General features: G+C 37.9%; 2 protein-coding genes across 2 annotated transcripts; both read left to right on the plus strand.

Moving 5' to 3' along the window:
- Positions 1-37,181: 37,181 nt before the first annotated feature.
- LOC145570816 (uncharacterized) lies at positions 37,182-37,896 on the plus strand. Its single transcript, XM_081629951.1, has 4 exons — positions 37,182-37,248; positions 37,318-37,425; positions 37,475-37,514; positions 37,560-37,896. The coding sequence occupies exons 1-4, from the start codon at positions 37,182-37,184 to the stop codon at positions 37,894-37,896; spliced, it is 552 nt and encodes a 183-aa protein (XP_081486077.1).
- Positions 37,897-37,950: 54 nt separating this feature from the next.
- Positions 37,951-38,535, plus strand: LOC145570823 (uncharacterized). The gene has a single exon (XM_081629954.1). It carries the CDS (start codon positions 37,951-37,953, stop codon positions 38,533-38,535), a length of 585 nt encoding a protein of 194 aa, XP_081486080.1.
- Positions 38,536-72,089: the final 33,554 nt, after the last annotated feature.

Raw genomic sequence — 72,089 nt, forward strand, 5'->3', positions numbered from 1 at the left:
GTAAAGAAACATCAATACTCGGCACGCAGGCCGGAAAAGCAAGTACATGGCCATTCGGCCGCAGAAAAAAATAAAAAGCTTAAGTGATCAGGGGAGAGTCTCTTCATTGGCAGCCGGCCTGTCGCCCTTCGGCTGCTCTTTATCATTTTTCTCTCGTTCCTCCACCTGATCTTCCTCCTCTCCACCAGAGGACGACTCCCCAGAAGAGTCGGACCCAGAGCTTTCCTCGGCCTCAGCAGCAGCCCTAGCTTCCTTCTTAGCCTCGTCAAGAATGCTTTGCTGGCTTCATCAAACTTGGATTTCCAAGTCTGATAGTCCGAGTCCGGCTGCATAGCCGCCCAAGTGTCCCGCATGATGGCATCATAGTCGCTCATCATTTGCTTAACAAGAGCTTCTCTCTCTTGTTCAACTACGGACTCAAACTTGGTCTTCAGCTGATGCTCCTGGTTGGTGAGGCGCTGCTCCAGGCGGCCCACCCTCTGCTTGGCTCTCTCGGCCTCTTCCTTGGCATCCTGAAGAGGCTTGAGCTTCTCCTTAAGACTTGTGATTTCTTTCTTAAGGGAAGTGATGTGCAGGCGGGCCGAGTCCAGATCCTTCTTCACCTGCATGTTGGCTTCCGCCTGCGAATACATCATATCAAGCGTCAGAAGCTCATTTTGAGCAATATCAAATTGAGCTCGATCCAAGGCGGACTCGGCCCGAGCTTTAGCGGTTGTTACCTCTATGGACTTGTCCTTGAGGGGTTGCCTGAGCCCGTGGACGCGCAGCATGGCCTGCAAAAAGAGCCGAATGGTTAAAACCAGGCGGATAAAGACTTGAGAAAAAAAAAATAAAAAAAAGGAGAAGAATTGCTTAAGTTAAGACTCATACCTCGCAGAGGTTCCCCAAGATGTCATCCAAATCTAGAGTGCCGACCCCTCTGACAGACGCTTTGTCATCAGGATCAACCGCCCTCAGCATGGACTTGGCCATCTGGATTACAGTCGGCCTCTGCACAGGGACTGAGAAGGAAAGAGAGTTAGAAAAATAACGCAAATATATTTAAGTGGAAGAACAAAAAAGGCGAATGGTTTTTACTGTCGTCCTGTGGTTCCTCCTCTTTCCCCAAACTCCTCCTCTCTCCTGCTGAGCCGACAACAGTGGTGGGTTGCTTGAAGCCACCCTTCGATGTCCTCTGGACATCCGGTTTGCTGATCCCCCTATCAGCTTCGAGAGAAGAGGCGTCTGGGCCTTTCTTGGGCTTGTGAGCAATGTGCTTCCAGCCGCCTTTGCCGGATGCGCTCACATCACCCGCCCTTGTCTTTTGGATTTTAGGGTCGGATGGTTTTGAGGGAGATTTGGTAGGGGCACCCTACATCGACACAAGATAAAACAAGTTAGAAATCATTCGGACAAATTTAGCATTAGTCAGAAATGGCAAGTATAACAAGTTCTCACCTAGGGGGTGCCGCCAGTTTTCTGCTAATCCACCTTGAGGTGGGTGGTTGCCTCTGCCCTGTTTAGGACATTTGATCTGTATCGAGCTGAAGATACAGCCGGCTTCCTTGAGGCCGAGAGCTTCTCCATTGCCTTGTCTGCAAAAATGAACAAGTGTTAGAACCATCAAACAAGTATTGAAAAGCAAAATGAAATTGCATATAAAACAGACGGCCGACTACCTCTCGGCATTTCAGAGCTTAGCCCACAGGCGGCTAAGAATGTTCCCTCTTCAAACCATTTGTACAAAGGGAGATAGCATTGAGGGGTGACCTCCTTGTCCCCCTCATCATTCGTCCTCACAGACACGGTAAACAACCCCTTGTCCATGATCTCCTCCTTTGCCCGCCTAGGAAGAGGCGGCAATGCACTCCTGCCTGCTAGGAGAGGTGGATTCTTATTCCACCTATTATACTTTTGGTTCAGGCGGCTGTCGGCAGACTTGACTATGTAAAACTTAGTCCTCCAGTCTTTCCACTTGTTCTCTTTGCCAACAGCCATCATGTACCCCTTGCAAGTGGTCAAGGTGTACCAGCCCTCACCGCCCCTAGCAGGCGCCCTGCTCAGATAGTGCATGTGGGCGAACGCTTCAAAGCTCGCCTCCACCTGCAGCATCTCACAGGCGGCAATGTACCCCAGAATATTAATCCAGAAGTTGGGTACAAGTTGCCAGATACCCAGTTGGTATCCATCCAAGATCCTCTCCACGACCGGATGGAGAGGGAAGCGGAGGCCAGCTTGGAAGGCCGCTTCATAACAGCCGAATGCTCTGTCCTGATAGCTGGCCAGGCTCGGCCAGGTAATGGTGTCACCCTCGTTAGGGACCGACAAAGTATAGCCATAGCCTAGAACGACCTTGCGCCTAAAATTGGCAAGGCCTGATGCCATGGAGCTCCGCCTGCTGGGCGGAACATGATGATAGTAGGGGGCTCTCTCCAAGCGCCTGGAAGCGCTCAGCTCGGCCCAACTTTCCCCCTTATCCACTGCCAGGGACTCCCTGGCAGAATCTATTTTCATTCTTGCCTCCTCTGAAGTTATGGAGGCGTTCTCTGAAGAAGATGACGAGGCCGACTCGTCATCAGAGCTCTCATCAGAGCTAGGGGACCGCCGACTGGTGCCAGCGGGGTCCTCCCCCAGACTCTCTTCCGGCGCCTGTCCAGAAGGCCCGGGTTGATATTCTTCATCCGCCTCCCCCAGGATTCCATCACTAGGAATTCCACTAGATGTGGGCGAATGGTAATAGGTGGGGGTTGGAGGAAGATAAGAAGGGCTGTCAGGATGCTCCGACACCTCACTTCGAGGCACCTTTATTGAGCCGTCTGAATAAACAGTCCACCCATCCGAATGGTAGAAAATTTCATCGGAGCTACATTGTCTTGCTGCTCTTTTGGTTCTGGCCATAGTGTCCTGCACAAACACGGAAACGGTCGGATTCGGAGAAGTTCGCAAAGCAGGGTCTTTGGCCAAGCATTCGGCACTGCTAGTTCTAGATTCAGCCGTCCCCGGTGACCGGCTGATCACTATCCTATGCCGTGCCGCATGCGATTGGGGAACCATTTTTTCGAAAACAAAGAAAAAATAAAGAGTAAAAGAAAAAACAGGCGTTACCTTTAGAAGAAGGGTGAAAGATGCTTGGTTGACTGAAGAACGGTCGGACAGTTGGCCGAGTGTCGGATGCTTGAAAAGTTAAAACGCTTAGGGAATTTTGAGATTCTTTAAGTCAAAAAGTCCAAGATTCTCCAAAGATTCGCAAAGGTGTGAATCCAAAGGGGGGGGGGGTCAAACCTCACTATTTATAGGGGGGTAAAACCCTAAAAATTTCCCACCAACAGTAACTTTTTGAATCCGACCACTCGGATACTGACACCTGTCACAGTTGTCACGTGGTGTCACGTGCAATGCACGTGACCCCTGTGAGGGGAAAATGATTTGGGTATTTTATACCCGGCCAGGTGGCCCAATCAGAAAGCGCCACGTGTCCTCCAAAGAGGTGCCATTTTGACCTATGGAATGATGACACGTGGAAGGCGGACACTCTTCTGTCCTACGCAGACTGATGATCCAGCATGAACTATTCAGATGGCGACACGTGTCACCCAAAAGATGCCCAAAGGCCTTTTGGGCTCAGTGACACGTGTCACTCAGGCATTGCCCCTGGGATGGCGGCCTTCAAAGGCCCAAATCCCGAGGCGCCGCAAAACGGCGTGAGCTAATTCCTAGGTCACCAGATCCTAGGAGGGGCACACTTTCCAAAAGGACCCTATAAATAGGGACATTCTTACATTTATGACAAGACAGAGAATATACACGCCATACGAGACAACACGTCACTTACCACAGAGCTGTCATTTTCAAGGAACACACAACACTTTACCTGAGCTTGGAATCCGAGCAGATAAACTTTACTTCCGCACGTTTTATTACCGAGCGCTTACTAACTTAATCTTCGGAGGCGGACCACCGACCATCCGGCGGTCCGTTTGCTTTGCAGGTGCAGGCGTCCTTTGTTGAATCCAGTCTCAGTGTTGTAACTCTCCCAAGGGACAAAAACCCCCGAAACAGGCGTTACAAGAGTGGTTTAGGATCGCAGAACGTTCTGAATCATTCTCCGTCCCTATCGATACTTTGACTTTTGTTTTCGAAACCTGCGTTTCTCCAAACTCAATCAAAGTGGGGGCTTCTGTAGACACCCAAATGTGTCTCCCCAAAACCAAACCCGGTGATGAGTACCTTTCACGTCGAATCATAATCAAATGAAGTGAAAGTGTGGAAAGTCTAGTGTTGCGGATAGTTTTAATTTCTCTTCTCTCTGCTTTTTGAAAACTTATTTTAAGAAAACAGTCAATCCAGTTTGGTTGCTCCATGATATGGGTCCAATAATAGTGTAGTTGGATGGGGCTTGCCAAGAGCTTTCTAACGATATATTATAAGCCCAATTCCGATGAATATTGAGGAAATTATGGCCAATTTACTAAACTGGGCCCGGTTTGAGCCTTACATGCGGCCCAATGATCTAGGGGAGGGCCTAATATGATTTATCATTCCTAATGCAATTAGGAATGGTTTTAGTCTTCTAGATTCTTCTAGAAGGTTCTTTTCATTCCTAATTTAATTAACATTGATAAATTGACTTTTGTTGACTTTTCAGAGTTTTAATTAAAATCAAATAGCATTTTCGAGGAAATTATATGATTTTATCCTCTAGTACGGCAAACTTATCTGATTTTTGAAAACGCGTTAAAAACAGGCTTGGCGCCTGACTCCAGGCATTGGCGCCTGGAACCTGGCGCCTGGCCCTAGTGTTGGTGCCTGGCGCTAGTTAGCCAGGGTTTGCGCCAGCTCTGTTTTTTGTGCGTCAGACTCTGTTTTGTTAATTTTATCTTTTTGGCTGATTTTCCATATAAATAACGTAATAAAAATTCCGTTTTCATTCACCGATTATCATCAACAATCAGTTTTAATTAGCATTCACCTATAATCAGTTTTCATTCAATTAATTCTCTTAATCATTCATCTTTTTTCCTCTCTTTTTCTAAACTAATCTTGGTCATACAAAATTCTGCATTCACAAGATCTAGAAACACCTAGCCATATTCGAAGTTGCCTTCGCCCTAGACGTGAAAGGTTTAATTTCTGAGGGTTTGGTCCCAAATCTCTATTTCAATTATTTGATTTAATTGTTTTGTTTATTATTTTCCTTGAAGTTACTAACATGTGTATTTTGTTATTAGAAAGAGGTACGAGGCATCAAAGTAAGTACTTTAATGGTTTTATTGATGTTATGATGTAGAAATCATGTTTAAATTGTTATTATGATATTCCTAGTATCATGTTTAGGGTAATTTTAATATTAAATATGCTTATTATGATTCCTGCGATACTTCCTATGTTCTTCCTAATATTTATGATTGTTAGTATCATGATAGGGTTAAAGATTTGATTTTATTTGCTTATGGACATGCTAGGGTTTGTTATTAATCTCGTTTGTATCATACCTAGGATCTTGCTATTATTATGCTTTAATATTAACATGAACATGATTATAATTATAATTGTTATAATTTATGATGATTATGAATATTGTTATTATTATTATTATTTTGATGATTATTATTTTAATTTATTATGATTATTATTTTTATGATTATTATTATCTTGATGATGATTATATTTTTATTATTCATGATTATTTATTATTATTATGTTGCTTGATATTTATTGTTATTGCTTGATCGCCTTTATGCATGTTTAAAGGGAATTTTATACTTGTAATCACGCTTAATAAGATAATTAATAATCTTGTTAGGGTTAACATGATTATAAATTCAAGTGATCGCCAATAATAGTTTATTTGTGCATTAATATTCAACCAACATAGATAAACAGGTTTAGGGTTAAACCTACTAATTGCATGTTAATTAAAAAGCGCACATGAATACGATCAGAATAAAGTAGAGGCCTATTATTAGGGCAGATTCAATCTCTTTTAGGTTGGATTTGTACCTTCATCCCCGAACCCTTATTTGGTTCAAGACCTTATGGAGTTGACAATCTCTTGGATCGTTAAGGGGTGTAACCTTCACCCTGTGAACGGTTTACAAGTTCCTAAAACTTATTGGCGACTCTTTTGCTCTATCTTCTTCCCTTTTGGACGCCACCGTACTTTAGTGTATGATCACAGTGGGGTTCAAGCTAGGGGTTAACGCTTGAAATTTATTCCCTACAGTTATGAATATCGGGTTATTTGTAACGGACAGTGCCCGTTACGAATAACAATGGCCATCCGTAACGGCTGCATACGTAACGGACGCTGCCCGTTACGGATGGGCCCTTTTTGCCCGTTACGGATGGCCTTTTTTCCACTAGTGTCGGGTTGAGTATGGACTCCTTGGAGTGCTTAAGGGAAGAATGGTGTAATTAAGAATATAGGTTTAAGGCGTAGAATATGAGAGAGAGAGAAGAGAATGATTTTTGGTGTAAAAGAGAGAAGGATTTGATGCCCTGAACTGCAGAAAGGGGGGTCCTATTTATAGAGAAAATGAGCAGAGGGAACACACGGAACCTTAAAAAGATAAAAACCCTAAAAAATAACACCGTGACACGGTGCTAGGCATCGTCAGACAGGGGAAGACACCGTCAGACGGGGCACACTCCCGTGACACGGTGAAAAACAGTGCGACGCGGGAAATATTTGACCTACGGGAAGTGAAAATGCGTAAAGGGTTTACGCGGAAAAGACACGAGAAAGTTCCGTGACACGGCAGTGTCCACCGTGGCACGGTACAATACACCGTGTAACGGTGTGGGAAAACACGAAAAAGCATCGTAACACGGTGAAAAATACCGTGTCACGGCAGCAGGCACCGTGTCACGGAAGCAGGTACCGTGCCACGGTGGAATATGACGCGAAAAAGCTTCAAAAATAGCACTGTGACACGATGTATAGTACCGTTTCACGGTGCCAGACACCGTCAGACGGGGCACACTCCCGTGACACGGCGCTTTTGCACTGTGCGCGGTGATTCTAGTTTTTTACCCGTTTTTAAAATCATCATAACTTTTGATCCGTAACTCAGAATAAGGCATATAATATATCATTGGAAATATTATCAAGTCTACTTTCCAACAAAATTAGAATCAGGTCTGTAGGCGTCGCTCAATGTGCGCCTACGTTAAAGCATGTGAGGAATATGCTTGGCACTCATAGGAAGTGGGAATTGACATATAATATAAGGGACATGATTAGGGACAAGGAAAGTAGGGAGCCGCCAACAAGTTTTTAAGGAACTTGTAAACCGTTCACGGATCATTATAAGGAAACCAAAAAAGGGACAACGATAGGCAACAATGATTGACCCGTGAAGGTTACACCCTATTCATAATCCATGAGATTACTAACTCCGGATCCATATGGTTCGGAACCACGAAAGGAGGATCGGGGATGATGGTACGAAGTGAGTCATGGAGTCACATTCGCCTGTATTGGCCTCTACTCGATTGTTATAGTGAAAAGTGATTCCTGCGATCTCAAAGGCATACAAACAAAAATTCAATTTACTCCATACTATTATTATGCTAAATTGGTTGAATATTAATGCAACACATAATTCTAAAATATTTGTGATCACTTGAATTAAACAACAAGATTAAAAAGGAACCTAAGCCGGTTGTCCAAATTATCTTATTAGGCGTGATTTTCAATTACATATTCCCTTTAACATGCAATATAGTAATCATAACAACAATAGAATAAACATTAATATTGGAAGCAATTCAACAATAATATTGTTAGTCAAATCAAATAATAATAACAACCCTAATCATGATACTAACAATAAGAATAAAATAAGAGTAATTAAATTAATTAATTACTCACATTCCGCGCGTTCCTTTAAATTGCTACATCATGAATAAATTGTTAGTAACTTCAGTAAAAAATATAAATTGAATTGAAATAATTAAACTAAATAAAAGTAGAGTTAATTTGGTCCAAACCCTCAGTTAATTGTAATTTTCACGCCTTGGTTTAAGTATAGAACTTCGGGTATTGTATGGACTCCTTGGAGTGCTTAGGGGAAGAATGGTGTAATTAGGAATATAGGTTTAAGGATTAGAATATGGGGGAGAGAATAGAATGATTTTTGGTGTAAAAGAGAGGAAGAGAGAATGATTTGATGATCAAGCTTGTTGATGATTGGAAAAGGGGTGATATGACCTCTATTTATAGAGAAAAAAAAGAAGGGTCGAAGAATTAAGATAAGATCCGAATTAAATCGGAATAAAACTCGATAGACTGCAGTTTTTGCGGTTTTTGTTTTTATCATATTTTGATCCAGAATTCGGAATAAGATGAATAATATATCGTTGGAAAGATCTTGAAATCTACTTTCTAACCCAATTAGAATCAGATTAAAATATTTTATAGAATAAAAGATATGGCGGAAATAGTGAGACGGTGTTAGTTTTGGATAGAGTTTGACATTTTATTCATATCTTTTCCGTTGTAGCTCGAAATTGATATTGTAATATATCATTGGAAAGATAATTTAAAGGGCTATCCAACCATATAAAATTTTGATAAAAACTATGAGGCACAAAAATAATATCTGTCTATCTTTAACTGTCTTTCAATTCGAATAAAATTAGGACTTTCAAAAAAAGGAGTTTTATTCAATTTCAAACTCTTTAATCTTATCTTTTCAAGAAGAATAATTAAGATTTTTTAGAAAATTAAAGAATCTTCTAATTAATACTAATTGGTTTAGGAATTGGATTAAATCATTTGGACCCTCTACATGATCATTGGGTCCTAGGTAAGGTGGGCTTAGGTTTGGTTTGGGTTCAGTTTAATATTTTGGCCATAACTTATTCGTTATAACTCAGATTTGGGCTTATAATATATCGTTGGAAAGATCTTTTAAATCCCAATCTAACTATTCAATCATTGGACCCAGATTATGGACCAAAATAAACTTTATTAAACGTTTTTATAAAAAGGACACGAAATGAATGATTTTAAAGGACACGAAATGAATTATTTTGGGTTTAAAGGCACGAAAAGAGGAAAATAAGTTATGGTTTGGGGAAATGGAATAGGAGTTGGGTTGGTTTTATGAAATGGAAATATGGATTTAAGCACTCCAAGATTAAATACTCAACCCGACCAATAATGGCGGTGAAAGGTTGTTCATCATCGGGTTTGGTTTTGGGGAGACATTTTTAGGTGTCTACAAGGTAAAAATGATTTGTATATTTTAAGATATGTCTGTTTTAGTGGAAGGGTGTCGATTTTGAGCCGAGTTTAGTGTTTTGCTCATATCTTATTCGTTATAACTCGAAATTGGGCTTATGACATATGGTTGGAAAGCTTATTAAAAGGCATATCCAAAAAAATAATAATTGGATCAAAATTATTGGACCAAAAAATCAGTTTCTCTCGGTTTTGTGATGTGGACACTAAAAGTGGATAACAAGTTATGGTTTAGGGAAATGAGCTAGGAAATGGATTGGTTTATGAAATGTATCGGATAGAACATGGATTTAAGCACTCCACAGATTAAATACTCAACCCAACCAATAATGGCGGTGAAAGGTGTTCATAATCGGGTTTGGTTTTGGGGAGACATTTTTAGGTGTCTACAGAAGCCCCCACTTTGACTGAGTTTGTAGAAACGTCAGTTTCGAAAATGATAGTCAAAGTAATCTATAGGGACAGAGAATGATTTAAGACATTATGCGATCCTAAATCACTCTGTATAAGCCGATACCTGCAGAAAAATGTTAGTTCCACAGATAAAAGAGTAAAGGAATAGAATGCTTATCTGACACCAGTGTATCGGTGAGAAATGAGTTTGGTAGCTTCCTATGCTTGAAGGAATCCACCGAATGACGTTTTGTTGAAATACTTTCCATGCCTAAGGAAAGTCGACTGATGAATTTGGTAGCTTTCTAAGCCTTAAGAAACCTGCCGGATAATACTTTCCATGCTTGGGGAAAGTCGACTATGAAATTGGTTGTTTTCTATGCTTGAAGAAACCCACCGATAATACTTTCCATGCTTGAGGAAAGTCGACAGATGATTTTGGAAGCTTTCTATGCTTGAAGAAATCCACCGGATAATACTTTCCATGCTTGAGGAAAGTCGACAGATGATGAGATTGCAAGTCTCTGTGTATCGAGAACCTTGCGTCGTGAAATGATAGTGGTTCGATTGTCCCCGAACGTGGGTTGTAAATGGTTCGCTTATCCCCGAACGTGGGCTGAAGTTGGTTCGCTTGTCCCTGAACGTGGGCTGTAAATGGTTCGCTTGTCCTCGAACGTGGGCTGTAGATAGTCCGCTTGTCCCCGAACGTGGGCTGTTAATGGTCCGCTTGTCCCCGGACGTGGGCGGTAGATGGTCCGCTTGTCCCCGGACGTGGGCTGTAGATGGTCCGCTTGTCCCTGGACGTGGGTTGTAGATGGTCCGCTTGTCCCGGAACGTGGGCTGTAATTAAGACCTGCAAAATAAAATTTGCCAAGGGACTCGTATAGACTATGATTGACTTGACCAAGCTTTGACTTGACACGACATGACATGTGTATAGCTTGTGATTGTGTGTATGTGTGCACAAACAACCAAAAATGCAAAAGCAAAAATTTTCCGTCATTTTTGTCACGAGACGAGTGGAGGGTACTGACTTTCTCCCAAAAAAGAAAGACGTGAAAACTGAACTTTTATTTTCGAACTTCCCTCGATAAAAAATTTTATAGAGTTTTTTGAACTTCCCAAAAAGAAAATAATGAAAAAGGGAAGGTGTTTTGAACTTCCTTCTTGAGCAAGACGAAATGAATCGTATGGATTGAATTTCTTGTCCTGAAAATAATGTATGCATGATGCATGTTCTTAGGCCAGGAGGCTAAGGACAATTAAATCATGTGACACGATAGATGAATGAACTTAGGTCATGGAGCTAAGCATCATATATGGTGTAAAGAAGCTATCTTGAACGTCACTTAGGTCTGGAATTTAAGCACGTATATAAATGAAGTGATTATGAACGTTGCTTAGGTCAGGGAACTAGGCACAATATTCTTTTATGATTACAAATCAAGACGATATGCTCTGTATGATTACAAATCATTGATATATAAATGTTTCTCAGCACATTATGTGATGCGTGAAACAATGAACATTGCTCAGGTTAGTAAGCTAAGAAAGTATACAACGTTTCTTCTAATGAATGTTGTCTTGAAAGATGATGAAGAATGCGCGGTAGGGAAACAAGATTTCATGATAAAGAGTTCCTAAGGGAAAGATGATATGGCTATGTATGTGTGAAAGAAGTGTGTGAAAGTGATACTAAGGTGAGGCTGCAAAGGCTATGGTGAGGGAAATAGATGTGAGAAGAGTCAAGATGGTGACTCTTTAGGCTAGGTAGGCTAAATTATGTAGGTTCAAGCCCCCAAGTCTAGCTCTAAATTGGTAGGGGTAAGAATTGGATATTCTTTGACTCGATCATTGTAGACACCCATTTCTGTCTCCCCAAAACCAAACCCGATGATGAGAACCTTTCACGTCAAATCATAATCGAATGAAGTGAAGTGTGGAATGTCTTGTGTTGCGGATAGTTTTAATTTCATTTCTTTTCTCTCTGTTTTTGAAAATCTATTTTAAGAAAACTGTCAATCCATTTTGGTTGGTCCATGATATGGGTCCAATATTAGTGTAGTTGGATAGGGCTTGAAAAGAGCTTTCCAACGATATATTATAAGCCCAATTCCGATGAATAGTGAGGAAGTTATGGCCAAATTACTAAACTGGGTCGGTTTGAGCCTTGTATGCGGCCCAATGATCTAGAAGAGGGCCTAACATGGATTTATCATTCCTAATGCAATTAGGAATGATTTTAGTCTTCTAGAAGGTTCTTTTCATTCCTAATTCAACTAGCATTGATAAATTGACTTTTGTTGACTTTTTAGAGTTTTAATCAGAATAAAAGAATGTTTTTGAGGAAAATACGATTTTATCCTCCTGTATGGTTAATTTCTATCTGATTTTTAGAAAACGCGTCAAAAACAAGATTAGCGCCTAACGCCAGCATTAACGCCTGGCGCTAAGCTTGGCGCCTGGCGCTAGCGTTAGCGTCTGGCGCTAATGTCAGCGTCCGGCGCTAACTCTGTTTTTTCGCGTAAGAACTCTGGTTCGATTTTCTATCTTTTTGGATGATTTTCTCTGTAAATAGCCTCCTAAAAACTCCGTTTTCATTCATCTACAATCTACAATCATCAACTTTCTAGGTTTCTAATTCTTTTCTCTCAAAGCTTCTCTCTCTTTTCTAAACCTACCCTTTTTTTACAAAATTCCGCATTCAGGAGACTTAGATACATCTAGCATTATTCGAAGTTGCCTTCGCCCTAGACGTGAAAGGTTTTAATTTCTGAGGGTTTTGGTCCTAAATCTCTCTTTCAATTATTTAATTTAATTGATGTTTATTATTTTCCTTGAAGCTACTAACACGTGTATTTTGTTATTAGAAAGAGGTACGAGGCATCCAAGTAAGTGCTTTAATGGTTTTTATTGATATTATGATATAGAAATCATGCTAGGTTGTTATTATGATTCCTAGTGTCATGTTAGGGCGTTTTGATCTTCCTAGTATCATGTTTAGGGTAACAACTATAATTTTAATATCAAATATGACAATTGTGATTCCTACGATGCTTCCTATGTTCTTTCCTAATATTCATGTTAGTATCATGTTAGGGATACATATTTGATCTTTGATGTTTAGTGACATGCTAGGGTTTGTTATTAATCTTGTTAGTATCATGCCTAGGATCTTGCTATTATTATGCTTTAACATGAACATGATTATTTTAATTATGATTATAATTGTTTTGATTATTATTATATTGCTTGATATGATATTTATTTTTATTGCTTGATCACGCCTTTTATGCATGTTTAAAGGGAATTGGTACTTGTAATCACGCTTAATAAGATAATTAATAATCTTATTTAGGGTTAATTTGATTATAATTCAAGTGATCGCCAATAATAGTTTATTTGTGCATTAATATTCAACCAACATAGATAAACAGGTTTAGGGTTAATCCTATTGATTGCATGTTAGTCAAAAAGCGCACATGAATACGATCAGAATAAAGTAGAGGCCTATTATTACGGCAGGTTCAATCTATTTTAGGTTGGATTTGTACCTTTGATGAGTGACATTTATGTCACTCTTAGGGAGTAGTTTTAGAGTCATTTTCGTGTTTATTTTATCTTATTTTCCCTTTCTTTCTCTTGTTTTCTTTTTAATAAAGTTTCTTGTTTATTTGGTAGTGTTGGAGCATTTTAGTTTATTTTCTTTATTTTATTAGCTTTAGTTTATTTTCGTATTTTATTTTACTTTATTTGCTTGTATAGTTTTTGTTTTATTATTTTTAGTTTAGTTCTATGTCTCTTATTTTCTATTTCATTTTATTTTATTTTATTTTATTTATTCCTATTTTATTTACTTTATTTTATTTGTCTTGGTTTTATTTTATTTCGTCCTTTATTTATTTTCATTTTATTTTATTCTTATTCTTTTTCCCAATTCCTTTCTTGGTTTTGTGTGTAGGGTCCCGGGTTTCATGTCAAGTGAGTTCGGAGTTCGGGGATGAGACAAGTGTGTGCACATTTCCCTGCTTCTAGCTGCCACCTTATCCTTCACCACACTCCTCCTCTCTTTTCCCCTTATCCTCCACCACACCAAAACACCAAACTCCCTTGCTTCACGCACCTACCAGCCCACACAGCAATTCCAGCCAACCTTACCACTACCCCCTGTTCTCACGCACACCAGAAATCAAAACCCCCTGCTCCAATTCACACACATTGCGCAACCAACCTCCGCCACCTCTGTTTCCACTCGCAACAACAACAACAATCAGCAGCAACAACAACTAACACAACCCACAGCGTCAAAACCCCCTGCTCCAGCATTCCAGCCTTACCACTAACAACACCACTCACCACCAGTCCAACCTTCAACCACCAATTGCCATCCCGCAACATCCCTCACACCAACCGCAAACCAGCAACAGCATCCACCAATTAACTCCACCTCACCACCGAATCCATAGAGCAGCCCCTGTACCTCCCTCACGCAACAAAGCAGGCATCACCAACCTCCAACCAATTGCAGCAGCCGCACTACTCAACCCACCTTCATCCACCTCGCGCAACCCCGCAACAACCACCAGCCATCACAAACCACCAACCGCAAGCCACCAGCATCAATTACAGCAAAAATCAGAACAAATTGAAAATCAATCAAGTTCGAGCAAACCCATTGAGATGTTCGGCCGAACTTCGAGTCAGAGACTTTGTGGGTTTTGTTATTCAAAGAGGAGTGGTCGAACATACCCATGTTTCGACCGAACCAACCCCATGGTTCGACCGAACCAACCCCGTAGTTCGGCCGCACCAACCCATGGTTCGATCGAACCGCTTCACGAGCTATGCACATGGCTTTTAATGAAGATGAACGGCCTCGATTTGATGATGATAGTTGATGAACGGTGGTGATGGTGGTGCGTTTCAATGGAGTTCTTGAAGCAGCCAATTTCGAGGAAGAAGAGGGAAATCGGGGGGTCTGATGTTTTTTTTTTCTTTTGGGGATTTTGGTTGGTTTTGTTTTGGTTTTTCTTTTTTCTTTTTCTTTTATTTTTATTTCCTTTCCTTTTCCTTTTATTATTTCTTTTCTCTTTTGTTTTCTTTTCTTTTTATTTGATTTTCTTTTTATTTCCTTTTCTTTCTTTATTTTATTTCCTTCTTTTATTTCTCCTTTATTTTTCCTAGTTTTATTAGCTTAGTATAAATACCCAATTTTGGGGTAATTAGAAAAAGAATTGAATAACTATCTATTCTTCTCTCTAACTAGTTTTAGGTTAGGTTAGGATTAGTCTTCTTTGGTAGAGAGAGAAAGTGAGGTTTTCTTCATTAATAAACTTGGATTTTGAAGAAGGAGCTTGTTCAATCCTTTGTAGACCTTCATCTTCAATTAATGAGCAATTTCTTACTCTCTCTCCTCTATTTTTATTTGTTTATTTTGATTATTATTTTAGTTGTTGGTATTGCTTGTTGATCATGTTGATTCTTGATAATTTGTTGATTAATCTTGTTATTATCATGATTAGTGAGTAATTTCCCCATTAAGGGGATGGTTGTGGTGTAGTTGGACCTTGAGCATGTTCTAGGGTTTAGAATTGATTTATTTGTGATTAAAGTCTTTATATGCTTGATATTCTTTAATCTTCTTGCAAGTGCACATTATTGGTTGATTAAAGGTGAATCTTTGCTAACAAGAAACGGAAGTTGACTTAGTTAAGGTTCATTACTATCGATTGTTATTTAATAGTACCTCCTAGTATATGGTTCTAATGTGGAAACATAGAGGCTATGTTAGGAGAAGCCAATTGACCCCGGAAGGCGGCTAGATTGGATTCTTAATTTCGATATTCGAGCATGTTTAGTTCATAATTAATTCAATTTCTATGCCTTTTTTTATGTTCAAGTGAATGCTATACCTAAACCATTTCCCTTAATGTTTTATTTCTTGTTTTAGCATTTTTAGACTTTAGTTTATTTATCCCCTATTCCGGACTAGCTTAATTGTTGATAACATTTGGTGGTGTTTACCGTTCTCTGTGGTTCGACCCCTATGCTTGCCTTATACTCGTATTAGGTTTGTTTAGGTTGTATAAATTGTATTTGATCTAGGGATAGACAATTGACGACGCGTTTATTCCCTTGTCAAATTGGCGCCGTTGCCGGGGAACGGCTTCCATTACCGTTATGTTATCTTATTGAGACTAGTCCATTGTATATTTTTCTTTTGATTTGTTTTTTTTTCTCTTTTTTTTTGTTTTTGAAAAATGGCACATTTTTCTTTTCCTCAATATGATGATGAGCCTTTTTATGTCTACTTCCATAGACTTGTGGGGTTTTTGAACTATAATGGTTGTAATCCTTGTGAAGCTTGTGAGATTTGTTACTATGGCATGAATGAACAAACGAGATATGAAGTTGAAAGTAGGTTTAATGGCGAATTTCAAGCATTATCGGTTCATAGTGCTTGGAGCTTTTTTGTACGGTTTGCTAAGGAAGTACGCAATAGGGCATGTAATGTTGCTAATTTTGATTCTCAATGTGATAATAGTTTTATTAGTGGCATGAATCCCCATGATTTGTCTTGTGATCCTATTTGTGAACCTAGTACAAGTGATTTCAACTCTCTATCTCCTATTGTTGATGATGAATCTCATTTGCTTGATTATGCCCCCTCTCCCCAATATGATGATGCTCATGTTTATAATGTGAATGATCCTTCCTCCTCATCTTCTTGTTCTTACATGTCTTCAAATGATTTCCCTTATGCTTCTAATGAGTCCTTTTATGAGGGTAATTCTATGGAAAGTTTGAAGGAAGAGAAGATAATGAAGATAATGGAGATGATGGAGAAGTATAACGAGATGAGGGAAGTTGAGAATAGGGAGACGGAAGCTAGAATGAAGATGCTTGAGAGCCAAATTCTCCAACTAGCCAACTCTCAAGAAAATGCCCTTCCTTCTTCTTCTCTTCCCCATATGAGTGAGGATCCCATTAGAGAGCATTCGAGTGATGGTGAAGGAGTTGAAAATGAAAAGAGTGTTGATTTTGAAAATCCTAATCCTTCTTCCCATCTTGATGAGTCTCAAGTGTATGTTTGTGACCCTTCAATCTATGAGTATATAGACTCTTTTGAGGTAATGTCCCACATATTTTTCGAGAGTCATATGAGGACTTATAGATTATTTGATGATTTCATCGAGAACGCTTCTTGGGACTTAGATGAGTTTGGGATGAATCTACCTCCATTCATGCACGATTTTGGGACCTTGGGTTTTGAGATAGTTGAAGGAAAGGTTGTCTATTGTGGTGAAAAGGAGGATAAGGTTGACTCCCTTGGAGTTTTTGAGCTTGAGGGAGGTGTAGATCGTGAGTGCCCTTCATTTGAGGATGCTATGATTGATTTTCATGACCTCATTGGTGATGTGAGACCTTGTGGTGAGGGAGTAGCTACCCCTTTTCCCGTTTCTCATACCCCTTTTTCTCTAAGGTTCGACCACATCCTTCCTTACTCTACTTCTCTCCCTTCCTATCTCAAACAACCTATTGGGAAGCCGCCCTCTATGGATGATTTTCATGTCCCTCATTCCATCATCATTGAGGAAGAGAGGAATTTTGTCAACCAAAAATTATGTGATGAGGATTTGCCTTTTTCCTTTTCTTTCCACTATTCTTTTCCTTCTTCTACTTCTTACTTTATTGAGTTTCCTTTCGATCCTTCTTCTTCTTTCTTTTGGCATCTCCCTCTTCACTTGCGTGCAATGATTTTGTTGCACGTTCTTATTCCGTCATTTGCCTATTTACACCCCCATGAAATGTGTAGTAGTGCATTTGACAAGCTCTTGCGTGCGTTGAATTATTATTTCCTAGAGCGGTCTCGCTTGGACGTTAAACAAGCCTTTGCGGGAAGTAACCCGTGTTTTATTGCTTTCATTTTCTTTTGTTTTTAGATTAGATTTTCTCACATGGACGTGTTTGTGTTCCTTGCTAGGTACACAACTTGATATACTCTTGCGCATTGGTGATGATCAAGAATCAAGGAAATGTGCCTCAACTTACCTATCATGTGGAATTCAAGCCTTATTTGTAGAGATTATGGCTTATATGAGGTTATTTCGGGTTTTTTGTGTGGTTTTGCATTTATCCCATATCCGGTAATATCCTTCTTTTCCCTCTTTATCTTAGTTATTGTGACTTGAAGATCATGTGTTGGTAATGTTGGATTAATTTTTCCTTGTATTCCCCTCCTTGGTTTCATTGTTTATGATTTGAAAGCTTGGTTTCATTCAAGCTTAGGGGAGGGTATTCTATCATGTTTGGTGGGATGTTGATTCATATATGCCATGCACGTGAGTATATGCATTTCCATGTTTTTCATGCTTTTGGAAAATCCAAAAAGATTTTTGTTTACTTCAAGGCAAGTTTAGCAAAATTGTGTTTTGTTTGTTCTTAATTGGACATTATATCTTTTGGATTTGTTTACTCTTGAATGCCTTTCTTCCTAAGTGGTTAATGTGTGCACGATTTGAGAGTGTCATTGGTTGACTCTAGGATATTACATGCTAAGGTAGCCGGGTTGAGAACTTTTAGGAATCTATGAAGCCCTAGTTCACGGGTATGTGGTAAGATGGTGTTGCTCTCTATAGTGGATTTGGCACCCCTAGTTGGTATTTGCTTCGTTATAATCCCGTGTGAGGTATCATTGTTCTAGCCTTCATCACTTTGTTGTGTGGCGCATTTGGATCCTTAGCTATGCATGTCTTGATCCTTGTTTTGACTTATAGCTCCCAAGATCGTGACCGAAGCACTCTAGGGGAGGAAAAGGTCACTTCTTTCTCTTTTTTTTTCTTTATCTTCTTTTTGTTTTGTTACAAATTTGATTTTCTATTTTGCATAAACCTACTTGCTAACCAATTTGAGCCTTATGTTTCCCGCTCTTGTTTAAACCACATTACAAACCTAATGGCCTATGTTTACCAACCCTTTTAGTTAGTGAAGCATTGGCATGTGAGGTTTGAGTTTTGAGTTGTTGATCATAAACAAGATGCATTTTGAGATTTGGTTAGAGTTGAGCTTGTAAAGAAATATGCAAATTTTTGAAAATCAAGTGAAGTTTCAAGAAAAAGCCGTCTAAAATTAAAAAAAAGGCAAGGACAATGAATAAAGTTAAAAAAAAAAAAAGAAGAAAAAATTGGAAAAGAAACAAAAACAACAAAAATATTTTCGATGGTTTCGTTTTCTTCCCTAGTTTAAGCATTGAGGACAATGCTTTGTTCAAGCTTGGGGGATCGTTCCTTCATTTTGTATATTTTGTGTGTTTGTGTTGAATAAGCTTGGGGGAATGGCATTAGTGGTACTTTCGCTTGATATTTAGTGAATTCTTGAGTTATTTTTGAGTGTCGGCCGCACTTTTTGCTTCACTTAGGAATTATAACCAAATTTTAAATTTTTACCCCGCCTTAACCCTTAGCCTTACGTTACAACCAATAAAAAGACCCTTAGACTCTAGTGGTTTAGGTCAAAAGAACGGTGGAGGGAGATAGACTTCAAATCTATGGAAAGAGTATGCATAGTTGAGACGTCGGGATTACCTTCTCAAAGTTTTTCATTTCTTTATCTTTTTCCGGTTCCTTTGTGGAATCTTGAGAAGCTAGCTTAAGGGTTGATTTGAAGCTAGTGGAGAGAACGTGGCCCGATTAGTTGGGGCTAGGGTGGATTAAGTCCTAAGTAGTTCTCTATGCTTAGCATGTGTTATGTTTCAATCAACCATTGACATCTTGGAACTTGCATACATTTGTCCATTTAGAAAGGTTTGCATGCATTTGTACTCGTCCTTATTTCTTGTCCATACATGAGCTTGTGTTTCGCTTTTTCTCTTAGTGTTCCTTTTCCTTTTTCCTTTTGTTGCCTTGCCTTGGTTTTTGTCAAGAGTTGTGGGGTAAGATCTTAGGAAACCCTCACGAGAGCTTACTCGTCCTCTTTGGCGACATAGGGGTTTAAAGGGCTTGATGCATACGCTAAATGCATCCGTGATTCCTACGACAGTGAGTTAGTGTACATTCTTTCTCTTTGTTTCTATTTTGTTTCTTTTGCCTTTAATAATTCCATCTTGTTCTCTTTTGCCTTAGCTTTGCTCGAGGACGAGCAAAGGTTTAGCTTGGGGGAATTTGATGAGTGACATTTATGTCACTCTTAGGGAGTAGTTTTAGAGTCATTTTCGTGTTTATTTTATCTTATTTTCCCTTTCTTTCTCTTGTTTTCTTTTTAATAAAGTTTCTTGTTTATTTGGTAGTGTTGGAGCATTTTAGTTTATTTTCTTTATTTTATTAGCTTTAGTTTATTTTCGTATTTTATTTTACTTTATTTGCTTGTATAGTTTTTGTTTTATTATTTTTAGTTTAGTTCTATGTCTCTTATTTTCTATTTCATTTTATTTTATTTTATTTTATTTATTCCTATTTTATTTACTTTATTTTATTTGTCTTGGTTTTATTTTATTTCGTCCTTTATTTATTTTCATTTTATTTTATTCTTATTCTTTTTCCCAATTCCTTTCTCGGTTTTGTGTGTAGGGTCCCGGGTTTCATGTCAAGTGAGTTCGGAGTTCGGGGATGAGACAAGTGTGTGCACATTTCCCTGCTTCTAGCTGCCACCTTATCCTTCACCACACTCCTCCTCTCTTTTCCCCTTATCCTCCACCACACCAAAACACCAAACTCCCTTGCTTCACGCACCTACCAGCCCACACAGCAATTCCAGCCAACCTTACCACTACCCCCTGTTCTCACGCACACCAGAAATCAAAACCCCCTGCTCCAATTCACACACATTGCGCAACCAACCTCCGCCACCTCTGTTTCCACTCGCAACAACAACAACAATCAGCAGCAACAACAACTAACACAACCCACAGCGTCAAAACCCCCTGCTCCAGCATTCCAGCCTTACCACTAACAACACCACTCACCACCAGTCCAACCTTCAACCACCAATTGCCATCCCGCAACATCCCTCACACCAACCGCAAACCAGCAACAGCATCCACCAATTAACTCCACCTCACCACCGAATCCATAGAGCAGCCCCTGTACCTCCCTCACGCAACAAAGCAGGCATCACCAACCTCCAACCAATTGCAGCAGCCGCACTACTCAACCCACCTTCATCCACCTCGCGCAACCCCGCAACAACCACCAGCCATCACAAACCACCAACCGCAAGCCACCAGCATCAATTACAGCAAAAATCAGAACAAATTGAAAATCAATCAAGTTCGAGCAAACCCATTGAGATGTTCGGCCGAACTTCGAGTCAGAGACTTTGTGGGTTTTGTTATTCAAAGAGGAGTGGTCGAACATACCCATGGTTCGACCGAACCAACCCCATGGTTCGACCGAACCAACCCCGTAGTTCGGCCGCACCAACCCATGGTTCGACCGAACCGCTTCACGAGCTATGCACATGGCTTTTAATGAAGATGAACGGCCTCGATTTGATGATGATAGTTGATGAACGGTGGTGATGGTGGTGCGTTTCAATGGAGTTCTTGAAGCAGCCAATTTCGAGGAAGAAGAGGGAAATCGGGGGGTCTGATGTTTTTTTTTCTTTTGGGGATTTTGGTTGGTTTTGTTTTGGTTTTTCTTTTTTCTTTTTCTTTTATTTTTATTTCCTTTCCTTTTCCGTTTCTTATTTCTTTTCTCTTTTGTTTTCTTTTCTTTTTATTTGATTTTCTTTTTATTTCCTTTTCTTTCTTTATTTTATTTCCTTCTTTTATTTCTCCTTTATTTTTCCTAGTTTTATTAGCTTAGTATAAATACCCAATTTTGGGGTAATTAGAAAAAGAATTGAATAACTATCTATTCTTCTCTCTAACTAGTTTTAGGTTAGGTTAGGATTAGTCTTCTTTGGTAGAGAGAGAAAGTGAGGTTTTCTTCATTAATGAACTTGGATTTTGAAGAAGGAGCTTGTTCAATCCTTTGTAGACCTTCATCTTCAATTAATGAGCAATTTCTTACTCTCCCTCCTCTATTTTTATTTGTTTATTTTGATTATTATTTTAGTTGTTGGTATTGCTTGTTGATCATGTTGATTCTTGATTATTTGTTGATTAATCTTGTTATTATCATGATTAGTGAGTAATTTCCCCGTTAAGGGGATGGTTGTGGTGTAGTTGGACCTTGAGCATGTTTTAGGGTTTAGAATTGATTTATTTGTGATTAAAGTCTTTATATGCTTGATATTCTTTAATCTTCTTGCAAGTGCACATTGTTGGTTAATTAAAGGTGAATCTTTGCTAACAAGAAATGGAAGTTGACTTAGTTAAGGTTCATTACTATCAATTGTTATTTAATAGTACCTCCTAGTATATGGTTCTAATGTGGAAACATAGAGGCTATGTTAGGAGAAGCCAATTGACCCCGGAAGGCGGCTAGATTGGATTCTTAATTTCGATATTCGAGCATGTTTAGTTCATAATTATTTCAATTTCTATGCCTTTGTTTATGTTCAAGTGAATGCTATACCTAAACCATTTCCCTTAATGTTTTATTTCTTGTTTTAGCATTTTTAGACTTTAGTTTATTTATCCCCTATTCCGGACTAGCTTAATTGTTGATAACATTTGGTGGTGTTTACCGTTCTCTGTGGTTCGACCCCTATGCTTGCCTTATACTAGTATTAGGTTTGTTTAGGTTGTATAAATTGTATTTGATCTAGGGATAGACAATTGACGACGCGTTTATTCCCTTGTCAACCTTCATCCCCGAACTACCAGTCATGGTTCAAGACCTATTGGAGTTAACGATCACTTGGATCGTTAAGGGGTGTAACCTTCACCCTGGGAACGGTTTACAAGTTCCTAAAACTTGTTGGCGACTCTTTTGCTCTAGCTTCCTTCCCTTTGGACGCCACTGTACTTTAGTGTATGATCACAGTGGGGTTCAAGCTAGGGATAATGCTTGAAATATTCCCTACAATCATGCATGGATATGAATATGAATGTGGCCGCACCTCGATGTGAGGTTGCCTACGTATCCGTTAGGAATCAGGCCGAACGTAGCTCTAACCAAACTTTGCACAAGTGTGTGTACACCTCAAAGAGGTCTTTCAAGGGTTGTAAGGTGGTTAAGCCGAAGGTTTAAGGAAAAAAGGTGTAAAAGGCTCAAGACCCAAGAGAAATCCCAAAGATATGCAATTGTGTATTAGAATTTGCAAGTTTTATTTTTCATATACTTTTTTGTCTTGAATTTTGCAAGTTTATTTTCATTTTTTCTTCTTTTTTTCGCTTTTTTTTTTTATTCTTTTGAATCAATGTGGGCAATCTCAGATCATGCGGTCCATCACTCACTTAGCATTCATGTTTCTCAGGCACGGTACCAAGCACTCGATGAGAGACGCAATTTGAGACGTGTTCATATCAAAGACATTGGAACACTTGCCCTTAGACATTGTTTTATTGTTGCTTTGATGCCTTTTTTTTACTTGCTTTTTGAATGTTATACAATTACACTTCTTCCAATCCAAGGGTTAACTAAATGTGGGTTGAAGAAATGAAGGCCAAACGATAGACGAGGCTCAAAGTGGTTGATGAAGAAATGGAATGTGATTGAACGGTTAACAGAGAATTACAGGGTTGTAGAGGTGCCTCAAGTCATTGGTGTACCTTGTGTTTAGTTCCGTAATTGATTTTTTTTTTTTTTAGAATGAGTGAATGAAAAATGCTATGATCGAGATGTAAAGGAAATTTGCTCATTTTATTAATGGAAAAGGTGAACGAAACACATGAAACATATAAAACTTTAAAATGAAAAACCTATGCTAGACATGAATGGGGAATGGAGATGAATGATAAAAAAAGAAAACATGAAATCTTGCACAAAGGATCTGTTGTGCGCCTTGTGTTCATTACTTCTTGCCGTCTGGAGGGACAGGAAGTTTGTTTGCATCCACCAAGTCTTGAATGACGTCCTTCAAATTCCAACATTGCTCTGTAGTGTAGCCCCTTCCTTGATGGTACTTGCAATGGGCATTGGGATTCCATTTGGCGCTCCTCTCTTCAGGTTTTGGCTCTAGAAATGGCCCAATAGGTGTGATCAACCCTTGACCGTAAAGGCGATCAAAGGCCGCATCATAAGTCAGTGTTAGTTCTTTTCTTCTTGGGCAATGAAGCATCAAGAGCTAACACTTGGTAGTATTTTCGTGCTTAGAAGACGAAGAATAAGAATGGTCGTTCTTCTTGTTTTTCCAAGTGTTATTATTGTTCTTACCGGCAGTCTTTATTAGATCATCCTCAATATCGATGCCAATGTCATATACAGCTTCAAAAGTGTTCAAAGGAAGAAATTTGAGATGTTGCTTGTACTTGTGATTCAAATTTTTGATGAAGAGGCAAATCATCTCTTTTTTTTTGCAGGATCTACCAAGAGTGCAGTTGTTTCCCTCCACCTGTTCAGATAAGAAGTGAAGCCTTCATTCTCTTTCTGTTTGAGAAGGGAGAGTTCACGTTCAGAAGTTTTACTTTGAATGTTACACTTGTAACGGTTCATGAAACTGTCAGTGACATCTTGCCAAGTCGTAGTACGCTTGTATAGACACCTAAAAATGTCTCCCCAAAACCAAACCCGTTGATGAACACCTTTCACCGCCATTATTGGTCGAGTTGAGTATTTAATATTTGGAGTGCTTAAATTCATGTTCTATCCAATATATTTCATGAACCAATCCAATTTCTAGCTCATTTCCCTAAACCATAACCTATTTTCCACTTTTCGTGTCCACATCGCAAAACTGAGAGAAAATAATTTTATGGCTATAAAATATTGATCCAATTATTATTTTTTTGGATAGGCCTTTAAATAATCTTTCCAACCATATATCATAACCCAATTCCGAGCTGTAACGAAAAAGATATGAGCAAAACACTAAACTCGGCCTAAAACCGACACCCTTCCACTAAAACGACAATATCTTAAAATCTACATATCATTTTGACTTAATTCTAATTGGTTTCGAAAGTAGACTTGATAAGCTTTCCAATGATATATTATATGCCTTATTCCGAGTTACGGATCAAAAGTTATGATTATTTTAAAAACGGGTAAAAAACTGAAATTACCGCGCAGCAACAAAAATGCCGCAACGCGGCAAAAGTTGACGTGTCACGGGACTTATTCCCGTGACACGGTGCCCATTTTTGTAATTTTGCTCAATTTTCCCCCGTGTCACGGTGCAATTTCCCGTGTCACGGTGCCCATTCCGTGACACGGGAATATGCCGTGTAATTTCCGCGTACTTTTTACACCGTGACACGGCATACTGCACTGTGCCACGGTGGACAATGCCGTGTCACGGCATTTATTCCCGTGTCACGGTGCACATCCCGTGCCACGGGATTGCTCCGTGTTTTTTCCGCGTAATCCCTAAACGCGTTTTCACTTCCCGTAACCTAAATATTTCCCGTGTCACGCAAATTTTTACCGTGTCACGGGAAAGTTTCCCGTCTGACGGTGAGATTTCCCATGTCACGGTACACTTTGCCGTGTCGCGGGATACTTTTTTAGGGTTTTTATCATTTTAGGGTTCCGTGTGCTCCCTCAGCACATTTTCTCTATAAATACCCCCTCATTTCTGATGTACGGGGCACCAATAATCATTCTCTCTCACCTTACAACAAAAATCATTCTCCTTTCCCTCTTTAACCTAATTTCTAGCCTCATTATTCTTCCATAATAATTCCCCTAAGCACTCCAAGGAGTCTATACTTAACCCGAGGTTCCGTCCTTAAACCAAGGCGTGAAAGGTACAAATAACTGAGGGTTTGGACCAAATTAACTCTACTTTTTATTTAATTTAATTTAATAATTTTAATTTGATTTATATTTTTATTGAAGTTACTAACAGTTTATTTATGATGTAGCAAATTAAAGGAACGCGCGGAATGTGAGTAATTAATTAATTTAATTACTCTTATTTTATTTTAATATTGCTAGCATCATGATTAGGTTATTTTATTTGACTTACAATATTATTGTTAAATTGCTTCCAATATTAATGTTTATTCTATTATTATTTATTGATCACTATATTGCATGTTTAAAGGGAATATGTAATTGAAAATCACGCCTAATAAGATAATTTGGACAACCGGTTTAGGTTCCTTTTAATCTTGTTGTTAATTGAAGTGATCACGAATATTTTAGAATAATGTGTGCATTAATATTCAACCAATTTAGCTTAATAATAGGTTGGAGCAAATTGAATATTTTATTTGTATGCCTTTGAGATCGCAGGAATCACTTTTCACTATAAGAATCGAGTAGAGGCCAATACGGGCGAATGTGACTCCATGACTCACTTCGTACCATCATTCCCGGTCCTCCTTTCGTGGTTCTGAACCATATGGAGTTAGTAATCTCATGTATTATGAATGGGGTGTAACCTTCACGGGTCAATCGTTGTTGCCTATCTTTGTCCCTTATCGTGGTTGCCTTTTTATGATCCGTGAACGGTTTACAAGTTCCTTAAAAACTTGTTGGCGGCTCCCTTCTTTCCTTGTCCCTAATCTTATATGTCAATTCCCACTTCCTATGAGTGCTAAGAATATTCACCACATGCTTTAACGTAGGCGCACCTCGAGCGACGCCTACAATTTGGCGACTCCGCTGGGGAGGATTCTTGGTTATTTATCAATTTGAGTGATCGGTATTTAATTAAGATGAGTGGATGAGCCTTGAAAGATTCTTGAAAAAATATTCCTGTGATTAATTTGGCATTTTTACATATGCATAGTCATTTTAACGTCGCATTTAGGTCTGTCCCGTAGGAAAAATTGAATAACTTGGTTGCGCACGAAGGAAAACAGGGCACCAGTCAGATCTTCTGACTGCCGTGCCACGCAAAATCTGTCGTGTCACGGTACAGTGCACCGTCTGACGGTGCACAGTACCGTGGCACGGGAATTTTTGCCGTGTCACGGGAGTCCTAAAATCAGTCGGGTGGCTTATTTTCTCTTCTCACAGTCAACTTCCTTCGATTTTTCTGAAAAAACGTATGTGTTCTACATACGTCTTAGCCCCGGGGGATTTAAGCTCTATCAACCCAAAAACGCTCATGGCAATAAGGGTTCATCCGAGTTATTAAATCCACCCAAACCATGGAGTCGAGTTCGATTTCATCACGAACTCGCGGAGCCGCCCGTTGGCATACACCCTCAAGGGCGGCTGCCTTGCTAACGCGTCCAAACTCTTAACCATGGTACCCTATTGACACCAAATAAACTTGACCATAGTCGAACATAGAGCTTGACCTTAGGTTGCGAACTATTCTTTGCATCGTTGTGCCCACATGTTTTATGTTTGGTTGTTTTTATCCTAACCTTAACAATCTTTCTTTGTCTATGGTGGATTATTTTATGACTAACGATTGCTAATGGACCGTACTCACTTAGTAATTAGCAAAAAAAAAAAAAAAGGGGGGGGGAGGGGGGAAGGGTTGCCGCGACACGGGACTGACCACCGTGTCACGGCACAGTCCACCGTGGCGCGGTGGACCTGCAGAAAAAAAAAAAAAAAAAAAAAAAAAAAAAAAAAAAGTCTGCCGCGCCACGGGAAACTCTACCGTTTCAGGGCAACTTTCCACCGTGACAGAATGGATTTCTAAAAAAAATTAAAAAAAAAATTAAAATAAATAAAAAAAGGGGGGAGGAGTTGCCGCGACACGGGACTGTCCACCGTGTCATGGCACAGTCCACCGTGGCACGGGAATGTTTACCGTGGCACGGTGGATTTTCCAAAAAAAAAAAAAAAAAAACCGCGTCAGTCAAGTTTTCCGTGTTAATTTGGTCCTCGCGTCAGTCATTTTGGTTATTGTTCACATGTCTAGCCATGCGATCATACCACGAGTCTTATAACATCACTTAGTCACTCACGAGTCAAGTATAGTCCACACACTTTCTTTATGTTTCGACTCGAGTCGTGCACCAGGTCGTTTATGATCGTATATTAGGTTCATGCACCCTTTTTTCTTCATAATAAAAAAAATGAGTGGAGTTTTCTCACCTGTTTTCAAATGTCTATTTTTTTTTCCTTCCTTTCCTATCTTGAGCAATGAGTCAAACAATTAAGTGAATTATTTTATTTCACAGTACTTGGTAAAGGAACAGGGATAGATTAATACGGTTCGAGTCATTACCGCAACAATCTCTTAGATCTAATAGGCGTTCAAAGAGAACTTTGCCATCTCCATTACTCATCACCTTACAATGGCCACTAAAGAAGATATTGAGAACATCAACAAATCCATCGAGGCACTGTCTTCCATGATGCAAACCCTTACCACTAGGGTCACTACCATGGAACAAAACAAGGTCACTGTTTCCACCCTTGACAAACTGAAGGAACAAATGAGTAAGATTTCTGAGGATTTCACTTATGTGGAACGGCCTCCCACTCCTTTGGATGTGAAGGACAGACTCCCTGAAAAGTTCTCCACTGCTGATATTCCAAAGTTCAAGCCTACTAACAATCCAATATTCCATTTGAAGGCGTAACCAAACTCGTTGATGAACACCTTTCACCGCCATTATTGGTAGAGTTGAGTATTTAATCTTTGGAGTGCTTAAATTCATGTTCTATCCAATATATTTCATGAACCAATCCAATTTCTAGCTCATTTCCCTAAACCATAACCAATTTTCCACTTTTCGTGTCCACATCGCAAAACTAAGAGAAACTGATTTTATGGATATAAAATTTTGATCCAATTATTATTTTTTTGGATAGGCCTTTAAATAAGCTTTTCAACCATATATCATAAGCCCAATTCCGAGCTATAACGAAAAAGATATGAGCAAAACACTAAACTCGGCCTAAAACCGACACCCTTCCACTAAAACGGACATATCTTAATTGGAAAGAAGAGTTGATAAGCTTTCCAATGATATATTACATGCCTATTCGAAGTTACGGATCAAAAGTTATGATTATTTTAAAAACGGGTAAAAAACTGAAATTACCGCGCAGCAGCAAAAATAACGCGACGCGGCAAAAGCTTACGTGTCACGGGACTTATTCCCGTGACACGGTGCACATTTTTGTAATTTTGCTCAATTTTCCCCCGTGTCACGGTGCAATTTCCCGTGTCACGGTGCCCATTCCGTGACATGGGAATATTCCGTGTAATTTCCGAGTACTTTTTACACCGTGACACGGCATACTACACTGTGCCACGGTGGACAATGCCGTGTCACAGCATTTCTTCCCGTGTCACGGTGCACATCCCGTGCCACGGGATTTCTCCGTGTTTTCTCCGCGTAATCCCTAAACGCAGTTTCACTTCCCGTAACCTAAATATTTCCCGTGTCACGCAAATTTGTACCGTGTCACAGGAAAGTTTCCCGTCTGACGGTGGAATTTCCCGTGTCACGGTACACTTTGCCGTGTCGCGGGATACTTTTTTAGGGTTTTTATCATTTTAGGGTTCCGTGTGCTCCCTCAGCACATTTTCTCTATAAATACCCCCTCATTTCTGATGTATGGGGCAACAATAATCATTCTCTCTCACCTTACACCAAAAATCATTCTCTTCTCCCTCTTTAACCTAATTTCTAGCCTCATTATTCTTCCATAATAATTCCCCTAAGCACTCCAAGGAGTCTATACTTAACCCGAGGTTCCGTCCTTAAACCAAGGCGTGAAAGGTACAAATAACTGAGGGTTTGGACCAAATTAACTCTACTTTTTATTTAATTTAATTTAATAATTTTAATTTGATTTATATTTTTATTGAAGTTACTAACAGTTTATTCATGATGTAGCAAATTAAAGGAACGCGCGGAATGTGAGTAATTAATTAATTTAATTACTCTTATTTTATTTTAATATTGCTAGCATCATGATTAGGTTATTTTATTTGACTTACAATATTATTGTTAAATTGCTTCCAATATTAATGTTTAATCTATTAATATTATTGATCACTATATTGCATGTTTAAAGGGAATATGTAATTGAAAATCACGCCTAATAAGATAATTTGGACAACCGGTTTAGGTTCCTTTTAATCTTGTTGTTAATTGAAGTGATCACGAATATTTTAGAATAATGTGTGCATTAATATTCAACCAATTTAGCTTAATAATAGGTTGGAGCAAATTGAATCTTTGTTTGCATGCCTTTGAGATTGCATGAATCATTTTTCACTATAAGAATCGAGTAGAGGCCAATACGGGCGAATGTGACTCCATGACTCACTTCGTACCATCATCCCCAATCCTCCTTTCATGGTTCCGAACCATATGGAGTTAGTAATCTCATGGATTATGAATGGGGTGTAACCTTCACGGGTCAATCGTTGTTTCCTATCGTTGTCCCTTATCGTGGTTGCCTTTTTATGATCCGTGAACGGTTTACAAGTTCCTTAAAAACTTGTTGGCGGCTCCCTACTTTCCTTGTCCCTAATAGTATATGTCAAATCCCACTTCCTATGAGTGCCAAGCATATTCACCACATGCTTTAACGTAGGCGCACCTCGAGCGACGCCTACAGCTTGGCATCTAGGAAATAAAACCATTGTGTTGGCAAGCATGTTTTAAGGAGAGAGGGAACACCGTAGGGAAGAGTGTTACGTCCAATCCCTTAAGAGCCATGGTTGCAGAGAACGCCTTCAAATGGAATATTGGATTGTCAGTAGGCTTGAACTTTGGAATATCAGCAGTGGAGAACTTTTCATGGAGTCTGTACTTCACATCCAAAGGAGTGGGAGGCCGTTCCACATATGTGAAATCCTCAAAAATCTTGCTCATTTGCTCTTTCATCTTGTCCATTGCAGCCGCAGTAGCATTGTTTTGCTCTACTGTGTTGACTCTGGTAGTGAGTGCTTGTAACATGTTAGACATTGTCTCAATGGGCTTGTTAATGCTCTCAATATCTTTCTTAGTGGCCATTGGGACAAATTGAAATTAGTTTGAAGGTGATGAGTGATGTGGAGATGGTGAAGTTCTCTTTAAAGCCTAAGACGTTGATGCAGTAATGACTCGAACCGTACCAACCTACCTCTGCTCCTTGACCAAGTACTGTGAAATGAAATAAATTCACTTAATTGTTTGACTTATTGTTCAAGATAGGAAAAGAAGGAAAACAAATCATTTGAAAATAGGTTAGAATAACTCAAATCCACTCATCTTTTATTATGACGGAAATGGGGGTGCATGAACCTAGTATACAATCATAGACGACATGGTGTATGACTCGAGTCAAGAAAAAAAAAGTGTGTGGAATAATACTAGACTCGTGAGTGATTAAGTGATGTTATAAGACTCGTGGTATGATCGTATGGCTAGACATGTGAAAAGTAACCAAAATGACTGACGCGAGGACCAAATTAACACGGAAAACTAAAAAAAAAAACTGACTAAGACTTATTTCCTAGGCACTGTACCGTGTCACGGCACAAGCTGCCGTGACGCGGTGACCATTTCAATGTTTTTATATATATATATATTTTTTGCTGGAAATCCACCGTGCCACGGTGGAAACTGCCGTGACACGGTGAACTTTCCCGTGGCACGGTGGATGCTGACGTGGCACGGGAATTTTTTTTTTAGTTTGCGCTAATTATTAAGTGAATACGGTCCATTGGCAATCGTTAGTCATAAAATAATCCACCATAGAAAAAGAAAGATCGTTAAGGTTAGGATCAAAACGACCAAACATAAAACACGTAGGCACAATGATGCAAAGAATAGTTCGCAACCTAAGGTCAAGTTCTATGTTCGACTATGGTCAGGTTTATTTGGTGTCAATAGGGTACCATGGTTAAGAGTTTGGATGCATTAGCAAGGCAGCCTCCCTTGAGGGTGTATGCCAACAGGCGGCTCCGCGAGTTCGTGATGAAATCGAACTCGACTCCATGGTTTGAGTGGATTTAAAAACTCGGATGAACCCTTATAGCCATGAGCGTTTTTGGGTTGATAGAGCTTAAACCCCCCGGGGCTAAGACGCATGTAGAACACACACGTTTTTTCAGAAAAACCGAAGGAAGTTGACTGTGAGAAGAGAAAATAAGCCACCAGACTTATTTAAGGACTGCCGTGACACGGCAGAGAGCACCGTGTCACGATTTTGCACACCGTCTAACGGTGTACTGCACCGTGACACGGCAGATTCTGCCGTGGCACGATAGTCAAAAAATCAGACTGGTGCCCTGTTTTCCTTCGTACGCAATCAAGTTATTCAATTTTTCCTACGCGACAGACTTAAATGCGACGTTAAAACATCTATGCTTATGCAAAAATGCCAAATTAATCACAGGAATATTTTTCAAGAATCTTTCAAGTCTCATCCACTCATCTTAATTAAATATCGATCACTCAAATCGATAAATAACCATGAATCCTCCCCAGTGGAGTCGCCAAATTGTAGGCGTCACTCGAAGTGTGCCTACATTAAAACATGTTGTGAATATGCTTGGCACTCATAGGAAGTGGGAATTGACATAATACGATTAGGGACAAGTAAAGTAGGGAGCAGCCAACAAGTTTTTAAGGAACTTGTAAACCGTTCACGGATCATAAAAAGGAAACCATGATAAGGGACAACGATAGGCAACAATGATTGACCCGTGAAGGTTACACCCCATTCATAATCCATGAGATTACTAACTCCATATGGTTCGGAACCATGAAAGGAGGATTGGGGATGATGGTACGAAGTGAGTCATGGAGTCACATTCGCCCGTATTGGCCTCTACTCGATTCTTATAGTGAAAAATGATTCATGCAATCTCAAAGGCATGCAAACAAAGATTCAATTTGCTCCAAACTATTATTAGGCTAAGTTGGTTTAATATTAATGCAACACATTATTCTAAAATATTAATGATCACTTTGATTAATAACAAGATGAAAAGGAACCTAAACCGGTTGTCCAAATTATCTTATTAGGCGTGATTTTCAATTACATATTCCCTTTAAACATGCAATATGGTGATCATAAAAAATAATAAAAATAAACATTAATATTGAAAGCAACTTAACAATAAATTGTTAGTCAAATCAAATATAAAATGACCTAATCATGATATTAGCAATATTAAAATAAAATAAGAGTAATGAAATTAATTAATTACTCACATTCTGCGCGTTCCTTCAAATTGCTACATCATGAATAAACTGTTAATAACTTCAATAAAAATATAAAGCAAATGAATATTAAATTAAATTAAATAAAAAGTAGATTTGATTTGGTCTAAACCCTCGGTTATTTGTTTCTTTCACGCCTTGGTTTCAGGACAGAACCTCGGGTCGAGTATGGACTCCATGGAGTGCTTAAGGGAAGAATGGTGTAATTAGGAATATAGGTTTAAGGCTTAGAATATGAGAGAGAGAGAAGAGAATGATTTTTGGTGTAAAAGAGAGAAGGATTTGATGCCCCAAACTGCAGAAAGGGGGGTCCTATTTATAGGGAAAATGAGCAAAGGGAACACACGGTACCCTAAAAAGATAAAAACCCTAAAAAATAACACTGCGACACGGCGAAAAACACCGTGACACGGTGCTAGGCACCGTCAGACGGGGGAAGGCACCGTCAGACTGGGAACACTCCCGTGACACGGTGGAAAACAGTGCGACGCGGGAAATATTTTACCTACGGGAAGTGAAAACGCGTGAAGGGTTTACGCGGAAAAGACACGAGAAAGTTCCGTGACACGGCACATGTACCGTGACACGAAAGTTTCCACCGTGGCACGGTACAGTACACCGTGTCATGGTGTGGGAAAACACGGAAAAGCACCGTGATGGTGAGAAATACCGTGTCACGGCAGCAGGCACCGTGTCACGGAAGCAGGTACCGTGCCACGGTGGAATATGACACGAAAAAGCTTCAAAAATAGCACCGTGACACGATGTACAGTACCGTTTCACGGTGCCAGACACCGTCAGATGGAGCACACTCCCGTGACACGGTGCTTTTGCATTGTGCGCGGTGATTCCAATTTTTTACCCGTTTTTAAAATAATCATAACTTTAGATCCGTAACTTCGAATAAGGCATATAATATATCATTGGAAAGCTTATCAACTCTTCTTTCCAATTAAGATATGTCCGTTTTAGAGGAAGGGTGTCGGTTTTGGGCCGAGTTTAGTGTTTTGCTCATATCTTATTCGTAAAATGATTTGTAGATTTTAAGATATGTCCGTTTTAGTGGAAGGGTGTCGGTTTTGGGCCGAGTTTAGTGTTTTGCTCATATCTTATTCGTTATAACTCGAAATTGGGCTTATGATATATGGTTGGAAAGCTTATTTCAAGGCCTATCCAACCAAATAATAATTGGATCAAAATTATAAGACCAAAAAATCAGTTTCTCTCCGTTTTGCGATGTGGACACGAAAAGTGGATAACAAGTTATGGTTTAGGGAAATGAGCTAGGAAATGGATTGGATTATGAAATGTATTCGATTGAACATGGATTTAATCAATCCACAGATTAAATACTCAACCCGACTAATAATGGCGGTGAAAGGTGTTCATCATCAGGTTTGGTTTTGGGGAGACATTTTTAGGTGTCTACAGCTGTTGTGATTGTGGTGGAGATTGATGGGCTGCTTGCGGTTTGTGGGGTTTTAAGAAGATGGAATAGGGGCTGTTGCCATGGTGCGGTTTGGTGGAGATTGGCTGCAGTATGGGAGTAGGGGAATGTGGTGTAGGATAAGAGATGGTGGGGTGTAGGATAAGAGGTGGGCAGCAGCGTAGTAAATGACTACTTGAATTAAACCTCGAACTTTAACACGGCCTCAAATTAGAACACGAACCTTGACCCAAGCGCATACCTACACACATCAAGAAAATCGAGAACAGAAGTAAAATAAAAATAAAATGAAAATAAATAAAGTAAAAATAAATAAAGCAAAATAAAAATAAGAGAAATAATAATAAAACTAATAAAATAAAGAAGTCAAACTAAAACACTCCTGTAGACACCTAAAAATGTCTCCCCAAAACCAAACCCGATGATGAACAACCTTTCACCGCCACTATTGGTCAGGTTTAGTATTTAATCCCGAGAGTGTTTAAAAAATCGTATTTTATTAAATTCATATTTTTGAACAGTCCATGGATTAGTCTTGATGTTTGGTAAAAGCATAGTTTTAATTTCAGCCCAAACTTATTAATTAATTTTTAGCCCAAACCTTTTTTTATTTTATTGTTTTATTATTTATTTTTAGCCCAAACCCTTTATTTATTTTTATTTAATTATTTTCTTATTTTAGTCCGAATAATAAAAATTCAGAAAAGGCCCGAAATTATTAATCGGCACTTAAAATGCCGAAGGAAATTAGGGTTAAAAATGTATTTAGACGGAAAAACAGGCTGGAATTTCCCGCGCCACGGCAGGTACCTACCGTGTCACGGGAATCCTTCCCATCTGACGGTGGGATTTCCCGTGACACGGGAGGTCTTCCGTGACACGGGACATTCCGTGTCTTTTCCGCGTAAACCCTTAACGCATTTTTATCCCTTTTTCTGAAAATTTCCCGCGTCACACCAGAAATGTACCGTGTCACGGGAAAGTGTACCGTCTGACGGTGGAGCTTCCCGTGTCACGGTACAGTTTGACCGTGTCACGGGATACTTTTTAGGGTTTTTATCATTTTAGGGTTCCGTGTGCTCCCTCAGCACATTTTCCCTATAAATACCCCCTCATTTCTGATGAACGGGGCACCGAGTAATTCTCTTATTTTATTTTATCTCTTCTATGCTTTAGCCTAAACACTAGCCTACCCTTTTCACTTTAAAATTCCTTCTTCAAGTACTCAAAGGAGTCCATACTTTACTCGTGGTTCTATCCTTAAGCCAAGGCGTGAAAGGTAGAATTGTTTGAGGGTTTGGCCCCAAAATCAACTATACTTTATTTAATTTAATTTAATTATTGTTTATTTATTTCCTTGAAGTTACTAACTCGTTTATTATTTTGTAGTTGCAAACAAACAGAATCAAAGTAAGAGTCATGCTCCTTTTATTTTTATTATTCTTCTAACGATTTTATATTGTTGGAATTGTGATTAAATTGGTTTTAATATTAATGTTATTTTGTTATTTTTATTGATCACCATATTGCATGTTTAAAGGGAATATGTAATTGAAAATCACGCCTAATAAGATAATTTGGACAACCGGTTTAGGATCCCTTTTAATCTTATTATTAATTGAAGTGATCACCAATATTTTAGAATAATGTGTGCATTAATATTCAACCAATTTAGTTAAATGATAGTTTGGAGCAAATTGAATATTTTGTTTTTATGCCTTTGAGATCGCAGGAATCACTTTTCACTATAAGAATCGAGTAGAGGCCAATACGGGCGAATGTGACTCCATGACTCACTTCGTACCATCATCCCCGATCCTCCTTTCGTGGTTCCGAACCATATGGAGTTAGTAATCTCATGGATTATGAATGGGGTGTAACCTTCACGGGTCAATCGTTGTTGCCTATCGTTGTCCCTTATCGTGGTTGCCTTTTTATGATCCGTGAACGGTTTACAAGTTCCACAAAAAACTTGTTGGCGGCTCCCTACTTTATTTGTCCCTAATCGTTGTCCCTAATCGTAATGTCAATTCCCACTTCCTATTAGTGCCAAGCATATTCACCACATGCTTTAACGTAGGCGCGCTTCAAACGACGCCTACAACTCCAAAATTACCAAAATAAACTAGAAACTTTATTAACGAGAAAGCAAGATAATAAAAGGAAAATAAGGGAAAAATAAACACGAAAAAAACTCTAAAACTACTCCCTAAGAGTGACATAAATGTCACTCATCACTATTTATGGTAGACTTGATTTTATTCACTGGCGCATTGATTTGGGATTAATTGAGGTTCCTTTTGATGGCCCGCCTTTCACCTGGACAAATGGACGTATTGATATGGATCCGACTTTTAAACGTTTATACCGGACCTATGCCACGTCGGATTGATTTCTCCAATATCCCGGTTCGAACCTATTGCATCAACCAATCCTATTTTCAGATCATGCGACGATAGTATTCTAAAACTTGGTGGACCGTGATGACATTCGTCGGCCATACCAAATTGAGAACTGTGTTTATCTGCTAAAGAAGTATGTGATTTTGTTAGTTCGATCTGCTCTTTACATTATTTTGGTTCTCCTCAGTTCTCCCTTTCCCGCAAATTGTCATTCATCAGGGACAAGCTTTGACATTGGTGTCTAACACATCGGAAGCTTTGTGGGGGTAATTGGAGAGATATTTTTCGAGACGTCCAACTAGGTTCGGCATCTTTTAGACTACTTTAGGTCGCCATCTCTTCCTTTCTTCCCGAAATGAGAAGGTTGCAGAAGCTAAGGCAGCCTTTCTGTCTGGCATCAAAGGGCGAAAGTTCGCTGCGATGCGTCTAGGGAATCTTGTTCTAAACTTCTTTTCTCGATGGTCCAGGCTAGGCACAGGAAAAACCATATTCATAGTCTCAAAGACTCGTCTAGGGCCTGGATTTTAGACAAGTTCGGCTGTTCGGTCACTGATTTTATCCTTTTACTCAAAGTTGTATACTTCTATGCCTGTTTCAGATCATACTCTAGACATCCAGTGGGACACCTTAGATATACCAGTTCTATCTCACAGTCAGCAATAGCTTCTATTGCACCCCTTTTCGCCTTGTGAAATTCAAGATGTTATGTTTGATATTGCAGATGATAAATCGCCACGACCAAATGGATTTACTTCGGCCTTTTTCAAGAATCATTGGGAGCACATAGGCCATCAGGTTGTTTTGGCAGTCCAGTATTTCTTTGCACATGGTATATACTGAAGGACTGGAATAGGACTTTCTTGTTTCTACTTCCTTAGGTGGATCAACTAGAGACCGTGAGTCAGTTTTGACTGATAGGTCTGTGTAATGTGATGTATAAATGCATTGCTATGTGCATTATAGGTTGTCTTTGCCAGGTCCTTCCCTCCTTAATCTTTGTGTTTCAGAATGCCTTTGTGCTAGGTCGCTTGTTTTAGACAATGCTCTGATTGCTCATGAGCTGGTGGAATACATATATAGGATGCGTGCTAAAAAGTTCTTTTTTATTGTCCTGAAACTTAATATGTTTAAGGCCTATGACCGCGTTAGATGGGATTTTCTTACTCGAGCTATACATGCCTTTGGTTTCCCTCCCTGTTGGATTCACATCATTACCCAGTGTGTAACCGCAGTCTCCTACCTGGTGTTGGTTAATGGGTCGCTTTCTCCTTCCTTTGCTCCAAAGTGTAGTGTGCGATAGGGAGATCCATTATCTCCTTATTTATTTGTGCTTTGCATGGAAATTCTATCAACTATGGCTCGTCGCCCTAAAGACCAAAACCTTATTTCTGGTATACGCATTGCGAGAGGTAGTCCTTCCGTTTCACATTTGTTTTTTGCTGATGATTCCCTTTTGTTCTTCGAAGTGTCTCAGCATGCTTACAAGAATGTAATGGGACTGCTCAAAATCTACTGTGTGGATTCCGGACAGATTCTTAATCTTCAGAAATCCTTTGTTAAGTTCAGTCTGAATACTCCTCGGGACTACCGGGAATACTTAGCCCGTAGTCTTCGATTGCAAGCTACTTCCAATTTGGGGACTTATTTAGGTCTACCGGTTGATTTGGGCACAAGCAAAGTGAAGGATTTTGGTTTTTTGATTGACATGGTGGTTGCTTATTTATCTACCTTTGCTTCTCTTCGTTTATCATCGGCTGCAAAGTTGGTTATTATAAATTCAGCTCTTGTGGCCTTGTTTAATCACATTATGTCTGTGTTTGAAATCCCCTTGACTATATGTTCGCACATAGATAATTTGCTAGCCAGGTTTTGGTGGCGCTTGACTACCACTTCCAGGGAAATGGCTCTCCGTTCAGCTGCTCTATTGAATTTACCTTAGGTTCTAGGGGTCTAGGGGTGCGTAATATTGGCTATTTTAATTCGACTTTATTAGCATGGCATAGTTAAAGGATTATCCAAATTCTGCAGCTTTTGGTATCTATACTTCTTTTTTTCAAATACCTGGCCTTCTCTTCGTAATCAATCACATGCTAGGATTCTTCGTCCTTCTTGGGGATGTCGTAGCTTTAAGGAAGGAGTGGCCTATTGCTAAGAGGGTTATGTGGAAGATTGGGAATGGCTTGTGTGTTGTAGTATTGGATGACAATTAGGTACCTGGGGGACCCATTGTTTTCAGGCAGAGTATTGCCGAGTCGGAAGTTCCGACTCATGTTTCTTCTATCATTGATCCGCGTTCTTACTCGTGGGACTCGTTAGCAGTCCATATTTGTTTGATGACCAGACTGGGAGTAGGACTTTGGCTCTTGACCGACCACAACAATTAATGGGTGACTTCATCTACTGGAAGTTCACCAAAGATGGTCGGTTTTCGACCAAATCAGCATATATTTCTTTGGTGTTGGAGGAGTCACATTTATCAAGTACGCTCTCTATACTTCCACAATGGTGGAGGAAATTCTGGGGCTTGCCTCTTTTACCAAATGAAAAGCTTTTGGTTGGAAATTAATTCATGATGCCTTGCTTGTTGCCTCGGTGCTTCACCTGCGAGGTTTTCCTCTCGATCTGTTATGTTCCTTTTGTAACCAACATGAGGAGAAAGTTTCACACCTTTTTCAAGATTGTGATGTTATTAAGCACATTTGGGTTTGTGGTCCTTTAGGCTATCCTATGCAGCGCTTATGTGACCGTCCTTTTGTCCCTTCTCTAGTGGATAAGATTTCCTTTTTCGGGAATTCTATATATTGGCAGGGTCTAGCCTCCTTGTTTGGTCTTCTTTGGGCCATTTGGCTCGCTAGGAATCATGCGAGTTTGAAAACAAGAGATCTCTCCCCTGATCATTTTATCCCTTGCTTCCACATGGGAAATGAGATGTCTACTGGCTCAGGAATTCCTCGCTTTCACAACCCGTTCTGTTTGTCGACATGTCCCGTCTGTCCGGGCCACCTCGACTTGGCTATGCAGACCATCCTCCTGTCCTTTGGATGTCTGTGTTATTATGAATGGTTCACGGATAGCTTCGGACTTTACGGCTGGAATTTGATGGGTCTTTCGGGCGCCTGCTTCTGCGGAGGTCTTTGGGGGAGGCGCTCGAGCTATGGTTGCATCCTCTTCTACTAATGCAGAATTACTTGCTTGCTTTTGGGCTCTTTTTCATGTAATTCGGAAAGGTTGTCGTAGGATCCTTCTCTACACCGACAATGCATCTATGTATTTACTCCTTGCAGATCGACATACGGGTGATATCTCTCTACCCTGGGTCCTATGGGATATCCGAAATTTGCTGAATTCTATTGACGCTTGCAAGCTCGTTAAGGTCCCTCGTTCTTGGTTTTCTTCGGCACATTGGTTAGCTGGTCAGGCGAGATGTCAGAAGCTTTTGTTATGGCTTTTAGTTGTTTAGTTTTTTTAGTGCTCACTGTCAAAAAATAATAATAATAATAAATAAATAAATAAAACTGATGTGTCTTATACTTTTATACTATACATGCTGCTAAGGTGTTAATATTCTAGCTTCCTCGATAATTTGTTAGACTGGTCTTATTTGGCTTTGTTATAAGAGTTGTTTTATACTCTTTTTTTTTTCTTAGTACATGTGTGCATTTTTCTAAAATGATACTTTGTAGTTTGACTAGAAGTCATTATATACGAATTATATAAAATCAATAAGTCATGAATCAATTTATGGAAAAATTGGATGTTTGTATAACATACATTTATTACATAGCAAGTCGTTTTTGTTATATATATCAGAAAATTACAAGAATTTATACATGATTAGTCAAATAATGAGGTTCGACACTTCAACATTAGTTTTGCAATTTACAACAATGCATGGTAAAGAATTTGAAAAAAAAAATGTTAGTAGAGACGAACATTACAAGAAGGGGGTTCCTAGGGACTACTTTTGCGGAATTAAAACAGAATATAAAGGAACATAGCAATGCACACAAGATTTTACGAGGAAATCTTCTAAGGCCCAACTAGAATTAAAACTTCGACCCTCCAAGGGATTTCAAACACCAAACCAATTCCCTATAATAGGGAAAACTCTCCTAGTTACAACCTATTATAATCAGACCATTACTCACTAGTTCCAGACTGAACTTGCTATACAGTAGAACTCTATTCCACCAAACCTAAATCCCTTACTTAGATTCACTAAGCACTCTCTGAATGCTCACACTCTCAGCTTTGACCTTGAAGCCTACAATCTGTATGCAATATGCTTAACACTCACCCAAACCAAAACAATACAAACTCTGTGACTTTAGCTAATATGTGACTGGAAAGCTAAGCTACACATGAAATCCGAAACTAATATTACAACGTTTAGATTTGGCAAACTTACAGTTTAGAGCTATTTTCAAATTCTTCACGCATAAACCTACAAAGTTGTGCAAATTATGAATTCTACTTTTTATATAAGTAGTACTCGCCGTATGTAAAGTACAGATTTCAAAAGATAATATTTATAAAACTACAATTTTCATGAACTTAAGCATGTGGCGTCCAAAGGGAAGGAAGCTAGAGTAATAGAGTCTCCAACAAGTTTTAGGAACTTGTAAACCGTTCACGACGTAAAGGCTAGGTTACACCCTATACACGATCATAAAGATCGCTAACTCCATAGTTGTTCTGAACCATGACTGGATATTCGGGAATGATGGTACGAATTCAACTTAAAAGAGATTGAACTCACCCTAAATAGGTTTTTACTTTGTTCTCCTCATATTCATGTGCACTTTTTGATCAACATACAATCAATAAATTAATCTTAAACCTGTTTAATCTATGTTAGTTAATTATTAATGCACAAATAAATCTATTATTGGCAATCACTTGAATTAAAATCATATTAACCTAAATAAATTATTAATTATCTTATTAAGCTTGATTTCAAGTACAAATTCCCTTTAAACTTGCAAGAGAGGACGTGATCAAGCAATAACAATAATAATATCAAGAAACATATATAATAATATTGATACCACAAATCATCATCATAATAATAATCTCATCAAAGTATGATCCTAGGCATGATACTAACAAGATTAATAACAAATCCTAGTATGTCACTAAACAATAAAAATCAAAGTTTTATCCTAACATGATACTAGAAATCAATGAATACTTCCTATCATGATACTAGGAAACAATAAAAGCATCCTAACATGATACTAGGAAACAATAAAAGCATCCTAACATGATACCTGGAATTACAATAATATTCTAAGCATGATTTCTATATCAAAAGAATAATTAAGTAATCAAATTACTTACTTTGATGCCCCGTACCTCTTTCTATCAAAAGAATACACATGTTAGCAAATTCAAGTAAGACATTAAACAATAAATCTAATCAAAGAATTGAAATATGGAGTTGGAACCAAACCCTCAGAACTATCAACCTTTCACATCGAGGTCTAAGGCAACTTCGAGGTTTGTTAGGTGGATTCAAGTCTCGTGAAGGACGTATGGTGTATTTTTGTAAAAAGGTGTAGGAAAGGCTTAGAAAATCAAGAGAGAGATCTAGAAGAGAGGGTGATTATGGGTGATCATTGATCAAGCTTGTTGATGTTTGAAAAAAGGGGTGATATGACCTCTATTTATAAGGAAAAAAGAGGGTCGAAGAATCAAGAATAGATCCGAACTCGAATAGGAATAAAACTCCTTCTATAGACAGTAGTTTTTGCGGTTTTTGTTTTTATCATAACTTTTGATCTAGAAATTGAAATAAGACAAATAATATGTCGTTGGAAAGCTCTTAAAATCTACTCTTTCAACCAATTAGAATCATATTATTATATTATGTATAATAAAAGATATAGACAAAATAGTGGGACGTCGTCAGTTTTGGATAGAGTTTGGTATTTCTTTTATATCTTTTTTGTTATAGATTGGAATGAATATTATAATATATCATTGGAAAGATAATTTCAAGGGCTATTTAACCATATAATATTTGGATCAAAATTATGAGGCACAAAAATAATATCTGTCTATTTTTGAACGTCTTTATAGAATTAGGACTTTTAAAAAGAGAAATTTTATTCAATTTCAAACTCTTTAATCTTATCTTTTCAAAAACTATAATTAAGATCTTTTAGAAACTTATAGAAGCTACTAATTAATCCTAATTGGTTTAGGAATAAGAATAAAGCCTTTGGACCCTCCATATGATCACTGGGTCGTAGGTAATGCTTGGTTTGGGCTCGGTTTTGGGTTTAAAGGCACGAAATGAATGATTTTGGCTTAAAACATTTTAGGAAAGGTGAGAAAGGGAAATTTACGAGACTCTTCAACATTGTACCTTACTCGCTAATCAAGGACTTGAAAGGTGCTCATCACTGGGTTTTGTTTTTGGGGAGACATAATAAGGTGTCTACAGCCGGCCGATTTCCGGCGAGGTTAAGGGGTGGGTTTAGGGTTTCGGTGAGGAAAGGGTGGCTGGAACTTTGGTTTTTTTTTAATTTTTTTTATGTTTTAATGTTTTTTTCTTACTTTTGTACCATTAATGTGTTTACACGTGGCAATTAAAATAAAAAACTCTTTTAGCTGGTCATCGATCATTGGACCATATATAGAAGGCAAACTGACTCCATAGTTGGGATTATTAGATAATAAACCTTAGTTGGGACTATTAGATAATAAACATTAGTTGGGATTATTAGAAGTAAATTGCCCATAGTTGGGATTATTAAAGTGTATTTTTCCTAATCTTTATTGATTTAGTTGATATATTTAAGGGTGGAAAATAAAGCGGGAACATTTTAAAACCATAGAGTGACACGTGAAAGTATACTTCGAGTGCCTTCTATTTTAGTTAGGCATGTTCACAGATCGGATATCCGAATACTCAGATATCATAAATTGATATCCAAATCTATTTTGAAAATTTTGAATATCCAAGATTTTCGGATTGGATGCTTTGGATATCCATAAGTAAAATTAATTACGATTACTTTCTAAATTTCACAAATTTTAGTTGTACAACATATTTTAACAAAATAGTAGTCCTTCTACAATAAATATTATCATCAAATAAATTAAGAATATTATAATAAGTAAGTAATTTATATGAACAATTTAGAAATTTTATGTATATTTCACTATTTTAGGCTTTATATTTCGAATATCGGATATCCAAAATTTTGAAAATTGAACGCGGTGAAATTAGGTTGTTGACTAACCTCCTCACGATCAAACTAAATTTATAATATCCTAAACTAACCCCTAAACAAGTCTAGTGGTAAGTTCGAAGTCGAACAAAAAGGAACGGTAATGTTAGATTGTTCTCGATCTAATGCATAAGCTACACCGAACTCGGTTTATGGTTAGAGGGCACTACAACTACACTAACACACATATAAAGAACAATATATTATAAAGTTTACTAGGGGAAAAGATCCACTTTGAACAATTAACAAGTTAATTAGAATCCATTTAATAATAAATCATATAAAGAAAGAATTAAAATGGGAATTAATTACACTCAAGAGCAATCTCTCAAATTTCTAGCCTAGATCCCTCATTGACTAGGTGCATAGAAGACATTTACCCAAAATGCAATCAATTATATCAATTCTAATTCACAATCTCTTGCCAAACTAGAACTAATATGCAATCAAGTTTGCTATCATAGGAGATCAATCCAATCTAAAACAAACAACATGCCATCATCAATTCAATCAATTTAATCACACAATTATCATTAAATTTATCTCAAATAGCTCAATTAACCATTACAAGCTTCACTCAACACCTAATAGAAGGAAATCTAATCAAACATGATTAACAAAGCAATTAAAGAAAGCATAAAAGAAAAGAGAGTAAGAATAATGCTCATTGATAAAAAGATGGAGATCTTTAATTCAAATTATCAAATTCCTCCTTTAATTTGATTATCCAAAATACATGAAAACAATTGTGTTTTTCACTTTCTCCCTCTAAATATTCGGAGTTTCTCTCTCTAAAAACCTAAACTTAAACCTAACCTAAAAAACTACTAAAAAATGAATTCCCTCTCTAAAATGAGCAAAAAGTCTATTTATACCCCTTACTAAATTGCCTAGGAAGCTCCGCAAAAAGTCGAGCAGCAGGTATATAGGAGCGGGCACTCCAAAGTCAGCGCACAGGCGCTCCTAACTGCAGCAGTGAGAAGCAGAATCATTCTAGAAAGTTTGGAGAGGGCGCTCCACTTAGACTACACGCCCGCTCCTTCTCGCTGGACAAAATTGCTCAGCTCCGAACGAACATAACTCCCTCGCTTTACATTGGAATTAATCATATGACATGTAGTTGGAAAGCTCTTGAGATAAGCTTTCATCTCATATTCGAATCACCCCAAAATGTTTTGTAGATCAAAAGATATAGGCGTTTGAAGCTCAATCTTTTCAAATCAAGTGCACATTTCTTTATTACTTGTTCTTTTATGTTTTATAGTTCTTCAATCTTGAACAATGAACTTATCCAAGTGTTCCAAAACATAAGAAAAATTCAATAAAGTTTAATCTAATGCAATAAGCAACCAAAATATGCAATAAAAGCCAAAATTGAGCAATAACGACATTTCACACGCAAACATGACAAATGTAATATAACGTTACTTAAACAAAGTAAAAAGATATCAAAACTATGAAAGACAAACTAAAAAATAGTGACATAAATGACACTTATTAAAAATCAATATCCAAATCCGCATCTGATATCCGCTTTTTCGGATCAGATATCCTATCTGAAATGAAAAATCGGACCGGATATCCAAAATTCAGATCAATTGCACATCAGATAATCGGATTTTTGGATTCTTGAATAGTTTTGTACATGCCTAATTTTAGTATATATTCAGAATAGATAGATTATTGTTGCACAAATTTGTCCAAACTTATTTTTCTCCCCTCCCAAGTTAAGTACTCCCTCCATTCATATTTTTTTTATCTTTTAGTATCTTTTTTGAATGATAATTTTTATCTTCCTACTTTAACCTCTCTTTTTTTTTTTTTTTTTTTTGTAAAAAACACTCACTTTTATAACTACTTACCCTACTATTTTATTTAATTGAATTCAATTACACACATTTTTTTTTTTTTGACATAGTTCAAGTGATTAACTGTTAATTTTTTTGAATTAATTATTGATTTTTATCCTTTAATTTGTTATTTGATCTATCTTTTTTTTTTATCATTAATTGATTTTTTAGTTAATTGTAATTTATGTATATATTATTATTTTAAATAGGAAATTTAAAGGATACATTTCCTTGATTTTGATTAGTGTTGTAATGTGTGAGTTAAAGGATACATTTCTTCATCTTGCTGTTATGTTTTTTTAATAAAAATATTTTTGTTTATCGTACTAAAAAAAGATGAAAAACTTTCATTTGTGTCTCTTGGTACCTCTTAATTTTTTATCTTATTCTTCAATCACACTAAAATAAATTGATAGTTTATCTTCCACCCCTCTCTCACTTTTTACTTTTTCTCTGTCTTCTCTCTTTACTAATCCCCTCTTTCACCCTAAATCTATAATTTTTCTCAAGTAATTTTGTAAAAATATTATTGTCATGATTATACTAACAAAAATGATAGTGGTCTTGAATTTAAGGGAGCATTCAAAGGTAAATTTTTCAAATTATTTAAAAAAATAACAAGTCTACATCAGTAATAAAATCATACTTCCTCTGTTTTTTTTTATTGTTGAAATAGTTTAACTTTACACTATTCATGTGTTTCCTTTTGACTAGCTTTGACAGTTTATACTTAAGTAAAAATATAGTCATGTGGGATCTTGTTAGATTCGTCTCGATTTATACAATTTAAATATCAAATTTTTAGATGTTGGTAATTACAGATATTAACGATTGGTTTTTAAAAAAAAAAAAAGGAAAAATACCTTTGCACTTTTTCCTCCCAAAAATCCAACCTTCATTTTATTTCTCAAAAATCCAACCTTTATACCCCACCTTCTCCAACAGATCCATTACCCGTTGATGACCGATTTTTGCAAGTTATACGCCACGTGTCAGCCATTAATTGGTCAATAATTTTATTAATTATTAAAAAAAATAATTAGTAGAAAAAAAAAAACAAATTCTGAAAACCCCGCCCCACCCTCCTTCCCTATCCCCACCGCCCACCGCCTACCAGAACCTACCAACCCCATTCCCTTCTACACCGCACCACCACCTGAAAGGAAAAGTGTCCTTCGAACAAGTGTATTATTCTAATAGTGGGTTCAAAATTATTAGAAAGCTAATATATTCAGTAAGATCAAGTGATCGGAATGCCTTGGTGGAGGCCGCTTCCGATCAGTATTACTAATGCATAATTAATATTACAGCTTAATCTTGACTGAATCCTTTGGGTCACACCTAAGCAGTCAACGAGCCGAAGCGACAAATTATTTTGGAAGGAATTAATGAGTCGACCGAGTAATATTTATTTAGACGTTGGAAATTCGAGCTTAGAGCGTCGGAAGTCGAGTCGGAAATAATAAAAGATGAGACGTGCAAACGGTAATAAATCAACAATGACCAAAATACCCCTAGCATCGGAACACCGAGTGCTAAGGGTTAGCCAAGCTAGCAGCCCGCACCAAGTGCGAGGCTTGCTAGCAAGTTGCGGCCAGCAGCCGCACTTAGTGTGTGGCGTGCTTGCGCGCTGCAGCTAGTAGCCCGCACTATGTGTGAGGCGTGCTAGCAGCAACCCGCACGCATGTGCGTAGGCATGTTGGCCGAGAAGGCTAGTAGCAGCAGCCCGCCTTGGTGCGGGGCTTGGCTGGGCCGAATAGCAAGCAGCGGCAGCATGTGGGAAGCCCACATGAGTGGGATGGAGGGAGGTGCCAAGTGGAGCAAGGTGAGGGAGAGAGTGGGGAGCAAGTTTGGTCCCCCCCCCCCTCTCCAAGTGGTCCTCACCTACTCCCTCATATGTAGTTGACACTTGTTGATTTATTACTAGCTTGATTAAATAATTTTATTTTGCTTTTAAAATAAAATGTGAAAATCCCTCTATCCCACATTGGTGGGAGAGACAATCATACTCTCACCATTTCCTATAAATACCCAAGTAAGGGCATTGGAAATGATGCTTGAGTAAGAGTTGGAAAGGGCATCACTAGTAAGTGAAAACCCTTGAACTCAAGAGTTGGAAAAGGTATCACATTTAGTGAAAGCCTTTGAACTCAATTACTCGGGTTTTATTGGTCGGGTCTTGCTAACCCCAAGACATTGGATCTTGTCGGTATTCGTTGGTGCGGGTGGATCAACGTTGGAGGCTTCGTGTTTTCGAAGCTAGCTTTTCAAGTAAGAGCCCATTCGGTCGGGCGAAGCACGCTCCAAAAGGTAATCATTTTATCTTAATTGTAACACCCCCAATTTACTAACTGGAAATAAATAAGAATTAAAGGAAAAATAAACAACCTTCAAATAAAATTGCGGAAGCATACACTTAAATCGGAGGTATTACTGCCACACTCAACAACCTGTCAAGTGTTAAGGCTTACAAACATCCCAATAATTACAACCCGATAATCTAAGTGAGCTATTTATACAACTTTATAAATTAAACTTGTTATAACAAACTAATCGAAACACTTGAGCTCCTTTAGCTACGACCACTTGATCAACCTGTTACAATCTTGACTGCTCACCATTAAGGACAAATTCCAAAATAAATCGTCGCAGGGTGTAGGGAATATTTCAAGCGTTAATCCCCTAGCTTGAACCCCACTGTGATCATACACTAAAGTACGGTGGCGTCTAAAAGGGAAGAAGATAGAGCAAAAGAGTCGCCAACAAGTTTTAGGAACTTGTAAACCGTTCACAGGGTGAAGGTTACACCCCTTAACGATCCAAGAGATCGTCAACTCCATAAGGTCTATAACTTAATAAGGGTTCGGGGATGAAGGTACAAATCCAACCTAAAAGAGATTGAACCTGCCCTAATAATAGGCCTCTACTTGATTCTGATCGTATTCATGTGCGCTTTCTGACTAACATGCAATCAATAGGATTAACCCTAAACCTGTCTATCTATGTTGGTTGAATTTAATGCACAAATAAATCTATTATTGGCGATCACTTGAATTATAATAACATTAACCCTAAACAAGATTATTAATTATCTTATTAAGCGTGATTACAAATACCAATTTCCTTTAAACATGCATAAAAGGCGTGATCAAGTAATAACAATAAATATCAAGCAACATAATTATAATCATCAAAATAATAATAATGATAATCATCAAAACAATAATCATCATAATAACAATCATATTAATCATAATAATAATCATGTTAATCATAATAATAGCAAGAATAAAATTATAATCATAATCAAAACAATTACAAAAATAATCATAAATCATGTTAAAGCATAATAATAGCAAGATCCTAGGCATGATACTAACAAGATTAATAACAAACCCTAGCATGTCACTAAGCAAAAAAAATCAAATCTTTGCCCCTAACATGATACTAACAATCATAAATATTAGGAAGAGAATAAAAGGCATCGTAACAATCATATTTAATATTAAAGCTACCCTAGGCATGATACTAGGAATATCATAATAACAATATAAACATGATTACTACATCATAATATCAATTAAAACCATTAAAGTACTTACTTTGATGCCTCGTACCTCTTTCTAATAACAAAATACACACGTTAGTAACTTCAAGGAAAATAATAAACAAACAATTAAATTAAATAATCGAAATAGAGATTTGGGACCAAACCCTCAGAAATTAAATCTTTCACGTCTAGGGCGAAGGCAACTTCGAATATGGCTAGGTGTTTCTAGATCTAATGAATGCGGAATTTCGTATTTGAAAAACAAGTTTAGAGATGGAGATGGAAAGATGGTGAATGATTAAATAGAATGAGAAAATTGATGAATGATTAAAGAGAATGAAAACTGGTTGTAGGTCAATATAATTGAAAGTTGGTTGTTGATGAATGAAAACGGAGTTTTTAATACGTTATTTATAGAGAAATCAGCAAAAAGGATAAAATATCAAAACAGAGCATCTGGCGCAGCTAAAACAGAGCTGGCGCCAACGCTAACTTATTGGCGCCAGGCGCCAGGCTTAGCGCCAGGCGCCAATGCCTAGCGTTAGGCGCTAACCCTGTTTTTGACGCGTTTTCTAAAATCAGATAAATTTTGTCGTACAGGAGGATAAAATCGTATCTTTTTCTCAAAAATGTTCTTTGATTTTAATTAAAACTCTAAAAAGTCAACAAAAGTCAATTTATCAATGCTAATTGAATTAGGAATGAAAAGAACCTTCTAGAAGAATCTAGAAGACTAAAACCATTCCTAATTGCATTAGGAATGATAAATCATATTAGGCCCTCCTCTAGATCATTGGGCCGCATATAAGGCTCAAACCGGTCCCAGTTTAGTAAATTGGCCATAACTTCCTTGATATTCATCGGAATTGGGCTTATAATATATCGTTGGAAAGATCTTGTCAAGCCCTATCCAACTACACTACTATTGGACCCATATCATGGACCAAGCAAACTGGATTGGCTGTTTTCTTAAAATAAGTTTTCAAAAACAGAGAGAAGAGAAAAGAAATTAAAACTATCCGCAACACTAGACTTCCCACACTTTCACTTCATTCTATTATGATTCAGTGTGAAAGGTACTCATCACTGGGTTTGTTTTTGGGGAGACACAAATGGGTGTCTACATAAGCCCCCACTTTGACTGAGTTTGGAGAAATGCAAGTTTCGAAAACGAAAGTCAAAGTATCGATAGGGACGGAGAATGATTCAGAACGTTCTGCGATCCTAAATCACTCTTGCAACGCCGATACCTGCAAACTAGCGTTAGTTAAACAGATAAAAGAGTTAAGAAACGTGTATCTTGCACCGTCGAGCACACGTCTCTGAAAGTAACCGATTGTTTTGATGACCTCCTGCAAGCTAGAGAATGCCATCCCGCTTAAAAACCGCTACACCTGTAACTGCTTCCAATATAGAAGACTGCTTTGCCTGAAACGATCCTCCTCCGCTTTGATAATATTCCACGTCCAAGGGAATACTATCGAAGATTGCTTATCTTGAAACAATCCTCGGTTGTTTGTGACAACTCTCTACAATCTAGGGAACGCCACCTTGCTGTTTCGATGTTCACTCGTCTCTGAACAAAGAGCTTCTTTTGATATGTTCACGTGTCTCTGAACAAAGAGCTTCTTAATAGGATGCCCACGCGTCTCTGAGCAAAAGAGCTTGTAGGAAATGTCTGATGATATGTCCACGCGTCTCTGAACAAAAGAGCTTTTTAATGATATGCCCACGCGTCTCTGGAGCAATAGAGCTTTTGAAAGGAATGTCCACGCATCTCTGAACAAAAGAGCTTGAATAATATGCCCACGCGTCTCTAGAGCAAAGAGCTTTGAATGATATGCCCACGCGTCTCTGGAGCAAAAGAGCTTTATGGAAATGTTCACGCGTCTCTGAACAAAAGAGCTTTGGTACTTGAACGTTTGTTGCGATAATGTTCTGAAGAAAAATTTCTGAAGACCAACATTTGTCGATCTCTAAAGCTCGCCTGAACTTTGTTTCCGCTAAAACCAGTATGTCGGTGTTTCCGTGATGAGCCAATTCCTTAGGCGCTTTAAGCTAAGTGAGACGATCTTTCATCAGGTTGATCACTTATTGCAATTGTAATCAAACTGACTACTTAATCATGTCAAATTTCTTATAGGGGCTAACTGGCGTACCAAGGAACCCGAAATTACTGTATGAGGTCGAAATCACCTTTCTGAGAGGCTTCGAGCTTTGTCGCTGCTGAAATATCTCTAGCGCCAAGAATTGACTCTGTCGCCGAACGCTATGATAGGGTCTTCCCTATTCTACTGCACCTGTATTTATTTTTTACTATAGAACTTTGCTAATCTTTTTAATTATTCTTAGGGTTGACGTAAGGTTTAATGTTGCTTGACTCATCGACTTGACACGACTCAAGGTATAAACTTGACTCGATATGATTGACTCGAGGTTGACTCGACTCAAAGTGTTTGACACATGTGTTAAACTCAAATCAAGGTGATATGACACGACATGACTCAATGCGTACATGACTTGTGTGTGCATTGTGATGTGATCGTGCGACTCAAAAATGCAAAAAAGCAAAAATTTTCCGTCATTTTTGTGGAGGGTACCGACTTTCTCCCGAAAAAGAAAGACGCAAAAAAGAAAGAAGCAAAGTTTTTGAAGGTGTATGTTGAATGAGCTTTAATCAAATGTCATTTGATACTATCTCTCAAGGTGCAAGGATTAACCCATCCTAGGCTATCTCAATGGTTGACTCCATGATGAAAGCATTTGGGTAACTTAGGCACGGAGGCTAAGCACTTCATACTTCGTGATGCAATGACAATTATGAGTGATTAGTGATGTTGATATGATAAGGCATGCTTCAATGTTAAGATTCCATGACAAAGGGTTCCTTAAAGGAGTAAATTTGGTCATGTATCTGTGCAGTGTGTGAAAGTGACACTAAAGCTAGGCCGCAAGAGCTAAGTGTGTGGGAAAATATTATTTGTTAAAAGAGTCAAATGGTGGTGACTCTTAGGCTAGGTAAGCTAATGATATATGGATCAAGCCCCCAAGTCTAGCTCTAAATGAATAGGGATGAGCATTGGAGATCCCTTGATATGATCATGGTGCAAGTGTGTGGATGTGAATATGAATGTATGTTTATTACGGTCGCACCTCGATGTGAGGTTGCCTACGTATCCGTTAGGAATCAGGCCGAACGTAGCTCTAGCCGAACCTCGCACAAGTGTGTATACCTCAAAAAGGTTTTTTAAGGGTTGTAACGTGGTTAGGCTAAAGTTTATAGAAGAAAGGGATAAAGGCTCAAGAACCTCGATAAGCCCCCGAGGTGTGCAACCTTGCTTTTGAATCTTTATATTTTTATGCTTGAGTTCCTACTCTTTTTTAGCTCTTTCTTTTGCTTTAGCAGTTATTTCATTTTTATAAGTGTGGGCAATCCCGATCATGTGGTCTATCACTCACTTGGCATTCATGTTTCTCTGGCACGGTACCGAGCACTCGATAAGAGACGCAATCTGAGACGTGTTCTTATCAAAGACATTTTCATATCAAAGACATTGGAACACTTGCCCTTTTGTACACTTTATTTATTTATTTTTGCTTATTTTTGCTATTTTAATCTTTTGAAGTCACTCAAGCCTTTTTAGAATTGCATAAGTTACACACCATCCCATCCCAAGGTTAGGTAGATGTAGGTTGAAAAAAGAAAGGTCTGTCGTTAGACGAGGCTCAAAGTGGTTTATGAAGAAAGGATTGTAAATTTGAAAGGTGAAATGAGATATGATGTGGCTACAAGGGGTGCCTTAAATCATTGGTATACCTTGTGCTTAATTCGACATGGATTTTTTTTTTTTATGCAATATAATGAAATGATCATATATAAGGAAATAAATGCTCATTTTTATTAAATGAATATATATAATGATCCTATAAAATAAATCTAAGGAGAATAAAAAGGTGCCTATGCTAGACTTATTGGGGAAAGGAAAAAATAAAAAAGGAATAGAAAAGGAGGTCATGAAATCTTGTCGTTGAAGCTCGCCTCTATCTTGTGTTGTTTGCTCCGACATCATCCAGTCTTCTCGCTAGCTAGAGGTAATGGGATCTTATTTGCCTCTATGAGATCTTGAATGAGGTTTTGAAACCTATAGCATTCATCAGTAGTATGACTGCGCCCTCGATGGTACTTGCAATAGGAGTTTGGATTCCATCTCGAAGATCGATTTTCTTGTGTTGGATCCTCGGTAGGGCCAATAGGTTTGATTAATCCTCGATCATAGAGACGATCGAAAGCAGCATCGTAGGTCATTCTAATGGGTGAAGTCTTTCCTTGGTTGCTTCTTAGATCCTTGGTTATCCATGGCTAAAACTTCACTGAGGTCAAAGGTACTAACATTGTTACTAGAGTGGGCGTTTTCGGAAGAAGAAGGATTGTCGTTCTTCTTTCCTTTCCAGCCACCGTGGTTACTATTGTTAGTAGATTTTTGGTTTGCGAGGTCATCTTCGATTTCAATTCCGATGTCATAAACGGCCTTGAAAGTATTCAGATTGTGTTGATACTTTAGATGCTTCGAATACTTCTCTTGGAGATTCTTGATAAACATCCTCACAGATTCTTTTTCAGTGGGCACCTCAATCATCTTAGCGGAAGTTTCCCTCCATTTATTAAAGAAAGAAGTAAAGATTTCATTCTCTTTTTGTCTTAGAATCTCAAGTTGTCTATGGTCGGTTTCAACTTGAATATTGTACTTGTACCTATCAACGAAAGCGTTTACTATCGATTCCCAGGTAGAGGTTTTCTCTTTGTCAAGGAAGAAGAACCATTTTTGGCAAACGGTTTCGAGAGATAGTGGGAACAGAAAGGGGAAAACCTTCTTATCGATACCCTTAATACTCATTATGGTTTCGAAAGCTCTTAGATGAAAGTAAGGGTTATCTGTTTCCTTGAATTTAGGGATGTCAGTGGCGTTGAACTTATGCGGAAGAAGTTCCTTGTCCAGCGAGACCCCTTGTGAACTCATGCCTTGAAATTTATAGTCACTAGATAGCTTTCTCAAACTTTCTTGCATGAGGTTCATTTGTTTTTGCTTCACGGGATCATCGATCTTGAGTGTGAGTAGCTTCAGTGTCTCAGTCACGGTAACCAATTGGTTCCTAAGCTCATTGACTTCTTCTTGACTTGCCATTATCTTTTTAGCCTTCCTCTTTTAACGAATCGGTTTATCAAAAAGTGAGACCTGAATAAAGAGGTTGTCCTTGATTAATCGCGCTTCTCTCCTCGACCAAGTACTGTGGAAAAGGAATTTGGGGATATTCATTGTTAATTATTTGACTCAAACTTTATTCAGCATGCAATGGAAGGAGGAAGTGAATAAAGATTGGAATAGAATGTGAAAAAAAAATGATGTAGATGGAGGGATATGGAGAATTAGGAATAGGATGTACCCTCAACGTAAATGACGGAAAAAACCGACTCATGCATGAACCTAAGACATGGTCATGGTGACATATACTCAAAGTGTGTGCTAAGACTAGTGAGTGTAGGTGATATGTTAAGACTCGTGTCATGACCATGTGGCTAGACTATGTGACTGGACTCAACTAACGACTTGACAAAGTATTATTGACAGCGAAAATTAACCGAATTAATTAGCAAACTGGTTAATTAGACACTAGGTGATGACTCGACCAATAATCCGAACTGTCGGCCAAACGACAGGACTGGCGTCGCACTGTGTAGCTTGGCGCCAGACGACAGAGCTGTCGCCAGGCGCCACACTCCACAGGGTGGCGCTACAGTCCAGATTTTGGCGTCAATACTGGAGCTTCAATCTGGGACTGTTTCAGTGTTATTAATCAGCTGGGGTATGCCTAAAGTCTTACTAGGTCAATTCTGAATAAAAATTAGACCTTATTGACTCAAATTAATTAATTAATTAATTAGGCAAAGTTCTTTAAGTCATTAATTTATTTAATCTCAACACAAGTCAACAAACGGTTATGAGAAACATAGAATATATGCACAACAAATAATGCACAATTAGTCAAGTAGGCACAATATGATGCAATGATTTCGCAACCTAACCATGTCTCTAGTTCTCTAAAGTTCAGGATATGGTTTAGTCAATAGAGGGTCCATGGTTAATTGTCCGGATGCACCGCGCGGAAGCCTAACCGTGAAGGGTTGGCGCGAGTGGATGGGACACCGCGAGCTTTAGAAAAAACTCGCTTCCATGGTTTGGTGAATTCAACATTCTCGGATGTACCCTTTGTTGCACAGAGCGTTCAATCAGGTAGATGAAGTATGAATTTCCAGAGGGTTATGTCCATATGTAGAACACATATGGGTTTCAGAAAAGTGAGAAAAAATTCAATTAGGAAGTAGGATCGAGCAAACAATACGAAAAAATCGGTCGAAATTAGAACGCATATTTCTGGCTCGGTATTGGGGGAAATTGGCGCCAGCAAACAGAGACTGGCGCCAGCTTTAAACTGTAGCGCCTGGCGCCAATACTGGCGTCTTGCGCTACGACTAAAATGCTGGCGCCAAGCTCTGTCCCCTGACGCTACTTTCCACATGCCTCAGCAGCTTTCTATGCTCGATAAAATTTTCCAGTTTCGCGCGGTGTTATTTCGGTCCTAGCTGTGAAAGATATTTCTCAAATTTCTTATGTGTAAAATCCTATGTTTTTAACTCATTACGGATGGTCTTTCCAATGAGATCTTTTTTATGCATATGACAATAATGTTAATCAAAATTACGCACATGAAATACTTAGAACGTTTCGAGTCTCATCCACTCATTCTAAATCATTGCCGAAACAAATTCATGAATTAAAATAGAAATCCTCCCCAATGGAGTCGCCAAAAACTATAGGGAATAATTCAAGCCGTTAATCCCACTAGCTTGAACCCCACTGTGATCATACACTAAAGTACGGTGGCGTCCAAAAGGGAAGAAGATAGAGCAAAAGAGTCGCCAACAAGTTTTAGGAACTTGTAAACCGTTCACATGGTGAAGGTTACACCCCTTAACGATCCAAGAGATCGTCAACTCCATAAGGTCTAGAACCAAATAAGGTTTCGGGGATGAAGGTACAAATCCAACCTAAAAGAGATTGAACCTGCCCTAATAATATGCCTCTACTTTATTCTGATCGTATTCATGTGCACTTTCTGACTAACATGCAATCAATAGGATTAACCCTAAACCTGTCTATCTATGTTGGTTGAATTTAATGCACAAATATATCTATTATTTGCGATCACTTGAATTATAATCACATTAACCCTAAACAAGATTATTAATTATCTTATTAACCATGATTACAAATACCAATTCCCTTTAAACATGCATAAAAGGCGTGATCAAGTAATAACAATAAATATCAAGCAACAATCATATTTAATATTAAAGCTACCCTAAGAAATAAAAATCAATTCTTTGCCCCTAACATGATACTAACAATCATAAATATTAGGAAGAGAATAAAAGGCATCGTAACAATAATATTTAATATTAAAGCTACCCTAGACATGATACTAGGAATATCATAATAACAATATAAACATGATTTCTACATCATAATATCAATTAAAACCATTAAAGTGCTTATTTTGATGCCTCGTACCTCTTTCTAATAACTAAATACACACGTTAGTAACTTCAAGGAAAATAATAAACAAACAATTAAATTAAATAATCGAAATAGAGATTTGGGACCAAACCCTCAGAAATTAAACCTTTCACGTCTAGGGCGAAGGCAACTTCGAATATGGTTAGGTGTTTCTAGATCTAATGAAAGCGGAATTTTGTATTTGAAAAACAAGTTTAGAGATGGAGATGGAAAGATGGTGAATGATTAAATAGAATGAGAAAATTGATGAATGATTAAACAGAATGAAAACTGGTTGTAGGTCAATATAATTGAAAGCTGGTTGTTGATGAATGAAAACGGAGTTTTTAATACGTTATTTATAGAGAAATCAGCCAAAAAGATAAAATATCAAAGCATAGCATCTGGCGCACCTAAAACAGAGCTGGCGCCAACGCTAGCTTTTTGGCGCCAGGCGCCAACATTAGCGCCATGCGCCAATGCTACCGCCAGGCGCCAGGCTTAGCGCCAGGCGCCAATGCTACCGCCAGGCGCCAGGCTTAGCGCCAGGCGCCAATGCCTGGCGTTAGGCGCTAACCCTGTTTTTGAAGCGTTTTCTAAAATCAGATAAATTTTGTCGTACAGGAGGATAAAATCGTATCTTTTCCTCAAAAATGTTCTTTGATTTTAATTAAAACTCTGAAAAGTCAACAAAAGTAAATTTATCAATGCTAATTGAATTAGTAATGAAAAGAACCTTTTAGAAGAATCTAGAAGACTAAAACCATTCCTAATTGCATTAGGAATGATAAATCATATTAGGCCCTCCTCTAGATCTGTAATACCCCGTATTTTTATGTATTTTTATAAAGTATTTAAGTATTAATAAAATGTATTGTCAAGGGCTCAAGTATTTTAATTAAATATTTTAAAGGCAAAAAAAAAAGTATTTTAAATATAAAGTTTTATAAAAGTAAAATATGTTTTGGGCCAAACGTTTATTAATTATTGGGTAATGTAAATTATTCCAACATACTCTTATTGGAATAACTCATTCCAAAACCCATAACTTAAGCCCTATCCCATAACTCAAGCCCACATTTTTATAAGCCCAAATTTAACCCTACACTCTCTACTCTATAAATACCCCATGAATCCCCAAAAATTTCCCACACAAAAAAAGGTTAGTCTTATTTTCTCTCTCCTTTGTTTTATTAATTTGTGTAATTATAATTATCGATTTATGGGTTTTAATTTTATTGTTTGAAATTAATTTAATTAGTATCAAATTTTATTTTGATGATTAAACTTTATAATTTTCAGATTTTGTAAATTTTATAACCTAGGGTTTTTAATTATTGAAAATCATAATTTTAGGGTTTTAATGAATAATTGATTTAGGGCTTTTATAGTAATGATGTTTTGAAATTTTGGTGATTATAACTACTTATTAGTTTAACTTAATTCCAGATTATTTTGAACACGTAAATTCATGTTTTAATTATTAGATTTCCGTTCGTTAATATTAATCCCGTTTTAATCCCGATCAGGTTCTAAACTCCTCCGATTTTGATAAAAAAAAAAAAAAAAAAAGTAGTGTTTTTCGAGTGGAAACAACGTTTTAAGAAAGAATCACTACCTTTGGTAGTGTGAATCACCCTCTCGTGGCCAAATTTAGCCTCTAAATATGATTTTCAAGCAGTTTTTGATTTTTAACGAAGTTTTTTTTTTATGCTTTAAATTTTATCTTTGAGTTTAAAAGGGGTAAGAGATAATTTAATGTTTATATGGATAATTTGAGTATAAAGATGTATTTTGATGATGTTTTAAAGGATTTTTGATTAGTTTAAAATGTTGTAATTTTATTTAAAGTAGTATAATTGTGATTTTTAATAAAAGGGTGTGATTATCCATTAAAAAGGAGTTTAATTAGGGGTTTTTAAATAATTTTCAGATTATTATAAGTTATTTAAAGTGAGTTTAGGTTGCTGGAAATTGTGTATACAAGGGTAATTAATATAGTATTATTGTCCCGTTATGTAGGAGACTTGGTTCGAGAATTGTTGTAGAGTACTCGGTTATTTTAAGAGCTTATTTAAGTTACGTTCGCGTACTTAGCATATTTTGATGATGTAGAATCATGCTAGGCTTGATTTCAATCAATTACAAGTAGTATCATGTTAAGGTTTATGTATGGAATTGTGAATTTATGGTGTTTGTGATTGAATTGGGAAGCATGAATTATTTGTGATGGTTATGGATTGGAAGATTATATTTTGGGCATGTTCTGTTTGAACCACATTTTTATTTATGGCATGTTAGAAGACATGATTAATTAAACTACATGTTTAATTATGTTTGGAATATTGAAAAGGAATTTTATTATGGTTCAAATGATTTTTATTGATGTTTTAAGCATGAGGAAGGAGCTATATAAGTGTCTATGTACACAAGGAATAAATTGTATGTTGGTGCCTTTGTGCACCTAAGGTGTTTTTAACACCGAGGGATAGGATTTTTGGCGCATTATGCGTTTAAGGTGTCTTTGACACTAAGGTAGAATTAAAAAGGGTTCAACATTAAATAATAGGTGGTCACTAAGTATTCAAGAATTAATTTGGTATGTTTGGTTGATTGAATAATTATTGTTGATTGTTTTCTGATGCTTTGAGAGTCATCACCAAGTCCAATAAAAGGTAAATAACGTAAAGTGAAAGAGATTACGCACCAAAACTCTTGGAACGTATATACCTTGAGTATGAACAATGGGGGGAGTTATAGGGTTTTATATTTAACCATAACTTCTAATGGAGTACAGGACGTTGTACATTCCTTTTTATTTATTATTATGCGCAGGAACTCCGCCACGTTTGAGTGGTTTTGTCGCTGGCACGGTTAGCTCCTGTGTCAGTTAACCTCAATTTATTTGGGGGAGGTTAGGAGGAGGAAACCCGTTCGATGCGTAATCAACGCTAAATGAATTATTTAGTGTCTAGTTAATGTGTCTTGTTGATTGTTGTATGTGCTTGTAAACAGGTGCAATGAGGTAAGTGTGTGTTGATAGGTGAAAGCATGTTAGTGTGTTTAATTACGCTTATGTACTCAGCTTTGCTGATTGCGTGCGTTTGTGTGTTTGGCCATGTCTTTACTTTGGCCCTACGACGACCCATTTTCTAATGGCGAGTAGTGGGGACAAGTAGAGAGGAGGTTTTCAGGTGATGAAGCATATTCATGAATGGGCATGGGTGAAGAGCGAATCATGCTAGTTTCTATAAGTATATGATGTGTTTAACGCTTTAATTATTTATGATATTATTATCATGCATGACTAACGCAAAAGTTTTAAAGTCGGTTTGGTTTTAATAAGGGCCTACAATAGTTCCAAGTTGTAGGATGGTTTTATTTTACTTCGTTTGACTTTGGTTTTGACTTTACTTTCGTTGGTTGACTTTTCAAGTTGACTTGTTTTGAATGGTTTTGAAATTAGTCTTCCGCTGTGTGTCTTTGATGGTTGCCTTAGCCGTTTTCACAGTGGCGGTAATATCTTAGATATTCCTATTTAAATTTTTAAACAGGGCAAAACAGGTATTTTAAAAGAAAGGAATTTCTAGGGTGTTACAAGATCATTGGGCCGCATATAAGGCTCAAACCGGGCCCAGTTTAGTAAATTCGCCATAACTTCCTCAATATTCATCGGAATTGGGCTTATAATATATCGTTGGAAAGCTCTTGTCAAGCCCTATCCAACTACACTACTATTGGACCCATATCATGGACCAACCAAACTGGATTGGCTGTTTTCTTAAAATAAGTTTTCAAAAACAGAGAGAAGAGAAAAGAAATTAAAACTATTTGCAACACTAGACTTTCCACACTTTCACTTCATTCGATTATGATTCAACGTGAAAGGTACTCATCACTGGGTTTGGTTTTGGGGAAACACAAATAGGTGTCTACACAGGGCCACCATAAGAAAAAGACATGGCCGCAAACACAAATAGCACAATAAAACAACACACACGTCAACAAAAAGCTGAGTAATCACCACATATTAGAATATAGAGTATAATATAATAATTATCATTACTATATCAATTAGGAAAAATGGAAACTAATAATCCCACCTTTGCCATTTTCGCTCAAAACAATCCCACCTTTTCGAAATCTGGAAACAATCCCACCTTTAACCCCCATCTGCTCAAAACAAGCCTTTTTACCCATAACCTATTTAACCGGTTGTTTTTTCCTTCAGCTTTCCTCTCTAACCTCTTTAATGGAAGCTCCACCATTATCACCACCCCTCCATAACTAACACCTCATCAACACCACCACATACACCACCACCTAACCCAAACTCGCTAGAAGAACCCCCACCCAATCCCGCCTGGTCCAGCAGCCCCCCACCCAACCTCCTACCCAACCCCGAATCCCCAGAACCCCCACCCAAAAATCCGACCACCCACCTCACTCGCCTAACCTCCACCACGACCTCCCAAGTCCCAACCATAACCCAGACAACCAAATCGGCAAATCCCATCCAACCCACGCAAAACGCTAACCCCTTTTTCACCCAGCATCCTATGAAACACCACGCAACTTGAACTCCCACCCCCACAATCTCACATCCCACCTCTAACCCAAAACGAACCTTATTAAGACATTTAAATGTGGAAGATTGAGAAAGCTTACTTGCCACTTTAATGGAGACTAACACATAGTACACTTAAGTGGGTTTAATTTTCTCCGGTAAGTGATGGTAGTTGGGCCCGGCGGTGGCTGGTTCGGCGAAGGGACGAGGGCTGTGGCAGGGGAGGAAAGGGGAAATAGGGATTTTTTTTTTTAATTTCTTTATTTGTTTTTTAAATTAATAAAAAAAATAACAATCAGACGGTGACATGTAGCGAGTCACCTTTTGAAACAGGTTACCAATTTCACAAACCGGTAAAAGGCTTGTTTTGAGCAAATGGGGGTTAAAGGTGGGATTGTTTCCAGATTTCGAAAAGGTGGGATTGTTTTGAGTGAAAATGACAAAGGTGGGATTATTAGTTTCCATTTTTCCTATCAATTAAACAATGTAGTTCGAAACTACATTACATATTGTACTCTGAAAATAACCTTTGTCAAATAAACCTCAAATAATAATACAAACCTTTACTCAACTCTCTATCCCATAAGTGTGTCATGTTCATTGTTCTATACCTAGCCTTGGACATGGGTAATTTGAATAAAACCAACAAGTATAAAAACTTGAATACTCCTAATAACCAGAAAACACCTTGAACCAGACCACATACGGGCCAATTCCCACTGTAGGGGACCATAGAAAAATAAATATAAATAAAGATTGTGCCTCATTCTTAACTCATGATTATTACCCTCTTACCAACAAGCCAAGGACTAAGTTATATAACGCCGAGCCTCAACCCAAGAACAAACAATAATTCTCAACCATTTGATCTCATACATCGATCAAATAACCATTCACAACTAATAGATAATATCTCAATAATGTCACATGTTCCCAAATTATATGACAATTCGATTCATAAACATCTCAACTCTTAGGGAAATAAAACTAGTTCCCAAAATTAATTAATTCACAACCCAAAAACAATACTACACATTAACAACTCTAAAACCTCGATAACACAAAACTCCCTATGGAAACAACAATAGAACCCTAGAATAAAACATAATCAATCATAAACAATAAAATAAATACAATACTCATATTCAATCAAATCATATAATACCAATAATCAATCAAATATATATATACAAACTTGATCACACGAATTACAAATTATAAATTTTATACATACTAATAATAATACAGAGTACAAATAATAAATTATATCACACATAATAATACAAAATAAATTACAAACATCTCCAAAGTTTCGTGTGATTACCTTGTAGATCAAAGTACTTGATTGCACAACCAAACTTAGTGAACCAAATTGAAAGTATTAGCAAAATAAATGTTTTCCAAAAATATGGGTGAATAAAATGAATCAAAGCATAACACAAATATGAATAAGGATAAAGATGGGTTTGCCCTTCAAACTTACGCATAGTAATCAAAATAAAACGCAGCCCTTTTTTTTAAATTAAAATATTTATATATACATATAAAAATCTAATTTATCATATAAAGATTCCAACGAAAAAGTAGGATTTTATAGTTTGACAAATTTATCAAATAAAAAGTACAACTCAAATTTTATCTTTTATTAAATCATAAAATATATGTGTATTACATTAATCTTGTGATTAATTTAATTATGTTTATGGTTTTATTTATTGCGAGTGCGGTCTTGTTTTTGGGTTTGTTTTCGAGGTGAGTCGGACTCACCAAACCCCAACACCACCAACTCCAAACCACCCAGCCAACAATTATCACACCCAGCCACCAATAAACACGCGCCCAGCTAACAACTCCAAACCCAAACCCCACAAACCGCCCAGCCACCAACTCTAAACCGCCCAGCGAACAACAATCACGCCCAACCATTGGCCCCTACCCCGACTCAACTCTTTCTGCACCTCAACCACCGCCTAAAACTCGCATCCCCTATCCCGCCAGAAACCCATAACCCATCTCCAACTCATTTGGCTGACACCCGAGAATCAATTAATCAAATTCAATCGAAAAATCACAAAATCGTCGCCGAAGAACGTCGGAAAATCACGAATTTGAAGCGGTAGATCGTAGAGGAGAGAGAAAATCACTAAGGTATATTTTTGGGTCGGGGTTGGATATTAGAGCGACAGGAGGGTGGCGCTGGGGGTTTCGGGGCGGCAGGTGGGTGGGTCTTGGGGTGGCAAGGAGGCGAGCAGTGACTACGTTTTATGATGTGGTGGGTTGTTGTGGTTGTTTCTGTGTTGTGATGGAGGAATTGGTGGGTGGGTTGGTTGTTTTCGTTTTTGAGGAGAAAGGAGAGAGAAAGAGGAGGAGTGAGAAGGGAAATTGGTATAATTAAAAAAAAATACATGTTAAACAAGTTAAAGGTCAAATGGATCTGTTGGAGAAGGTGGGGTATACAAGTTGGATTTTTGTAGAATAAAATAAAGGTTGGATTTTTGGGAGGAAAAAGTGCAAAGATTGGATTTTTCTTTTTCATTTTTCCTAAAAAGATATGATATTAACGATTGAAAACCTACATCGGCAAGCGTGAAAAGAGAAATGTTGCAACTATAAAAAATAAAATAAAAGAAGTATTAGATTGTGAAGTATATTATTTCAATCAATTAGGATATATTATAAATGAATGTTGTACGTTTTGAAGTACTTTTTTCACTCTAAAAAAGTTTATATGACAATTATTTAGAGTTAAAATCTACTATTTTTTTGAATAAAATTATAATTTAATTTATACATATGAAAGATTGACTTTTTACCGAAAATTAAACTCGATCTAAGCTTAACCAACAATTTTATCATGAAAATCTATCCATGACCCTGGTCACTTCACCTTAACAAAATGATATTCACTAAAAGTTATTCTAGTTCTGTAAAATAATTTTAGTTCAGCAAAAATAATTACATTTCAAGAAAAATAAGTTCAGTTCAGTAAAAATAAGTTCAATTTTGTAAAAATCAGTGTATTTAAAGAAGCATTTTAACGAGAATCAATAAAAATAATTTCAATTCAGCAAAAATAATTTTAGGTCAGTAAAGTTAACTCCAGTTCAATAAAATTATTTTAAGTTCTGCAAATATAATTTTAGTCTAGTAAAAACAAATTCAATATAGTTAGACATACGATATCATACTGCTTATTTATAACCTAATGTATTAGAGGGAACCTTTAGATAACCCCTTTTGATAATGTAAAGTATTTTGACATACAATATTATACCGCTTATTTATAATACATTAGGTTATATTCACAAGGTCCCCTCGGAATATAACCTAATGTATTATTACTTGATTAGTATGATTACCATTTGCCACACAACGTACGTATGGAGTTATAGACGGCTTAGACTACGCTTTGCCCAAATGATCATTTCCGAAGGTCAAAGGTATAATTTGTAGATCAATTATTCTTATTTGTATTGCCGACAAATTTTGATTCTCAAGTTGTCAAGAATAAAGAGGTTAAACTAAGACAGATAAGATGAAAATTAAAAAGAATAATTCAAGGTTGTTATGATAAAGGATTAAAAAAAACCAACTTGTAGGATTCCGATAACCTCAGCCGCACAAGTACAAATTATAGACGACAAATGTGTTGTTACATGAAATTGTAAATTAGTTAAGTTGAATTGATCTTATCATTATTTGTACAAAAGAAGTTCATGCATGTACATGCAAATGTGTGTCCGTCGTCAACGATCAACTCTCGAAGGCTGGAACTAGAGGTGATTATTGGGTAGGGTAGCCCAATGATAATAAGGTAAGGGCTAAGTTTAAAGGGTTTTTAATGGATAGGGCCTTTAATGGACAGGGCCCTTATTGGACAGGGTCAATGTAGGGCCAAATTATTTTTCCAATTTAATTGATAAAGAAAATAAAAAATGTAAAAATAATTACATAGATAAATTTTGTAGACCCGTCCATTATCGACCCGCTATTGACCCGCGACCCGCATTGACCCGACCCAATATTGACCCTATAAAATGTGACCCTCTTTAACCCAACCCGTAACCGACCCGCACCGACCCTGACCCAGCCCGTCCAATAACCAGGTCTAGCTGGAACTACGACCATGTTTGGAAAAGTACACACAATTATGCATATAACATTATAATAACCACATCATCATAATCTTCTTTTATTCTAATTTGCCACCTTTTTTGTTACATAATAATTACCAAGTATTGGAATAAACTTACTTATATCTTAATCATTAAGATCTATCGTGGCATATTACTTATTAAAATTATCCTTTAAATAAATTATGAAAATTATATGGGTACAATAGATCTTTTACCAAAATGGCTAATTTTACAAAAGTATTTAGCATAACGACTTATTATAAATTTTAATTTCAAACTAGCTAATTTATTAACTTGAAAGGAATTTATCTATTTCTTATATTCCTTTTTTAATTTTTATTTTTAATTTTTTATTTTTAAAAAAAAAAATTGGATTTTTGTTTTTTTTTTTTGGGAAATTCTAAAGCCATAATTTGAAATATCCCATTAATTTGAACAATAACATTTAACATAATATATTAACTGTTTTAGTATATACTTTTATTAAATTAACCGTTTTGGTAAAATATCCTACAAGAATTAGTTAAAACTAATCTTTTGATTGAGCCGATTCATTAACATAATCTTAGAATTATTTTTGAATAGACATAATCTTAGAATTTAAAGTTAACCTCCACATTTTATTTTTCTTTTCTATATTTTTCAGAATCTATCGTACAGTCTGTTAGCCTTGCCTTACCCTCCATTCCGTAGCCGCATCTCCCCGTGGTCGACAAACAACTATCATCCTACTCAAGACAGTTCTCTCTTATAGTTTCCTTAATCAGTTAGACCCAAAAACTTTCGTTGATCTAAAACAATATCAAGAGCTAGTGTGATAAGGAGGTCACGGTTATATATATATATATATATATATATATATATATATATATATATATATATATATATATATATATATATATATATATATATATATATATATATATATATATATATATACTAGTTTGGTGCACCGTGCGACGTCCGGGTTGTTTGATAAATTTATAACATAAACTTTAATTTTATCTATATATACCAAGTTTTATAATTTATCATTGACGATTTAAATTATGCAATAGGCATATAATGACTAATAATAATATTGATGAAAATGCTTGATTTAAAAAAAATAGCAAAGTAAGTTTGAAACATTAGAAAATTTTAAAAATTAGCCAAAAATAAAGCAAAATAAAAAAAATTCTAAGCATGTTCAGTTGACCCGAACATGAAATTTTTGGCTAGTGTGAACATTGTTTGACCCGTGATCTAAAGTGACTAGTTAGGGCCTATATTTAGTGTTTATATTGTATAGTTAACGGGCCTATTTCTTGAGCCCTAATCTCTTGTATAAATACTCTACTCTACACTCTAATGAAACTACGAAAAATCTTTTCGTGACATGGTATCGGAGCCTCTATACTCTAATCACTAAAACCCTAATTTTTTTTTTCTCTCTACTCTACTGCTCTAATCGATTGATCACGGAAGATGGCAAGCTTGATCCTTCTTCTCCCTTTTATCTTGGTTCCGGCGACCAACCAGGGAATTTGATTACCCATATCGTGTTGAAGGGTGACAATTATCTTGCTTGGTCTCGGGCTATTACTCTATCATTGAAATCGCAGCGAAAATACGATTTCATCGATGGCACTATCTCTAAACCTCCTGAAAAGAAGAAATTGCTTGATTGGGAGACGGTTAACTCTATGTTGGTTTCTTGGATTTTTAGGGCTGTTGATCCAAAAATTGCAGCCTCTATACCCTATTTTGATGAAGCCAGACGACTTTGGGACTATCTTGAAAAGCGTTATTGTGAGGCGAGTGGACCTTGCTTGCAACAATTAAGGGCTGCCATTACGAATTGCAAGCAATCCCCTGCTATGTTTTTCGGGGACTATTACAGCCAATTGGTGGGATACTTTCACGATCTCTTGCGCCTTAAGCCACCTCACGGCTGCGAGTGTGGTTCTTGTTCGTGTGGTGTGGCTGCCAAGTATGAAAAAGACAGGGAGGAGGAGATTTTACACCAGTTTTTGGTCGGCATTAATGATGCTAAATATGGTGTTGTTCGTACCAATTTGCTCTCACAACAACCCCCAGCCACGCTAGAACGAGCTTATCAAGCTCTTCTCTAAGAAGAACACTCTCGAAGCATAGCTCTCACCAAAACCCCTGTGAGCAGGGATGATGCCCACGTATTTGCTCTGCCCACTGCTGACTGAAAGCAATTTCAGTCCTCTGCTCGTGTTGATAAGTCCAAGTTATTCCGCTCTCATTGTAAACGCTCGAGTCACGACAATTCAGGATGCTTTATGCTTTGTGGATATCCGGATTGGTGGCTCGAAATATACGGAAAAAAAGGGGGGGCTGCCTCGGGTTCCTCTGCCGTGGCTGCACCTGGCAGTAAGCCGGCTGTCCAGCCACCTGCTGCTCGTGCGTCTGCCTCTGTTAAACCACCTGTGCGCGTCAATGTTGTGGGCAGCAGTGGTTAGGGGTGTTCAGATCTGGGTACCCGGGTATTTGGGTACCCGAAAAAGCGGGTACCCGGATCTTCGGGTAGTATAAAGCTCGGCCCATGTCCCGACCCGGGAAAACCGGGTACCCGGATATCGGGTACCCGAATTTCCCGGGTCGGGACAGAGGGTACCCGGTTATTTTTTTATTTTATTTTTTTTTTTCCTTTTTTTTTGGGTAAATCAAGCATAAAAAAAATACTCATAAAGCAAGCTACTCTTTTTTTTTAGTAGATGCGGAATAAAGAGGCAATGCCGAATGAGTTCTTCTCTTATTCCTGTGGACCATCCAAATAATCAGGGGATGGACACCTGAAGAAAACCGAATTCGCCCCAACCTCGAATTCGGATTTTCGAAGGACGCGACCCCTTTCAGTAGCTCCAATTCATACAAAACAATCCAAATTTCTAAGTTAAAGTTTTGTATAATTCAAATCCCATAGCAAGGTCACAAAAAAGACCTCAATAATTCATTTTACGAATTAAAACATAAAATCAGAAATCAATTATGAAAGTAAAATCAAACTCCACTAGCACAAATAGCTACTTTCATTCCTCATTAAGCCACCACAAAATCAACCTCCAACTCAATCGAACACACTTCGATCCGTGAGAAGAAATTGCAATTAATGAATGGTAAGGTGCCGATTGTTGCGATGTTGTCGTCGCTTGTTACTTGCATGCATTGGAGTAAAGATGTAGAGAAATTCATAGATCTAACTATGAGAAAAGAGTGGATTGGTGGTATGGTGGACGGGTGAATTGAAATTCAGAAGATGAAGGAGAATTGAAAGATAGTACTTAAAATAACAAAAGGGAGAGAGAAAGAGATGAGGAATTGACAATTGAGGATGAATGTCTAGTCGGCTACCATAGAGGAGAGAGAATATGGTGGGTGGGTGGTTGGGAATAAACCCTTAACCCTTAAAAACTGTTTTTTTTTTTAAAAAAAAATATTAACTCACGGGTCAGCGGGTACCCGCCACCCTCACAGGTCGGCCCATGACCCGACCCGAAAATATGCTAATTTATCGGGTCGGGTACCCGACCCGCGAATTTAAAAAAAATACAAAAAATACCCGGATAAATCAGTCGGGTCATCGGGTCAACAGGTCGGGTCAATCGGGTCGGGTATTTTTGAACACTCCTAGCAGTGGTGGTGATTCTTCTGCATCAGACGATCTCTTGGCCTTGCAACCGGAACATGTTCGTATTTTATTAAATATTGCTAATAGTCAACAAGAACGGTTGAGTGGTAAGTTTAATTCCTTGTCTTGGATTATTGATACCGGCGCTTCTCATCACGTCACCGGTGATGAGTCTTGTTTACTAGATGAGCAATCGATCTTACCTTGCCCCGTTGGTCTTCCGGACGGTGCACAAGCATTAGCAACAAAGGAGGGTCGAGTGGCTCTTGCCGATGACATTATTCTTGAGCATGTTCTATTTGTTTCGAAATTAAATTGCAACTTAATTTCGGTCTCTAAATTGATTGATGATTCTCACTGTTTTGTCAAATTCACTAATTCTTTATGTGCTATACAGGACCAACTCTCGGGGAGCCTGATTGGAGGCGATGAACAATTGGATCGACTCTACTATTTCCGGCGTCTTCCTAAAGTACGTGCGGTGACGGATCCAAAAGTTTCTACATTTCGGTCTCTAAATTGATTGATGATTCTCACTAGTTCCTGCTGTTAATGTTAGCTCTAGTAGAAAATCTTTAAATAAAGCATGTGATATTTGTCCACAAGCAAAACAAACTCGGGATAGTTTTCCCAATAGTAATAATAGGGCTAGCCGTATTTTCGAATTAATTCATTGTGATTTGTGGGGGCCTTATAAGACGTCGTCTACTTGTGGCGCTCACTATTTTTTTACTATTGTTGATGATTTTTCAAGATGTGTTTGGGTTTATTTGTTGAATGATAAAACCGAAGTTTGTTCTTCTTTTCTCTCTTTTTTTTCTATGGTTAAATGTCAATTTGATGTTACTGTCAAATGTGTACGAAGTGATAATGGTACGTAATTCAAACACTTAATTCCGTATTTCAATGACAATGACATTTTATTCCAAACTTCTTGTGTTGGTACACCTCAGCAAAATGGTCGGGTAGAACAGAAACATCAACATATATTAAATGTGAGTCGAGCCTTAATGTTTCAAGGGAATCTACCGATAGGTTTTTGGAAAGAATGTGTTTTGGGGGCGATTTATTTGATTAATCGTACTCCTTCTACTTTGCTAGCCAACAAAACCCCATATGAGATTATTTTCGGCAAAGAACCTGATTTTGATGTTTTGAGGGTGTTTGGGTGTTTATGTTTTGCCCATAATCAAAAAGCTAAAGGCGACAAATTTGCACCTTGGAGTAGGAAATGTGTGTTTGTGGGATATCCTCATGGTAAAAAGGGGTGGAAGGTGTATGACTTGGAAACGGGTGATATTTTTGTCTCGCGTGATGTTAAATTTTTTTAGCATGAATTTCCTTTTGTGTGTGATGATGGAGTTGGCGACACTAATGGAGAGGTTGATGATAATGTTGTGTCTCATGATAATGTTGGAGTTGATGTTGATTTTTTGGATGATTTAGAACATGCTTTGGAGTTGGGTGAGGCTTCTCTTACACATGATGATACCCCTCATTCACCCCTTAATGCCGCTGCCTTTGATGCTAGTACTATTGCTACTCCTAATGTTGCTACTGCTGCCCCAAATGCTACCTATAATGTAGCCCCTGCTGCTGAATTTTCTGCTCCAAACGCTGCTGCCACACCTCTTGATGCTGCCCCTCACTCGTCAGCTTCTTCCTCTGAGGTGGCTGCCAATGGCAGGCTGGACCGCAGCCCACCCGCGGCGCCCAGCACTGACCATAGCACCTCCGCGGCCTCCTCTACCCCTCTAGACAGTGGCTTGGATAGCAGCTCTATAGCTGATCCGAGTCACTCCTCTACTACCTTGGGGCGTGCTCAAAGGGAAAGGCACCCTCCGGGTTGGCATCGGGATTATGTCGCACATACTTTAACTCTTCCGGGTCCATCCATCTCTCCAAGTTCACCGTCCATTCCAAGCTCCTCAGGTACTCCTTACCCTTTAGCACATTTTGTGAATTGTGATAAATTTTCTGTGCGACACCGTGTGTTTATTGCAGCTATTGATACGATGGTTGAGCCTCGTAATTTCAAGGAGGCAATGCAAGATGAGGGATGGAAAGAGGCAATGCAAAAAGAAATTGATGCATTGGAAAATAATGGCACATGGGTGCTTGAAACATTACCTCCGGGCAAGAAAGCTCTAGGGTGTCGATGGGTTTACAAGGTCAAGCTTAATTCTGACGGCACACTAGAGCGATTGAAGGCTCATCTCGTTATTTTTGGTGATCATCAGGTTGAAGGTATCGATTATAACGAGACTTTTGCTCCTGTTGCTAAAATGGTAATTGTTCGTGCTTTTCTTGATGTGGCTGCTGCAAAGAATTGGGAATTGCATCAGATGGATGTCCACAATGCATTTCTTCACGGTGATCTTAATGAGGAGGTTTATATGAAACCTCCCCCTAGTTTTCATGGCGCTCAACCCGGTATGGTGTGTCGACTTCTAAAGTCGTTGTATGGTCTTCGGCAGGCACCTCGTTGTTGGTTCTCAAAATTGGCCTCATTTCTAAAAAGGTACGGATTTCGGCAATCATACTCTGATTACTCTCTCTTTACTCTGCAATCTGGGTCTATTCAACTCAGTGTTCTGGTGTATGTTGATGATTTGATAATTTCTGGTAATGATTCTTCTACGATTTCAACATTCAAGTCATACTTGAGTGACTGTTTTCATATGAAAGATTTGGGTGTTTTGAAGTATTTTCTTGGTGTTGAGGTTGCTCGTAGTCCGGAAGGCATATTTTTATGTCAACGGAAATATACACTTGACATTATTGCAGAGTTTGGTTTGCTAGGTGCTCGTCCGGCAGGTACTCCTATTGAGTAGAATCATACTCTGGCGAAATCAGAGTCCTCTTTCTTTTCTGCTCCAGAGCAGTATCGACGGCTTGT

This window comes from Chenopodium album, chromosome 2 (genome assembly GCF_948465745.1).
Source record: "Chenopodium album chromosome 2, dcCheAlbu1.1, whole genome shotgun sequence".
Classification (NCBI taxonomy): Eukaryota; Viridiplantae; Streptophyta; class Magnoliopsida; order Caryophyllales; family Amaranthaceae; genus Chenopodium; species Chenopodium album.

Bases quoted from the DNA above. Each gene is read 5' to 3' on its own strand.
- LOC145570816 (XM_081629951.1), top strand. From the start codon at position 37,182: ATGCCTGTTTCAGATCATACTCTAGACATCCAGTGGGACACCTTAGAT. The intron at 37,426-37,474 runs GTATATACTGAA...CTACTTCCTTAG, and splicing joins CCAGTATTTCTTTGCACATG to GTGGATCAACTAGAGACCGT. The intron at 37,515-37,559 runs GTCTGTGTAATG...TGTGCATTATAG, and splicing joins GAGTCAGTTTTGACTGATAG to GTTGTCTTTGCCAGGTCCTT.
- LOC145570823 (XM_081629954.1), top strand. From the start codon at position 37,951: ATGGCTCGTCGCCCTAAAGACCAAAACCTTATTTCTGGTATACGCATT.